Source organism: Anser anser (genome assembly GCF_964211835.1).
Source record: "Anser anser genome assembly, chromosome: 30".
NCBI classification, from domain to species: Eukaryota; Metazoa; Chordata; class Aves; order Anseriformes; family Anatidae; genus Anser; species Anser anser.
This window is the reverse complement of record NC_139751.1, coordinates 2,500,694-2,569,151: the sequence shown is the minus strand read 5'-3', so window position 1 is coordinate 2,569,151 and position 68,458 is coordinate 2,500,694. Positions and strand designations below refer to the sequence as shown.

At 55.9% G+C, this 68,458-nt stretch overlaps 5 protein-coding genes across 7 annotated transcripts; 3 read left to right on the top strand and 2 right to left on the bottom strand.

The window, feature by feature from the left end:
- Nucleotides 1-18,856: 18,856 nt before the first annotated feature.
- On the top strand, nt 18,857-28,637 carry LOC310888131 (uncharacterized protein). 3 transcript variants are annotated; one of them, XM_083814544.1, is made up of 6 exons: nt 18,857-19,747; nt 26,712-26,771; nt 26,877-26,941; nt 27,381-27,450; nt 27,621-27,667; nt 27,940-28,637. In XM_083814544.1, exons 1-6 carry the CDS (start codon nt 19,220-19,222, stop codon nt 28,073-28,075), a joined length of 906 nt encoding a protein of 301 aa, XP_083670670.1. In that variant the 5' UTR covers nt 18,857-19,219; the 3' UTR covers nt 28,076-28,637. The 3 variants fall into 3 exon arrangements, 1 of the variants encoding a protein (XP_083670670.1); XR_014575830.1 differs by adding an exon at nt 26,379-26,527 and having other exon boundaries at nt 19,642-19,747; nt 26,877-28,064; XR_014575831.1 differs by lacking the exon at nt 18,857-19,747 and adding an exon at nt 26,169-26,527 and having other exon boundaries at nt 26,877-28,064.
- On the bottom strand, nt 25,028-26,304 carry LOC310887906 (tubulin alpha-1A chain-like; the record flags this gene model as incomplete). Its single annotated transcript, XM_083814087.1, has 2 exons — nt 25,028-26,203; nt 26,248-26,304. 2 exons carry the CDS (start codon nt 26,302-26,304, stop codon nt 25,304-25,306), a joined length of 957 nt encoding a protein of 318 aa, XP_083670213.1. The 3' UTR covers nt 25,028-25,303.
- A 10,650-nt stretch (nt 28,638-39,287) lies between the features above and the next one.
- Nucleotides 39,288-56,982, top strand: LOC310888027 (uncharacterized protein; the record flags this gene model as incomplete). The annotated part of the gene is made up of 2 exons (XM_083814355.1): nt 39,288-39,519; nt 54,444-56,982. Exon 2 carries the CDS (start codon nt 54,676-54,678, stop codon nt 56,980-56,982), a length of 2,307 nt encoding a protein of 768 aa, XP_083670481.1. The 5' UTR covers nt 39,288-39,519; nt 54,444-54,675.
- LOC310888028 (tubulin alpha-1A chain-like) lies at nt 39,939-41,430 on the bottom strand (the record flags this gene model as incomplete). The annotated part of the gene is made up of 2 exons (XM_083814356.1): nt 39,939-41,353; nt 41,398-41,430. The coding sequence occupies 2 exons, from the start codon at nt 41,428-41,430 to the stop codon at nt 40,454-40,456; spliced, it is 933 nt and encodes a 310-aa protein (XP_083670482.1). The 3' UTR covers nt 39,939-40,453.
- Nucleotides 41,319-43,787, top strand: LOC310888062 (uncharacterized protein). Its single transcript, XM_083814441.1, has 6 exons — nt 41,319-41,677; nt 41,862-41,921; nt 42,027-42,091; nt 42,531-42,600; nt 42,771-42,817; nt 43,090-43,787. Exons 1-6 carry the CDS (start codon nt 41,429-41,431, stop codon nt 43,223-43,225), a joined length of 627 nt encoding a protein of 208 aa, XP_083670567.1. The 5' UTR covers nt 41,319-41,428; the 3' UTR covers nt 43,226-43,787.
- Nucleotides 56,983-68,458: the final 11,476 nt, after the last annotated feature.

The following is a 68,458-nucleotide window of genomic DNA, read 5'->3' as shown; positions in this document are numbered from 1 at the left end:
AGCCACCACCGCCTGAGGGAGAAGCAGCTACACCCCCCTCATTTTGAAAAGACTCGGACAAAGACTTGCATAAGTCTTTGCCAAGACTTATGACAAGATGCAGGTGAGAAAGAGCCTGACAGGGGGCTCATGCCCCAGCCCAACACTGGCTCTCCCTTCATGCGGCTCTCCTCTCCCCGTGCTTGGGATACTGGGGAATGGGCTTGCTCTCAGAACCCCTTCTGCATCTGTCACGTCTCTGACCAGGCTGTGTGCGCTGGCGTGGGACAAGGCCACCTTAGTGAGGTGTTCCCATCCGTTCCCGGTGCTCCTGAGAGTAAGAGATGAGCTGCAAGCAGCAGCTGCAGGGCTTGGCCTCTCCCTCACGCTCAGCCCTGCTCCTAGCTCTCTGCCTGTGTTGGTGCCAAGCAAGTGCTGCAGGCAGTAAGCATGATCTGGAGCAGGTGAGAGCAGACAGAGGCCTCTCTGGATAGAAAATTGCTGCTTATGACACTGATTCGTGGAAGAACTCCACAACTCAAAGCAAATGAATTATAAAGTAGGTATGTGGTTTATTTCAGCACCAGGCACGTGCGGGACAGCTCCCAAAGGCATGCGCACCCCAACGCGGCAACTTGCTTGCGTTATAGACAGTAAAGAGTTACATAGGCATGAAGTTTCCCAATATGCCTATACATATGCATAACCTATCCCCGCGCGCAGTGCCTTCTGGTGGTGGTCGTCGGGGGGTCGTGGGGATGAAGGTTGGTGGCTCTTCTTCATCACCACTAGCCGACCCCCTGCCTTTGTACAGACTCAGCTGCTCCATGGCTCTTGTCCAAACCGCAAGGTCGGTCTTTTGAGACAGGTTTGGGTTTTTTTTGTTGTTTTTTTGAGACATGTTCACCTCGTTGCTTTCTACAACTTCCCGAGGAGGACAAATGCAGAGGCAGGTGTCGATCTCTTCTCCACACTCACACACTACAGCCTGCCCTGGGGGGGCACACTACAGCCGACACTGGGGGGGGGGGTGTCCTTAAGGTCAGTGGTCATTAAGGTCCCCTCCAACTCAAAGCATTCTAGGATTCTGTTTCTAAAAACACCTCTTCTGTTCCATCCCAGTAATAATAAACAGCACAAGCAGAAATCAGCTCTGCCAGCCTGGGGTGTCCCCATGCATTCAGGTCGTCCTCATCCCCCCGACACTCACGCTACAGCCTGCCCCATGGGAGGCCAAGGGGAGATGTTTCCCCTGCAGTTGCAGCTCTCCAGCAAAGGCCCTGGACTGAATGGAACAGGCGGTGCTGGAGCTACACCGGGGGTGCTTGGAGGGCTTGTAGGCACAGTAAAAGATGCATTTCAAACAGCCCAGCTGGGCCCTGCTCGTGTCCCGCAGCCCGAAGGAGATGCCAGCACGGACGCGCTTTGAACCAGGGCATTTACTGGGGTAAATCCAGGTATGGGGGGCAGTGACCCACCCCTGGGTGCTGTTGACCACTGGTCAATATGCAGATCCCTGAGGAATGCCACTCGTTACTGGTTTCTGCCTGGACACTGAGCCTCTGACCGCTACTCTTTGAGTGCAACCATCTCGCCAATTCCTTACCCACCGAGTTGTCCGTCCATCCGATCCATGTCTCTCCAGTTTAGAGATCATGGGGGACAGTGCAAGTGCTTTGCATGAGTCCAGGTAGATGATGTCCGTTGCTCTTTCCCTACCCACCAATGCTGCAACCCCATCATAGAAGGGCACCAGATTTGTCAGGCATGATCTGCCCCGAGTGAAGCCGTGTTGTCTGTCACCAATCGCCTCCTTATTTTCTATAGCCCTCAGCAACAACTTCTCAGGTACGACGGACAGTGGGTGGTGAAGGCTGTGCGCCCCCACAAAGGGAGGAAGGCCATGGGGGGAGCTTTGCTCCCCTTTAACAGGGAGGAGGAGAACTCCTCCATTTTCACTTGCGTGTGCCCCCACTCCTATATGACCCCCTTTCCCCTCACCAGTTCAACTCCTACTCTAGGGCATCCCCCCCACAGTTACCCCCAGCTACGTGCCCCGGGTGCCCCCCAGCACCGTGTGTTCCCTCCCCTAGTGCCCCCACCCAGCACTCCCACAGCACAGAACCTTCCAGAGCGCCCCCCCCACCCAGCCCGGCCCTGCCTCAGCTCTGCCTCCCGCCTGAGGGTGGTGAAGGCTCTGCACCCCCACAAAGGGAGGAAGGCTTGTAGCTCCCAGGTCTTCCATTTTCCCCTTTGTAGAATGGGGGCTATGTTTCCTCTCCTCCAGTCAGTGGGAACTACTTAAACAGACTTCCACAGCCTCTCCTGTATGATGGCCAGTGGCTTAGCAAGTCCACCGGTTCCCTCAGGCCCCGTGGACGTAGCTCACTGGGAAACTACTGGTGGGGACATGGGAGTTGAAATAGTGAGGGGAAAGGGGGACATATGGGAGTGGGGGCACAGGCGAGTGAAAATGGGGGGCACGCTGGGGGGCACGGGGGATTCTCAGGGAGCCTGTTGGTTGTGCTCCCAGATGGCTGCACGACGGCGGTGCTGTAGCGCAGGTTTGCGCTTTTGTTCCAAAGGGCAAAGTGACAGCGGAGCCCAGCAGAGCCTTCTCTTTGAGGCCCCTGAAGCTCTCCTGCAGGCAGCCAGGAGGGGACAGCTCACTCGAGGCCACACCTGAGGAGAAACAAGGTGCTTGTGGCAGAGCCGGGTGAACGATGGCGGCAGCAGGCACGGTGGGCCTGCAGCAGGCTTCCAGAAGCAGCAATGGTGTGAAATGCGTCACAGCTGGCACAGACCGCTGCCCCGAGCACACCTGGGCCGTTGGTCCAAAGGGGAAAGTGGGTTCTGAAAGAGCCGGGCCTTTCCAAGCAGCTCGTAGCAGGGAGCAGAAGCTTCACAAGTTACAGGCTGAGCAGCCTTTCCACAGCCCCCCGACGACTTTTTCAGTGGGGGTCCAGCCACCCCTCTAGACCCTGCCTGGTCATACCATCCCCACCACGGTGGGTATGGTGTTCTGGGTCTGCCTGGGATGGACTCAACCTTCCCCACAGCAGCCCATGCAGCACTATGCTCTGTACTTCTGGCTAGAACTGACTTGATATTGCACCAATGTGTTTTGTCTACTGCTGAGCCGTGCTGGCACAGCATCAGGACTCCCACAGCGCCCTCCCTCTGCCACCCCCCAGCCCCAAATCCAGTCGGCTGGCTGTGGGCAAGAGGTGGGGAGGGGGCATTGCCAGGGCAGCTGACCCAAAAAGACCAAAGGGATAGTCCATACGGCAACGTCACGCTCAGCAATAAAAGCTGTGGAAGGGGAGGGAGAAGGGGGGGAGACACAGGGGACACAGATTCCTTGGTCAAGATCTTTATTTATTCCTCCGATTCCTCCGTTTCTTCCTTCCTCTCCTGCTGCAAGATCTCAGCTCATCATCGCTATCCTGCAGGAGATCACGTAGCTCTGGAGGCACAGTTGTCACCAGGTCATCGTCTGAAACTTCTTCTACCAAATTAGAGGGGACAAATCCTCTCGTGCCATCCGTCAGCTCTCCCACAAACCAGCCGTCTTCATCCATGTCTCCATAGACATAGACGTATTCTCCCGCAGTCAGAGGAAGCTCTGCTTCGGGGTGCTCATTAGGACCCTCGAAAGGATCGTAGCTATATCGAGCTAAAAATTTTCGAAGTTTTAGCGATTCTTCTTCCGAGGACTGCAGGATGAAGGACACATGCTCTGCTCCTGATTCTTCGTTCCCATGCACAGGGCCCTGGTCTGAAAGAAGGCGGCACCCAGGACTGTTGTGTGCGGCATCTGATGTCGAGGTGCTTGTGTGGGATGCCGGGACCTTGGTTGCCTCCTCAGAAACATCAGAGCTGTCTTCGCGGTTGCAAAGGTCATGGGACTGCTCTGCATAGGCCTGTGCTGTGGGAGAAGATGTCACCTGTGGTAGTCCTGAACCGATACGGTTGGATTCTTTTCTTTTTTCTTCCTCAAGTTGCTGAGAGAGCAGCTCCCATTGTTGACTTTGGTGCTGATTCTCTTTCTCTAATTCTCTCAGCTGCGCTTGAGACGCTTGCGTGTCTTCCTCATGTGTCCTTCTTTGCTCTGCCCAAGCCCTCTGCAAATGCTCAACTTCCTCTTTCTTCTTCTGCAGCAGTCGCCTTGTTTCCTCGAGGTCGTTCTCCTGTTGTTGCCTTCGTCCTGCCAGTTGTCTCATGGCTTTCAGTTCACAACCCAGATCTTGCAGTCGTGTTTGAAGACGTTTGGCCTCTCCGATGGCAGAATTTCGCTGCTCTGTCACTTGCACGAGTTTCCCCTTCAGAGCAGCGTTGTCAGATCGAACCTCGTCTATCCGCTCCTTCTGCCCACGGAGCTGAGAATTTTCTTCTGCGCGCCTGGCATTTTCATTTGTCATCTCTCTCAGACGCACTTTCAGCTCCTCGTACCTTTGCTGCAGTCTTGAGCGTTCCTGATCCAGGTTCCTGTGAGGCCTAAGTTTTGTCCCAGCCTCGGTTTCCGATTCCCCTCTCTGCTGCTGGTCGACCTGCTCTGTCTTTGCAGCAGTCTTTCCAGATTTCAGGTCGGTCTCTTTCAGTTGCCTGGTGTTTTCTTTCAGGTGCTTGGTAAGGAGGCCTAGCATACTAGTCTTCTGCTGGAGCCTCTCCACCTCCTCCCCCAGTTCCAGAGCGCTTTCCTTCCCCAGAAGGCGGGTCTCCTCTTGAAGGACACCGCATTGCCTCTGCAGGTCCTCCAGGGCATGCTGCAGATGAGCTTTCTCCTGCAGCAGCTGGCTGTCTCCACTGCCAGGTGGGCAGGCCTCTTGTTGCGCTGCCACCTGAACACCCACGTCTGTGACCGCCCGCCCGCAGCTCTTCCCTTCTCCCTGGAGGTGAGCTTTTAAGCTGGAGTGGGTTGTCTGCTGCCCTCCTCCCCCAGCAGCACCAGATGCACCGGGGCTCTTCGAAGAGCAGGTCCCGGTGGTCCCTGCGCCCAGGCGAGTCTGCAGGCGGTGCCAGGCCGCAGCCCTGTCTTCGCTGTGGGAGGCAGACGGCCTCCCCTCAGCCTGCTCCAGGATGTACTGCTGGAAGAGCCTTCTCTGCAGTTCCAGTTCATTTTGGAGGCTTACGATGCGGGCGGTCTGCTTGCTGTCCTTCCGCCAGTGGAGCTGCCTGTGGACCTCCTGCAGCTTGCTGCGGGCCTCGCTGCTGCTGCTGCAGCCGTGCCTCACCAGCTCCTCGGCCAGCTCCTGCTGCAGGTCCCGCGCCTGGCGGACGGCGTCGTCCCGCTGCTCTTGGAGCAACTCCTGTGCCTGGCGCCACTCGGCCTCCTTCTCACGCAGCAGCTGACGGATCTCTGTTGCCCGCTGCTTCTGGCTCAGCTCCCACAGCCGCTGCAGCTCCCGTGCCCGTTGCTGCTCCCATCTGGAGCGTAGCTTCTCAGCCAGAAGCTGCCGCTCCTGCTCTGCCATCTTCTTTATCTCGCGGGTTTCATCAGCAAAGCGGCGGTGCAGCTCCTGGGAGTGGAGACGCTCGGCCTCCAGCTGGGCCCGCAGCGCCTCCAGCTCCTGCCTGTGCTCCTCCTGCTGCACAGGCCTGCTGGGGGGTCGCGCTGGGCCCCGACGGGATGAGGGGTGACTGTGCGCCACGGGCCCCTGGCCCACACCACCCCGGATCATGGCTTAAGGATTCAGAACGATGAACGTTCACCAAACGCTGCCAGCAATAGCCACCAGCGATCGCACGGCCTGGACCTCTGAGGGACAGCAGCCTCTGAGCCCTCAGCAGACACCGGCTCCCAGCACCGCGCAGCAGCAGAGGTCGCCTCTGCCACTGGCCCGGCCTGGGCGAGCGCGGCCTTATATAGTGTCCGGGTGATGGCGTCATAGAGGAGGGATGACGTCATATGACCTCGTTAACAACCCTTCTAGGGGTTGTTAACCCTCGTTAACAACCCATGCTAATGGCTGTGTAATGCTGTATGTCATCACTACCACGCTTGCCACACTAAAGGACAGACGTGGCCCAGACCCGTAAGCTGTGCCCGTGCCTGAGGCCTCACAGACACATTCTCGTTGCGCACCTGCGCGGGGGCTCCGTCTGCACTTGTTAACAACCCTTCACCTCCCTCCTCTGCACCCCTTGCGCTGAGGCTGTCGGGGTGTGTCCGGGCGGGCACGCACCATATAAGGTCATATGACGTCATCCCTCCTCTATGACGCCATCACCCGGACACTATATAAGGCCGCGCTCGCCCAGGCCGGGCCAGTGGCAGAGGCGACCTCTGCTGCTGCGCGGTGCTGGGAGCCGGTGTCTGCTGAGGGCTCAGAGGCTGCTGTCCCTCAGAGGCCCAGGCCGTGCGATCGCTGGTGGCTATTGCTGGCAGCGTTTGGTGAACGTTCATCGTTCTCATCCCTTAAGCCATGATCCGGGGTGGTGTGGGCCAGGGGCCCGTGGCGCACAGTCACCCCTCATCCCGTCGGGGCCCAGCGCGACCCCCCAGCAGGCCTGTGCAGCAGGAGGAGCACAGGCAGGAGCTGGAGGCGCTGCGGGCCCAGCTGGAGGCCGAGCGTCTCCACTCCCAGGAGCTGCACCGCCGCTTTGCTGATGAAACCTGCCAGATAAAGAAGATGGCAGAGCAGGAGCGGCAGCTTCTGGCTGAGAAGCTACGCTCCAGATGGGAGCAGCAACGGGCACGGGAGCTGCAGCGGCTGTGGGAGCTGAGCCAGAAGCAGCGGGCAACAGAGATCCGTCAGCTGCTGCGTGAGAAGGAGGCCGAGTGGCGCCAGGCACAGGAGTTGCTCCAAGAGCAGCGGGACGACGCCGTCCGCCAGGCGCGGGACCTGCAGCAGGAGCTGGCCGAGGAGCTGGTGAGGCACGGCTGCAGCAGCAGCAGCGAGGCCCGCAGCAAGCTGCAGGAGGTCCACAGGCAGCTCCACTGGCGGAAGGACAGCAAGCAGACCGCCCGCATCGTAAGCCTCCAAAATGAACTGGAACTGCAGAGAAGGCTCTTCCAGCAGTACATCCTGGAGCAGGCTGAGGGGAGGCCGTCTGCCTCCCACAGCGAAGACAGGGCTGCGGCCTGGCACCGCCTGCAGACTCGCCTGGGCGCAGGGACCACCGGGACCTGCTCTTCGAAGAGCCCCGGTGCATCTGGTGCTGCTGGGGGAGGAGGGCAGCAGACAACCCACTCCAGCTTAAAAGCTCACCTCCAGGGAGAAGGGAAGAGCTGCGGGCGGGCGGTCACAGACGTGGGTGTTCAGGTGGCAGCGCAACAAGAGGCCTGCCCACCTGGCAGTGGAGACAGCCAGCTGCTGCAGGAGAAAGCTCATCTGCAGCATGCCCTGGAGGACCTGCAGAGGCAATGCGGTGTCCTTCAAGAGGAGACCCGCCTTCTGGGGAAGGAAAGCGCTCTGGAACTGGGGGAGGAGGTGGAGAGGCTCCAGCAGAAGACTAGTATGCTAGGCCTCCTTACCAAGCACCTGAAAGAAAACACCAGGCAACTGAAAGAGACCGACCTGAAATCTGGAAAGACTGCTGCAAAGACAGAGCAGGTCGACCAGCAGCAGAGAGGGGAATCGGAAACCGAGGCTGGGACAAAACTTAGGCCTCACAGGAACCTGGATCAGGAACGCTCAAGACTGCAGCAAAGGTACGAGGAGCTGAAAGTGCGTCTGAGAGAGATGACAAATGAAAATGCCAGGCGCGCAGAAGAAAATTCTCAGCTCCGTGGGCAGAAGGAGCGGATAGACGAGGTTCGATCTGACAACGCTGCTCTGAAGGGGAAACTCGTGCAAGTGACAGAGCAGCGAAATTCTGCCATCGGAGAGGCCAAACGTCTTCAAACACGACTGCAAGATCTGGGTTGTGAACTGAAAGCCATGAGACAACTGGCAGGACGAAGGCAACAACAGGAGAACGACCTCGAGGAAACAAGGCGACTGCTGCAGAAGAAGAAAGAGGAAGTTGAGCATTTGCAGAGGGCTTGGGCAGAGCAAAGAAGGACACATGAGGAAGACACGCAAGCGTCTCAAGCGCAGCTGAGAGAATTAGAGAAAGAGAATCAGCACCAAAGTCAACAATGGGAGCTGCTCTCTCAGCAACTTGAGCAAGAAAAAAGAAAAGAATCCAACCGTATCGGTTCAGGACTACCACAGGTGACATCTTCTCCCACAGCACAGGCCTATGCAGAGCAGTCCCATGACCTTTGCAACCGCGAAGACAGCTCTGATGTTTCTGAGGAGGCAACCAAGGTCCCGGCATCCCACACAAGCACCTCGACATCAGATGCCGCACACAACAGTCCTGGGTGCCGCCTTCTTTCAGACCAGGGCCCTGTGCATGGGAACGAAGAATCAGGAGCAGAGCATGTGTCCTTCATCCTGCAGTCCTCGGAAGAAGAATCGCTAAAACTTCGAAAATTTTTAGCTCGATATAGCTACGATCCTTTCGAGGGTCCTAATGAGCACCCCGAAGCAGAGCTTCCTCTGACTGCGGGAGAATACGTTTATGTCTATGGAGACATGGATGAAGACGGCTGGTTTGTGGGAGAGCTGACGGATGGCACGAGAGGATTTGTCCCCTCTAATTTGGTAGAAGAAGTTTCAGACGATGACCTGGTGACAACTGTGCCTCCAGAGCTACGTGATCTCCTGCAGGATAGCGATGATGAGCTGAGATCTTGCAGCAGGAGAGGAAGGAAGAAACGGAGGAATCGGAGGAATAAATAAAGATCTTGACCAAGGAATCTGTGTCCCCTGTGTCTCCCCCCCTTCTCCCTCCCCTTCCACAGCTTTTATTGCTGAGCGTGACGTTGCCGTATGGACTATCCCTTTGGTCTTTTTGGGTCAGCTGCCCTGGCAATGCCCCCTCCCCACCTCTTGCCCACAGCCAGCCGACTGGATTTGGGGCTGGGGGGTGGCAGAGGGAGGGCGCTGTGGGAGTCCTGATGCTGTGCCAGCACGGCTCAGCAGTAGACAAAACACATTGGTGCAATATCAAGTCAGTTCTAGCCAGAAGTACAGAGCATAGTGCTGCATGGGCTGCTGTGGGGAAGGTTGAGTCCATCCCAGGCAGACCCAGAACACCATACCCACCGTGGTGGGGATGGTATGACCAGGCAGGGTCTAGAGGGGTGGCTGGACCCCCACTGAAAAAGTCGTCGGGGGGCTGTGGAAAGGCTGCTCAGCCTGTAACTTGTGAAGCTTCTGCTCCCTGCTACGAGCTGCTTGGAAAGGCCCGGCTCTTTCAGAACCCACTTTCCCCTTTGGACCAACGGCCCAGGTGTGCTCGGGGCAGCGGTCTGTGCCAGCTGTGACGCATTTCACACCATTGCTGCTTCTGGAAGCCTGCTGCAGGCCCACCGTGCCTGCTGCCGCCATCGTTCACCCGGCTCTGCCACAAGCACCTTGTTTCTCCTCAGGTGTGGCCTCGAGTGAGCTGTCCCCTCCTGGCTGCCTGCAGGAGAGCTTCAGGGGCCTCAAAGAGAAGGCTCTGCTGGGCTCCGCTGTCACTTTGCCCTTTGGAACAAAAGCGCAAACCTGCGCTACAGCACCGCCGTCGTGCAGCCATCTGGGAGCACAACCAACAGGCTCCCTGAGAATCCCCCGTGCCCCCCAGCGTGCCCCCCATTTTCACTCGCCTGTGCCCCCACTCCCATATGTCCCCCTTTCCCCTCACTATTTCAACTCCCATGTCCCCACCAGTAGTTTCCCAGTGAGCTACGTCCACGGGGCCTGAGGGAACCGGTGGACTTGCTAAGCCACTGGCCATCATACAGGAGAGGCTGTGGAAGTCTGTTTAAGTAGTTCCCACTGACTGGAGGAGAGGAAACATAGCCCCCATTCTACAAAGGGGAAAATGGAAGACCTGGGAGCTACAAGCCTTCCTCCCTTTGTGGGGGTGCAGAGCCTTCACCACCCTCAGGCGGGAGGCAGAGCTGAGGCAGGGCCGGGCTGGGTGGGGGGGGCGCTCTGGAAGGTTCTGTGCTGTGGGAGTGCTGGGGGGGGGCACTAGGGGAGGGAACACACGGTGCTGGGGGGCACCCGGGGCACGTAGCTGGGGGTAACTGTGGGGGGGATGCCCTAGAGTAGGAGTTGAACTGGTGAGGGGAAAGGGGGTCATATAGGAGTGGGGGCACACGCAAGTGAAAATGGAGGAGTTCTCCTCCTCCCTGTTAAAGGGGAGCAAAGCTCCCCCCATGGCCTTCCTCCCTTTGTGGGGGCGCACAGCCTTCACCACCCACTGTCCGTCGTACCTGAGAAGTTGTTGCTGAGGGCTATAGAAAATAAGGAGGCGATTGGTGACAGACAACACGGCTTCACTCGGGGCAGATCATGCCTGACAAATCTGGTGCCCTTCTATGATGGGGTTGCAGCATTGGTGGGTAGGGAAAGAGCAACGGACATCATCTACCTGGACTCATGCAAAGCACTTGCACTGTCCCCCATGATCTCTAAACTGGAGAGACATGGATCGGATGGACGGACAACTCGGTGGGTAAGGAATTGGCGAGATGGTTGCACTCAAAGAGTAGCGGTCAGAGGCTCAGTGTCCAGGCAGAAACCAGTAACGAGTGGCATTCCTCAGGGATCTGCATATTGACCAGTGGTCAACAGCACCCAGGGGTGGGTCACTGCCCCCCATACCTGGATTTACCCCAGTAAATGCCCTGGTTCAAAGCGCGTCCGTGCTGGCATCTCCTTCGGGCTGCGGGACACGAGCAGGGCCCAGCTGGGCTGTTTGAAATGCATCTTTTACTGTGCCTACAAGCCCTCCAAGCACCCCCGGTGTAGCTCCAGCACCGCCTGTTCCATTCAGTCCAGGGCCTTTGCTGGAGAGCTGCAACTGCAGGGGAAACATCTCCCCTTGGCCTCCCATGGGGCAGGCTGTAGCGTGAGTGTCGGGGGGATGAGGACGACCTGAATGCATGGGGACACCCCAGGCTGGCAGAGCTGATTTCTGCTTGTGCTGTTTATTATTACTGGGATGGAACAGAAGAGGTGTTTTTAGAAACAGAATCCTAGAATGCTTTGAGTTGGAGGGGACCTTAATGACCACTGACCTTAAGGACACCCCCCCCCCCCAGTGTCGGCTGTAGTGTGCCCCCCCAGGGCAGGCTGTAGTGTGTGAGTGTGGAGAAGAGATCGACACCTGCCTCTGCATTTGTCCTCCTCGGGAAGTTGTAGAAAGCAACGAGGTGAACATGTCTCAAAAAAACAACAAAAAAAACCCAAACCTGTCTCAAAAGACCGACCTTGCGGTTTGGACAAGAGCCATGGAGCAGCTGAGTCTGTACAAAGGCAGGGGGTCGGCTAGTGGTGATGAAGAAGAGCCACCAACCTTCATCCCCACGACCCCCCGACGACCACCACCAGAAGGCACTGCGCGCGGGGATAGGTTATGCATATGTATAGGCATATTGGGAAACTTCATGCCTATGTAACTCTTTACTGTCTATAACGCAAGCAAGTTGCCGCGTTGGGGTGCGCATGCCTTTGGGAGCTGTCCCGCACGTGCCTGGTGCTGAAATAAACCACATACCTACTTTATAATTCATTTGCTTTGAGTTGTGGAGTTCTTCCACGAATCAGTGTCATAAGCAGCAATTTTCTATCCAGAGAGGCCTCTGTCTGCTCTCACCTGCTCCAGATCATGCTTACTGCCTGCAGCACTTGCTTGGCACCAACACAGGCAGAGAGCTAGGAGCAGGGCTGAGCGTGAGGGAGAGGCCAAGCCCTGCAGCTGCTGCTTGCAGCTCATCTCTTACTCTCAGGAGCACCGGGAACAGATGGGAACACCTCACTAAGGTGGCCTTGTCCCACGCCAGCGCACACAGCCTGGTCAGAGACGTGACAGATGCAGAAGGGGTTCTGAGAGCAAGCCCATTCCCCAGTATCCCAAGCACGGGGAGAGGAGAGCCGCATGAAGGGAGAGCCAGTGTTGGGCTGGGGCATGAGCCCCCTGTCAGGCTCTTTCTCACCTGCATCTTGTCATAAGTCTTGGCAAAGACTTATGCAAGTCTTTGTCCGAGTCTTTTCAAAATGAGGGGGGTGTAGCTGCTTCTCCCTCAGGCGGTGGTGGCTTCTCCCATTCTCTTGCTTGTCAGAGGCATTCTGGGGTGATGTGGAGCTCCACAAGAGGAAGCGGCTCGGGCACCTGCTTCACAGAGTGCCTGTGGGATGGATGAGCTGTAACTGATGAGAACAGCCCCAAAGGCCTCCAGCCGTGGCCTGCTCCCCTGTACTGCGTCTGGCTGGGATAGAGTTAATATTCTTAATAGCAGCTTGTAAGGTGCTGTGTTTTAGAGCTGTGGCCAAAACGATGCTGGTAGTGCGCTGAAGTTGTTCGCTTTTGCTGACCAGTGTTTGCACAGCATCGAGGCCTTCTCTAGTTCTTTTACACCTATTTTTACACCTATTTACACTATATTTGTCTATTACACCCGCCCCTCGAGTGAATGGCCGTGGGGTGAGCCAGAGGTTGGGAGGAGACATAACCAGGCAGAGCAACCGTACTAACCAACAAGACGTTCCACGCCATGTAATGTCATGCTCAGCAATAAAAGGGTAAAAGAGGGGGTTTAGAGAGTTATGCAACACATCCTTTCCAGGATTGGTCCCATCACTGGGGATCGGTCATTTTAGAATAGAATGGAATAGAACAGCTCGAGTCGGAAGGGATCTTCAAAGATCATCCAGTCCAACAGCTGAACCACTCCAGAGTTAACTAAAAGTTAAAGCTTATTATTGAGGGCATCATCCAAATGCCTCTCGAACACTGACAGGCATGGGGAGTTACCACCTCACCAGGAAGCCTGTGCCAGTGTTTGACCACCCTCATGGTAAGGCAGTTTTTCCTCAGGTACCGTCTGAACCTCTCCTTGCGCAGCTTTGTGCCATTCCCGTGCATCCTTTCATCGGTTACCAGGGAGAAGAGATCGACACCTGCCTCTGCATTTCTCCTCCTCGGGAAGTTGTAGAAAGCAATGAGGTGGCCTCTTTGCCTTCTCTTCTCCAGCCTAGACAAGCCAGGTGACCTCAGCCTGTCCTCACAGGACGTGGCTTCCAGCCCTTTTGCCAGCTTTGTTGCCCTGCTCCGGACACTTTCAAGGACGTCCACATCCCTTTTGTGTTGTGGAGCCCAGAAGTGCACACAATACTCAAGGTGAGGCTGCACACGTACTAAATACAGCAAGAAAATTAATTATTAATTAATTAATTAAGATAATTAAATGCAGCAAGACAATTAACGGCTGGCTTTACTGGGTTGAATGCACTCCAGAATGCATTTTGCCCTCGTGGCTGCCAGGACTTGGCTGCTGGCTCACGCTGAGCCTGCTGTGGAGCTGCACCTCCAGAGCCCTTTCTGCTGAGCTGCTCTCTCCAGCCACTCGTCTCCCAGCCTGTGCTTGCATCCAGCATTACGCTGTCCCAGGGGCAGCACCTGGCATCTTCCTTTGTTGAACTTCATGCCGTTACTAATCTCCCAGTGTGCCAATCTGTCTAGATCCTTCTGCAAAGCCTCTCAGCCCTCCACGGAGTCAACGGTGCCTCCCAGTTTAGTGTCATTGGCAAACTTGCTGAGGACCCATTCCTCTCCTGCACCTAGATCTTTGATAAACATGTTGAAGGTAATTGGCCCCAGAACTGAGCCCTGGGGAAGACCGCTAGAGACTGGCCACCAGCCAGATGTAGCCCCACTCGCTAAGAAACTTGAGGTTGCGCGCCAAGAAACGTTTCCCGCATCGGGACAAGAGGTTCCCAGCAGGCCCAACAGACCTCTCATTCGTACAGCAGGCCAGCGTGTATGAGTTGTGCGCTCAGTAGTGCCCAGATAATGATGGGGTGTGCCAGGCCCCTGTGTGCACTGCACCCTGTAAGGCTGGGCTGACTTGTGGTCACACTGAGGTCTGTTTGATGCCCTCTGCTAGCCCCACACACTGGTAAGCTGCCAAGCAGCCATTCAGCAGGCATATTTGGCTTTGCTCCATCACTGTTTTCAGCAATAAATCTATTGCTGCTTCTCTCTTAGGAGTGAAGCGCATCATTCCTTTTGCGACACATGGACGAGCACAGATTTCTGAGCTGGGATTCAGTGCTGCTGCCCACTGGGACATGGCTGTCACTGCTCTGGGGCTGGTGCCAGAAGTGAGTTGTGGAGGGACGCTTCCCAGCCCTCCATTAGCACCCAGGGGTGGGTCACTGCCCCCCATACCTGGATTTACCCCAGTAAATGCCCTGGTTCAAAGCGCAAGGAGCTGTGAGGACCAGTTCAGTCCTGACTTGTTCCTACCATCTTCTTTAAACCCTTCCCTAGACTCTATACCATGCTGGGAACAGCAGCCCCCACTCAGGATTGGGGTGAGGGGCTGCTCACCCCATACATATCCACTGCTCGGGATAGCAGGCAGGTGAGGAAGCTGCCATCAGCGCACCCCAGGACCCTCCCGGATTGCTGATGTCTTGCGGTGTTATCCCTCCAGCAGACAGATGGTGCTTGAAGTCCCCCGGGGCCCTGCAAACGTGAAGTTTCTCCTACCTATCTGTAGAGGGACTCAGTACTTGTTTTTTTCCTGGTCAGTTCCCTTTCTTGCACAGGCACAGAGGAACTGGGTAGAGCAGCCTCGGTTTTATTTAGAGGAGATGTCAGTGGGGCAGAACGCCCTCACTGACCAGAGACGGGGTCTCTTCAAGGAAGTGTGCCAGGTCAGTGAAGATGTCTTCTGGCAGCACTTGAAGCAGCAGGTGGTAGAAGAACTCCCGGTCGTAATAGGAGGCGTAGAGCACCGCGACACCCAGCATGAAAGCGACGGCCAGCTCCACGCACAGGAAGATCAGGCAGAATGTCCTGTGGGGCAGAAAAAGAGCTGGAAAAAGGGCAGGCTGGACGCATCCCGCACCCATGCCAGAGGGGGCTGTTCTGGGAGCCCCACAGGCTGCCCCTCCAGGCATTTCTCATTGCTCATTCGGACAGGCTTGGACGTGAGCCTCCACAAGCCCAGGAAGACACCTCGGCATTGGGCAAACACGCCGCAGCAGGCGTCCTGGCCATCCCAATCGCTGCAGGGGAACCTGGGTGGGCACAGGGCACCTGAGGGGACACTCACCACAGCCAGGAAAAGGCACCTCTTCTCCTCGCCAGTTCCTCCGTCTTCTGTAGGTCAACACAAGGTAGGGACACTTGTCAGGCCCCACCGCACAGTCCGGTTCAGTACCCCACAGTAAATGCCAGTAACACACAGTACCCCAGTAAATGCCCTGGTTCAAAGCGCGTCCGTGCTGGCATCTCCTTCGGGCTGCGGGACACGAGCAGGGCCCAGCTGGGCTGTTTGAAATGCATCTTTTACTGTGCCTACAAGCCCTCCAAGCACCCCCGGTGTAGCTCCAGCACCGCCTGTTCCATTCAGTCCAGGGCCTTTGCTGGAGAGCTGCAACTGCAGGGGAAACATCTCCCCTTGGCCTCCCATGGGGCAGGCTGTAGCGTGAGTGTCGGGGGGATGAGGACGACCTGAATGCATGGGGACACCCCAGGCTGGCAGAGCTGATTTCTGCTTGTGCTGTTTATTATTACTGGGATGGAACAGAAGAGGTGTTTTTAGAAACAGAATCCTAGAATGCTTTGAGTTGGAGGGGACCTTAATGACCACTGACCTTAAGGACACCCCCCCCCCCAGTGTCGGCTGTAGTGTGCCCCCCCAGGGCAGGCTGTAGTGTGTGAGTGTGGAGAAGAGATCGACACCTGCCTCTGCATTTGTCCTCCTCGGGAAGTTGTAGAAAGCAACGAGGTGAACATGTCTCAAAAAAACAACAAAAAAAACCCAAACCTGTCTCAAAAGACCGACCTTGCGGTTTGGACAAGAGCCATGGAGCAGCTGAGTCTGTACAAAGGCAGGGGGTCGGCTAGTGGTGATGAAGAAGAGCCACCAACCTTCATCCCCACGACCCCCCGACGACCACCACCAGAAGGCACTGCGCGCGGGGATAGGTTATGCATATGTATAGGCATATTGGGAAACTTCATGCCTATGTAACTCTTTACTGTCTATAACGCAAGCAAGTTGCCGCGTTGGGGTGCGCATGCCTTTGGGAGCTGTCCCGCACGTGCCTGGTGCTGAAATAAACCACATACCTACTTTATAATTCATTTGCTTTGAGTTGTGGAGTTCTTCCACGAATCAGTGTCATAAGCAGCAATTTTCTATCCAGAGAGGCCTCTGTCTGCTCTCACCTGCTCCAGATCATGCTTACTGCCTGCAGCACTTGCTTGGCACCAACACAGGCAGAGAGCTAGGAGCAGGGCTGAGCGTGAGGGAGAGGCCAAGCCCTGCAGCTGCTGCTTGCAGCTCATCTCTTACTCTCAGGAGCACCGGGAACGGATGGGAACACCTCACTAAGGTGGCCTTGTCCCACGCCAGCGCACACAGCCTGGTCAGAGACGTGACAGATGCAGAAGGGGTTCTGAGAGCAAGCCCATTCCCCAGTATCCCAAGCACGGGGAGAGGAGAGCCGCATGAAGGGAGAGCCAGTGTTGGGCTGGGGCATGAGCCCCCTGTCAGGCTCTTTCTCACCTGCATCTTGTCATAAGTCTTGGCAAAGACTTATGCAAGTCTTTGTCCGAGTCTTTTCAAAATGAGGGGGGTGTAGCTGCTTCTCCCTCAGGCGGTGGTGGCTTCTCCCATTCTCTTGCTTGTCAGAGGCATTCTGGGGTGATGTGGAGCTCCACAAGAGGAAGCGGCTCGGGCACCTGCTTCACAGAGTGCCTGTGGGATGGATGAGCTGTAACTGATGAGAACAGCCCCAAAGGCCTCCAGCCGTGGCCTGCTCCCCTGTACTGCGTCTGGCTGGGATAGAGTTAATATTCTTAATAGCAGCTTGTAAGGTGCTGTGTTTTAGAGCTGTGGCCAAAACGATGCTGGTAGTGCGCTGAAGTTGTTCGCTTTTGCTGACCAGTGTTTGCACAGCATCGAGGCCTTCTCTAGTTCTTTTACACCTATTTTTACACCTATTTACACTATATTTGTCTATTACACCCGCCCCTCGAGTGAATGGCCGTGGGGTGAGCCAGAGGTTGGGAGGAGACATAACCAGGCAGAGCAACCGTACTAACCAACAAGACGTTCCACGCCATGTAATGTCATGCTCAGCAATAAAAGGGTAAAAGAGGGGGTTTAGAGAGTTATGCAACACATCCTTTCCAGGATTGGTCCCATCACTGGGGATCGGTCATTTTAGAATAGAATCGAATAGAACAGCTCGAGTCGGAAGGGATCTTCAAAGATCATCCAGTCCAACAGCTGAACCACTCCAGAGTTAACTAAAAGTTAAAGCTTATTATTGAGGGCATCATCCAAATGCCTCTCGAACACTGACAGGCATGGGGAGTTACCACCTCACCAGGAAGCCTGTGCCAGTGTTTGACCACCCTCATGGTAAGGCAGTTTTTCCTCAGGTACCGTCTGAACCTCTCCTTGCGCAGCTTTGTGCCATTCCCGTGCATCCTTTCATCGGTTACCAGGGAGAAGAGATCGACACCTGCCTCTGCATTTCTCCTCCTCGGGAAGTTGTAGAAAGCAATGAGGTGGCCTCTTTGCCTTCTCTTCTCCAGCCTAGACAAGCCAGGTGACCTCAGCCTGTCCTCACAGGACGTGGCTTCCAGCCCTTTTGCCAGCTTTGTTGCCCTGCTCCGGACACTTTCAAGGACGTCCACATCCCTTTTGTGTTGTGGAGCCCAGAAGTGCACACAATACTCAAGGTGAGGCTGCACACGTACTAAATACAGCAAGAAAATTAATTATTAATTAATTAATTAAGATAATTAAATGCAGCAAGACAATTAACGGCTGGCTTTACTGGGTTGAATGCACTCCAGAATGCATTTTGCCCTCGTGGCTGCCAGGACTTGGCTGCTGGCTCACGCTGAGCCTGCTGTGGAGCTGCACCTCCAGAGCCCTTTCTGCTGAGCTGCTCTCTCCAGCCACTCGTCTCCCAGCCTGTGCTTGCATCCAGCATTACGCTGTCCCAGGGGCAGCACCTGGCATCTTCCGTTGTTGAACTTCATGCCGTTACTAATCTCCCAGTGTGCCAATCTGTCTAGATCCTTCTGCAAAGCCTCTCAGCCCTCCACGGAGTCAACGGTGCCTCCCAGTTTAGTGTCATTGGCAAACCTGCTGAGGACCCATTCCTCTCCTGCACCTAGATCTTTGATAAACATGTTGAAGGTAATTGGCCCCAGAACTGAGCCCTGGGGAAGACCGCTAGAGACTGGCCACCAGCCAGATGTAGCCCCACTCGCTAAGAAACTTGAGGTTGCGCGCCAAGAAACGTTTCCCGCATCGGGACAAGAGGTTCCCAGCAGGCCCAACAGACCTCTCATTCGTACAGCAGGCCAGCGTGTATGAGTTGTGCGCTCAGTAGTGCCCAGATAATGATGGGGTGTGCCAGGCCCCTGTGTGCACTGCACCCTGTAAGGCTGGGCTGACTTGTGGTCACACTGAGGTCTGTTTGATGCCCTCTGCTAGCCCCACACACTGGTAAGCTGCCAAGCAGCCATTCAGCAGGCATATTTGGCTTTGCTCCATCACTGTTTTCAGCAATAAATCTATTGCTGCTTCTCTCTTAGGAGTGAAGCGCATCATTCCTTTTGCGACACATGGACGAGCACAGATTTCTGAGCTGGGATTCAGTGCTGCTGCCCACTGGGACATGGCTGTCACTGCTCTGGGGCTGGTGCCAGAAGTGAGTTGTGGAGGGACGCTTCCCAGCCCTCCATTAGCACCCAGGGGTGGGTCACTGCCCCCCATACCTGGATTTACCCCACTAAATGCCCTGGTTCAAAGCGCAAGGAGCTGTGAGGACCAGTTCAGTCCTGACTTGTTCCTACCATCTTCTTTAAACCCTTCCCTAGACTCTATACCATGCTGGGAACAGCAGCCCCCGCTCAGCATTGGGGTGAGGGGCTGCTCACCCCATACATATCCACTGCTCGGGATAGCAGGCAGGTGAGGAAGCTGCCATCAGCGCACCCCAGGACCCTCCCGGATTGCTGATGTCTTGCGGTGTTATCCCTCCAGCACACAGATGGTGCTTGAAGTCCCCTGGGAGGACGGGGCCCTGCAAACGTGAAGTTTCTCCTACCTATCTGTAGAGGGACTCAGTACTTGTTTTTTTCCTGGTCAGTTCCCTTTCTTGCACAGGCACAGAGGAACTGGGTAGAGCAGCCTCGGTTTTATTTAGAGGAGATGTCAGTGGGGCGGCACGCCCTCACTGACCAGAGACAGGGTCTCTTCAAGGAAGTGTGCCAGGTCAGTGAAGATGTCTTCTGGCAGCACTTGAAGCAGCAGGTGGTAGAAGAACTCCCGGTCGTAATAGGAGGCGTAGAGCACCGCGACACCCAGCATGAAAGCGACGGCCAGCTCCACGCACAGGAAGATCAGGCAGAATGTCCTGTGGGGCAGAAAAAGAGCTGGAAAAAGGGCAGGCTGGACGCATCCCGCACCCATGCCAGAGGGGGCTGTTCTGGGAGCCCCACAGGCTGCCCCTCCAGGCATTTCTCATTGCTCATTCGGACAGGCTTGGACGTGAGCCTCCACAAGCCCAGGAAGACACCTCGGCATTGGGCAAACACGCCGCAGCAGGCGTCCTGGCCATCCCAGTCGCTGCAGGGGAACCTGGGTGGGCACAGGGCACCTGAGGGGACACTCACCACAGCCAGGAAAAGGCACCTCTTCTCCTCGCCAGTTCCTCCGTCTTCTGTAGGTCAACACAAGGTAGGGACACTTGTCAGGCCCCACCGCACAGTCCGGTTCAGTACCCCACAGTAAATGCCAGTAACACACAGTACCCCAGTAAATGCCCTGGTTCAAAGCGCGTCCGTGCTGGCATCTCCTTCGGGCTGCGGGACACGAGCAGGGCCCAGCTGGGCTGTTTGAAATGCATCTTTTACTGTGCCTACAAGCCCTCCAAGCACCCCCGGTGTAGCTCCAGCACCGCCTGTTCCATTCAGTCCAGGGCCTTTGCTGGAGAGCTGCAACTGCAGGGGAAACATCTCCCCTTGGCCTCCCATGGGGCAGGCTGTAGCGTGAGTGTGGGGGGGATGAGGACGACCTGAATGCATGGGGACACCCCAGGCTGGCAGAGCTGATTTCTGCTTGTGCTGTTTATTATTACTGGGATGGAACAGAAGAGGTGTTTTTAGAAACAGAATCCTAGAATGCTTTGGGTTGGAGGGGACCTTAATGACCACTGACCTTAAGGACACCCCCTCCCAGTGCCCCCCCCCAGCACGCCCCACAGCACAGAACCTTCCAGAGCGCCCCCCCCCACCCAGCCCGGCCCTGCCTCAGCTCTGCCTCCCGCCTGAGGGTGGTGAAGGCTCTGCACCCCCACAAAGGGAGGAAGGCTTGTAGCTCCCAGGTCTTCCATTTTCCCCTTTGTAGAATGGGGGCTATGTTTCCTCTCCTCCAGTCAGTGGGAACTACTTAAACAGACTTCCACAGCCTCTCCTGTATGATGGCCAGTGGCTTAGCAAGTCCACCGGTTCCCTCAGGCCCCGTGGACGTAGCTCACTGGGAAACTACTGGTGGGGACATGGGAGTTGAAATAGTGAGGGGAAAGGGGGACATATGGGAGTGGGGGCACAGGCGAGTGAAAATGGGGGGCACGCTGGGGGGCACGGGGGATTCTCAGGGAGCCTGTTGGTTGTGCTCCCAGATGGCTGCACGACGGCGGTGCTGGAGCGCAGGTTTGCGCTTTTGTTCCAAAGGGCAAAGTGACAGCGGAGCCCAGCAGAGCCTTCTCTTTGAGGCCCCTGAAGCTCTCCTGCAGGCAGCCAGGAGGGGACAGCTCACTCGAGGCCACACCTGAGGAGAAACAAGGTGCTTGTGGCAGAGCCGGGTGAACGATGGCGGCAGCAGGCACGGTGGGCCTGCAGCAGGCTTCCAGAAGCAGCAATGGTGTGAAATGCGTCACAGCTGGCACAGACCGCTGCCCCGAGCACACCTGGGCCGTTGGTCCAAAGGGGAAAGTGGGTTCTGAAAGAGCCGGGCCTTTCCAAGCAGCTCGTAGCAGGGAGCAGAAGCTTCACAAGTTACAGGCTGAGCAGCCTTTCCACAGCCCCCCGACGACTTTTTCAGTGGGGGTCCAGCCACCCCTCTAGACCCTGCCTGGTCATACCATCCCCACCACGGTGGGTATGGTGTTCTGGGTCTGCCTGGGATGGACTCAACCTTCCCCACAGCAGCCCATGCAGCACTATGCTCTGTACTTCTGGCTAGAACTGACTTGATATTGCACCAATGTGTTTTGTCTACTGCTGAGCCGTGCTGGCACAGCATCAGGACTCCCACAGCGCCCTCCCTCTGCCACCCCCCAGCCCCAAATCCAGTCGGCTGGCTGTGGGCAAGAGGTGGGGAGGGGGCATTGCCAGGGCAGCTGACCCAAAAAGACCAAAGGGATAGTCCATACGGCAACGTCACGCTCAGCAATAAAAGCTGTGGAAGGGGAGGGAGAAGGGGGGGAGACACAGGGGACACAGATTCCTTGGTCAAGATCTTTATTTATTCCTCCGATTCCTCCGTTTCTTCCTTCCTCTCCTGCTGCAAGATCTCAGCTCATCATCGCTATCCTGCAGGAGATCACGTAGCTCTGGAGGCACAGTTGTCACCAGGTCATCGTCTGAAACTTCTTCTACCAAATTAGAGGGGACAAATCCTCTCGTGCCATCCGTCAGCTCTCCCACAAACCAGCCGTCTTCATCCATGTCTCCATAGACATAAACGTATTCTCCCGCAGTCAGAGGAAGCTCTGCTTCGGGGTGCTCATTAGGACCCTCGAAAGGATCGTAGCTGTATCGAGCTAAAAATTTTCGAAGTTTTAGCGATTCTTCTCCCGAGGACTGCAGGATGAAGGACACATGCTCTGCTCCTGATTCTTCGTTCCCATGCACAGGGCCCTCGTCTGAAAGAAGGCGGCACCCAGGACTGTTGTGTGCGGCATCTGATGTCCAGGTGCTTGTGTGGGATGCCGGGACCTTGGTTGCCTCCTCAGAAACATCAGAGCTGTCTTCGCGGTTGCAAAGGTCATGGGACTGCTCTGCATAGGCCTGTGCTGTGGGAGAAGATGTCACCTGTGGTAGTCCTGAACCGACACGGTTGGATTCTTTTCTTTTTTCTTCCTCAAGTTGCTGAGAGAGCAGCTCCCATTGTTGACTTTGGTGCTGATTCTCTTTCTCTAATTCTCTCAGCTGCGCTTGAGACGCTTGCGTGTCTTCCTCATGTGTCCTTCTTTGCTCTGCCCAAGCCCTCTGCAAATGCTCAACTTCCTCTTTCTTCTTCTGCAGCAGTCGCCTTGTTTCCTCGAGGTCGTTCTCCTGTTGTTGCCTTCGTCCTGCCAGTTGTCTCATGGCTTTCAGTTCACAACCCAGATCTTGCAGTCGTGTTTGAAGACGTTTGGCCTCTCCGATGGCAGAATTTCGCTGCTCTGTCACTTGCACGAGTTTCCCCTTCAGAGCAGCGTTGTCAGATCGAACCTCGTCTATCCGCTCCTTCTGCCCACGGAGCTGAGAATTTTCTTCTGCGCGCCTGGCATTTTCATTTGTCATCTCTCTCAGACGCACTTTCAGCTCCTCGTACCTTTGCTGCAGTCTTGAGCGTTCCTGATCCAGGTTCCTGTGAGGCCTAAGTTTTTTCCCAGCCTCGGTTTCCGATTCCCCTCTCTGCTGCTGGTCGACCTGCTCTGTCTTTGCAGCAGTCTTTCCAGATTTCAGGTCGGTCTCTTTCAGTTGCCTGGTGTTTTCTTTCAGGTGCTTGGTAAGGAGGCCTAGCATACTAGTCTTCTGCTGGAGCCTCTCCACCTCCTCCCCCAGTTCCAGAGCGCTTTCCTTCCCCAGAAGGCGGGTCTCCTCTTGAAGGACACCGCATTGCCTCTGCAGGTCCTCCAGGGCATGCTGCAGATGAGCTTTCTCCTGCAGCAGCTGGCTGTCTCCACTGCCAGGTGGGCAGGCCTCTTGTTGCGCTGCCACCTGAACACCCACGTCTGTGACCGCCCGCCCGCAGCTCTTCCCTTCTCCCTGGAGGTGAGCTTTTAAGCTGGAGTGGGTTGTCTGCTGCCCTCCTCCCCCAGCAGCACCAGATGCACCGGGGCTCTTCGAAGAGCAGGTCCCGGTGGTCCCTGCGCCCAGGCGAGTCTGCAGGCGGTGCCAGGCCGCAGCCCTGTCTTCGCTGTGGGAGGCAGACGGCCTCCCCTCAGCCTGCTCCAGGATGTACTGCTGGAAGAGCCTTCTCTGCAGTTCCAGTTCATTTTGGAGGCTTACGATGCGGGCGGTCTGCTTGCTGTCCTTCCGCCAGTGGAGCTGCCTGTGGACCTCCTGCAGCTTGCTGCGGGCCTCGCTGCTGCTGCTGCAGCCGTGCCTCACCAGCTCCTCGGCCAGCTCCTGCTGCAGGTCCCGCGCCTGGCGGACGGCGTCGTCCCGCTGCTCTTGGAGCAACTCCTGTGCCTGGCGCCACTCGGCCTCCTTCTCACGCAGCAGCTGACGGATCTCTGTTGCCCGCTGCTTCTGGCTCAGCTCCCACAGCCGCTGCAGCTCCCGTGCCCGTTGCTGCTCCCATCTGGAGCGTAGCTTCTCAGCCAGAAGCTGCCGCTCCTGCTCTGCCATCTTCTTTATCTGGCGGGTTTCATCAGCAAAGCGGCGGTGCAGCTCCTGCGAGTGGAGACGCTCGGCCTCCAGCTGGGCCCGCAGCGCCTCCAGCTCCTGCCTGTGCTCCTCCTGCTGCACAGGCCTGCTGGGGGGTCGCGCTGGGCCCCGACGGGATGAGGGGTGACTGTGCGCCACGGGCCCCTGGCCCACACCACCCCGGATCATGGCTTAAGGGATGAGAACGATGAACGTTCACCAAACGCTGCCAGCAATAGCCACCAGCGATCGCACGGCCTGGACCTCTGAGGGACAGCAGCCTCTGAGCCCTCAGCAGACACCGGCTCCCAGCACCGCGCAGCAGCAGAGGTCGCCTCTGCCACTGGCCCGGCCTGGGCGAGCGCGGCCTTATATAGTGTCCGGGTGATGACGTCATAAAGGAGGGATGACGTCATAAAGGAGGGATGACGCCATATGACCTTATATGGTGCGTGCCCGCCCGGACACACCCCGACAGCCTCAGCGCAAGGGGTGCAGAGGAGGGAGGTGAAGGGTTGTTAACAAGTGCAGACGGAGCCCCCGCGCAGGTGCGCAACGAGAATGTGTCTGTGAGGCCTCAGGCACGGGCACAGCTTACGGGTCTGGGCCACGTCTGTCCTTTAGTGGGGGAAGCGTGGTAGTGATGACATACAGCATTACACAGCCATTAGCATGGGCTGTTAACGAGGGTTAACAACCCCTAGAAGGGTTGTTAACGAGGTCATATGACGTCATCCCTCCTCTATGACGCCATCACCCGGACACTAACAAGTCCTCCACTAAACCACGTCACCGAGCTCTACATCTAAACGTCTTTTAAAGGCCTCCAGGGACGGCGACTCAACCACCTCCCTGGGCAGCCCATTCCGATGCCCAACAACCCTTTCGGTAAATAAGTTCTTATTAATACCCAACCGAAACCTGCCCTGGCGCAACTTTAGTCCGTTCCCCCTTGTCCCGTCCCCAGGCACGTGGGAGAATAGACCAACCCCCGCCTCACTACAGCCTCCTTTAAGGTACTTATAGAGCACGATACGGTCGCCCCTGAGCCTCCTCTTTTCCAGGCTGAACAATGCCAGCTCCCTCAGCCGCTCCTCATAAGACTTGTTCTCCAGACCCCTCACCAGCTTCGTTGCCCTTCTCTGGACGTTTATTCGGAACTGGGCAGCACGGGGGGTTGTCTCACCAAAGCCGTGAGTCGTGCTCTCACGACGCGGCAACTTGCCGTGGTTATATGCAACAAAGCGTTACATGTGCCTGAAGTTTCACAATAAGCCTCTCCATATGCATAACCTGTCCCCGCTTTATATTAAAATTAGATCCAAGAAGTCATTTCCACAAGCTCCTACCATCTGTGCTTGCGCAGTGTCTCCTGGTAGTGGTCGCCAGGGGTTGTGGGGATGAAGGTTGGTGACTCTTCCTCACCACCGCTAGCTGACCTCTTGTCTTTGCGCAGACTCAGTTGCTGCTTGGCTCTTGTCCAAACTGCAGGACCAATTTCTGCCACTTTCTTAAGATTACTTCACGTTCTTATGAGGAACTAAACGTGGTAAGGGGCCCAAGGCTTCTTGCTTCAGTTAATTTGCACGATGCAAAATGGTTAGCAAAGACATTCAGCAGCATCCACTAGTTTAATACTGTCAGCGCTCTATCTCTATTTGCTAAGATTCTCTGAACTCCCTCTCTCAGCGGCCACGTCCTCCCGCGCCTCCGAGAACTCCCCCTCCTCCATGCCCTCGCCCACGTACCAGTGCACAAAGGCACGCTTGGCGTACATCAGGTCGAACTTGTGGTCCAGGCGGGCCCAGGCCTCGGCGATGGCCGTGGTGTTGCTCAGCATGCAGACGGCGCGCTGCACCTTGGCCAGGTCCCCCCCGGGCACCACCGTGGGAGGCAGGCAGTTGATGCCCACCTTGAAACCACTCGGGCACCAGTCCGCAAACTGGATGCTGCGCTTGGTCTTGATGGTGGCGATGGCGGCGTTGACGTCCTTGGGCACCACGTCCCCGCGGTACAGCAGGCAGCACGCCATGTACTTGCCGTGCCGCGGGTCGCACTTCACCATCTGGTTGGCCGGCTCGAAGCAGGCGTTGGTGATCTCGGCCACCGAGAGCTGCTCGTGGTAAGCCTTCTTGGCCGAGATGACGGGGGCATAGGTGGCCAGGGGGAAGTGGATGCGCGGGTACGGCACCAAGTTGGTCTGGAACTCGGTCAGGTCAACATTCAGGGCCCCGTCGAAGCGCAGGGAGGCCGTGATGGAGGACACGATCTGGCCTATCAACCTGTTGAGGTTGGTGTAGGTGGGCCTCTCGATGTCCAGGTTCCTGCGGCAGATGTCGTAGATGGCCTCGTTGTCCACCATGAAGGCGCAGTCAGAGTGCTCCAGCGTGGTGTGGGTGGTGAGGATGGAGTTGTAGGGCTCCACCACGGCCGTGGAGACCTGTGGGGCCGGGTAGATGGAGAACTCCAGCTTGGACTTCTTGCCGTAGTCGACCGAGAGGCATAGGTGGCCAGGGGGAAGTGGATGTAGGGGTATGGGTGCAGTGACCCAGCCCTGGGTGCTAATGGAGGGCTGGGAAGCGTCCCTCCACAGCTCACTTCTGGCACCAGCCCCAGAGCAGTGGCAGCCATGTCCCAGTGGGCAGCAGTGGCCATGTCACCATGGTGTCACCATGGTTGTCATTGTGACACGGCCGCCTCGAAGGGTACAAAGAGGGCTGCTCCCCCAGGTGCAGGTGCAGGTGAAGCCATGGAGGCAGAGGGTGCGAAGGGGTCCCTGGAGCATGCACAGGAGTCCCTGGAGAACATGGCGGAGGTCTTGGCGCAGGTCGCTCAGGCAAGGGCTGGTGTGGAAGCGGCGCTGGAGGAGTTCCTAAAGGTCTGTAACCCAGAGGCAGAAGTCCAACAGGGGCAGGGCAGAGCTGCTGGGGAGTGGTGCGATCCCCAGAATGCCTTAGTGCTTGCTGCCCTGGTTCTGGCCTGGCCTTGCAGAGCCCTGGGGATAGACTGGGGATGCCCTTTCCCACCCTGACTCCGTGCAATTTGTCCCGGTTGCTTTGCAGTGCAAACGGAGACGTGCAGAGCTGGAAGAGGCTGTTGCTGAAAGAGCCAGTATCAACAAGGTCCTGAGGGCAGGAGGGAGGGGAGATCAACATGTTTGGGGGGGGGGGGAAGCCCCGTCCAAGCATGTGTGGGTAGTCTCAGAACCTGATCCTTTGCTTCTCCAGGCTCTGAGGGAGGAGATTAAGAACCTCCAGGAGAGAAGGGAGGTTTTCAAAACGCAAACTGCCAGGTGAGTGGGGACAGGGCCCTGACCCCGACCAGGGGTAGACGGCGGGGAGGAGCTGTACAGCTTCCAGGCACCCGTGTCACAGACAGTTTGGGGGCTCCTTTCAGCTCCTCATGGCTGCTCTGGAGAGCCCTTTGCCTTCTCCTAAGCAGCTCCAAGCTTCTCTGAGCAACTCTTGACTCCTTTTAGCAATGCTGCACGACTGTGAGCAGCTCCCAGCCTCTTGTCAGAGCCCCCCGCGCCCCCAAGACCTGGGGCACGGAGAAGGCAGAGGGTGCAGGGGGTGAGTGTGGGTTTGTGCGGTGCTGGGACAATGAGATGCCTCATCCCTGCTCCAGCAGAGGCTGGGCAGCACCCTGAGCTCCTCCTGGCCACCTCAGTCAAGGGGGAGGTCCTGGCCGAGGTCTCTTCTCACAGCCCAGAAACTCTGTGGTGTCTGTAGCAGGGGGAAGAGGATGCAGGCGGCCGAGGCGCCCAAGACCTGGATGCAGGAGATGGTGGCTGCGCAGCTGGTAGGAGCTATACCCCTGCTGTGGGCCTGCGGGGGGAGGGTCTGGACTTGGCCCCAGAGGACATGGGGCCATTCACCTCAGTGGGAACGAGGGAGGGGGTCTGAGCGCCCCCAACGCCTTCCCTGGCTCACGTGCCCTAACACGTGGCCCTGCTTTGCCTTGTCCTGTAGGATGAAGAGTTGGCGTCAAGGAGGCACAGAATCAGTACTTGGCTGCGGTGAGTTGCTCTCGCAGGTCGTGGCTCCCAAGGCATTAGGCAGCTTTTGACCTCTCCAGGATAAACTGCCTCAGCATTTCTTTGTTTCCTGGGTTGGGGAAGCAGGTGGGGGGTGGCCCTCAAAGTACAGCAGAGCCAAGGGGGATAGGCAGGTTCCTCACCCCAATCCTGAGCGGCACATGTTGCTCCCAGCATGGCACGGGGTCCCATGGCAGGGTTTAAAGAGGATGAATTTATCCCTGGCTCTGTCTGAACCTTCTTCTGTTCTGCAGGAGATTAGTGCTGTCCTTTGCCGGCCTGCAGCTCGCCTTCCTCATCCTGGTCCTGCTGAAGAGGGACATCCTCCACTGGATCCTTCCTCCAGGGCTGGCATCTGCCCTTGGAAGCCATCCACCAGATGAACTTTGAAAAGAAAAGGGAACCTTGAAGAAAAGGGAAGACCCTTTCTCTTCTAACCCTGCCAATAAACTGTGGCCCTTTATCAATAACCCTACCAATAAACTGTGGTCTTTTATTAGTGGGGAAGGGCCTGCGCAGACATTCTGCACGGCTGGTGCTGACTGCATGATGCTGCTGGGCAGTTGGTGGCCTGCTGGGTATTTGATGCACCCCATTCTGAGCGATACAAAACAACAAGAATCCCAGCTCAGAAATCTGTGCTCGTCCATGTGTCGCAAAAGGAATGATGCGCTTCACTCCTAAGAGAGAAGCAGCAATAGATTTATTGCTGAAAACAGTGATGGAGCAAAGCCAAATATGCCTGCTGAATGGCTGCTTGGCAGCTTACCAGTGTGTGGGGCTAGCAGAGGGCATCAAACAGAAGTCAGTGTGACCACAAGTCAGCCCAGCCTTACAGGGTGCAGTGCACACAGGGGCCTGGCACACCCCATCATTATCTGGGCACTACTGAGCGCACAACTCATACACGCTGGCCTGCTGTACGAATGAGAGGTCTGTTGGGCCTGCTGGGAACCTCTTGTCCCGATGCGGGAAACGTTTCTTGGCGCGCAACCTCAAGTTTCTTAGCGAGTGGGGCTACATCTGGCTGGTGGCCAGTCTCTAGCGGTCTTCCCCAGGGCTCAGTTCTGGGGCCAATTACCTTCAACATGTTTATCAAAGATCTAGGTGCAGGAGAGGAATGGGTCCTCAGCAAGTTTGCCAATGACACTAAACTGGGAGGCACCGTTGACTCCGTGGAGGGCTGAGAGGCTTTGCAGAAGGATCTAGACAGATTGGCACACTGGGAGATTAGTAACGGCATGAAGTTCAACAACGGAAGATGCCAGGTGCTGCCCCTGGGACAGCGTAATGCTGGATGCAAGCACAGGCTGGGAGACGAGTGGCTGGAGAGAGCAGCTCAGCAGAACGGGCTCTGGAGGTGCAGCTCCACAGCAGGCTCAGCGTGAGCCAGCAGCCAAGTCCTGGCAGCCACGAGGGCAAAATGCATTCTGGAGTGCATTCAACCCAGTAAAGCCAGCCGTTAATTGTCTTGCTGCATTTAATTATCTTAATTAATTAATTAATAATTAATTTTCTTGCTGTATTTAGTACGTGTGCAGCCTCACCTTGAGTATTGTGTGCACTTCTGGGCTCCACAACACAAAAGGGATGTGGACGTCCTTGAAAGTGTCCGGAGCAGGGCAACAAAGCTGGCAAAAGGGCTGGAAGCCACGTCCTGTGAGGACAGGCTGAGGTCACCTGGCTTGTCTAGGCTGGAGAAGAGAAGGCAAAGAGGCCACCTCATTGCTTTCTACAACTTCCCGAGGAGGAGAAATGCAGAGGCAGGTGTCGATCTCTTCTCCCTGGTAACCGACGAAAGGATGCACGGGAATGGCACAAAGCTGCGCAAGGAGAGGTTCAGACTGTACCTGAGGAAAAACTGCCTTACCATGAGGGTGGTCAAACACTGGCACAGGCTTCCTGGTGAGGTGGTAACTCCCCATGCCTGTCAGTGTTCGAGAGGCATTTGGATGATGCCCTCAATAATAAGCTTTAACTTTTAGTTAACTCTGGAGTGGTTCAGCTGTTGGACTGGATGATCTTTGAAGATCCCTTCCGACTCGAGCTATTCTATTCCATTCTATTCTAAAATGACCGATCCCCAGTGATGGGACCAATCCTGGAAAGGATGTGTTGCATAACTCTCTAAACCCCCTCTTTTACCCTTTTATTGCTGAGCATGACATTACATGGCGTGGAACGTCTTGTTGGTTAGTACGGTTGCTCTGCCTGGTTATGTCTCCTCCCAACCTCTGGCTCACCCCACGGCCATTCACTCGAGGGGCGGGTGTAATAGACAAATATAGTGTAAATAGGTGTAAAAATAGGTGTAAAAGAACTAGAGAAGGCCTCGATGCTGTGCAAACACTGGTCAGCAAAAGCGAACAACTTCAGCGCACTACCAGCATCGTTTTGGCCACAGCTCTAAAACACAGCACCTTACAAGCTGCTATTAAGAATATTAACTCTATCCCAGCCAGACGCAGTACAGGGGAGCAGGCCACGGCTGGAGGCCTTTGGGGCTGTTCTCATCAGTTACAGCTCATCCATCCCACAGGCACTCTGTGAAGCAGGTGCCCGAGCCGCTTCCACTTGTGGAGCTCCACATCACCCCAGAATGCCTCTGACAAGCAAGAGAATGGGAGAAGCCACCACCGCCTGAGGGAGAAGCAGCTACACCCCCCTCATTTTGAAAAGACTCGGACAAAGACTTGCATAAGTCTTTGCCAAGACTTATGACAAGATGCAGGTGAGAAAGAGCCTGACAGGGGGCTCATGCCCCAGCCCAACACTGGCTCTCCCTTCATGCGGCTCTCCTCTCCCCGTGCTTGGGATACTGGGGAATGGGCTTGCTCTCAGAACCCCTCCTGCATCTGTCACGTCTCTGACCAGGCTGTGTGCGCTGGCGTGGGACAAGGCCACCTTAGTGAGGTGTTCCCATCCGTTCCCGGTGCTCCTGAGAGTAAGAGATGAGCTGCAAGCAGCAGCTGCAGGGCTTGGCCTCTCCCTCACGCTCAGCCCTGCTCCTAGCTCTCTGCCTGTGTTGGTGCCAAGCAAGTGCTGCAGGCAGTAAGCATGATCTGGAGCAGGTGAGAGCAGACAGAGGCCTCTCTGGATAGAAAACTGCTGCTTATGACACTGATTCGTGGAAGAACTCCACAACTCGATACTGCAACTACGATATCATCGGCATAAGCGAAACCTGGTGGGATGAGTCCTGTGACTGGGGTGTTGCGATAGATGGTTACAGGCTCTTCAGGAGGGACAGGCAAGGTAGGCGAGGTGGTGGGGTGGCGATATATGTGAAGCAGGGGCTGGACTGTGTGGAACTTCAGGTCGGCGATGGCAAAGTTGAGAGCCTCTGGGTAAGGATCAAGGGACGAACGAATAAAGGGGATGTCGTTGTGGGAGTCTATTACAGACCGCCTGGCCAGGACGATAGCGCCGATAAATTATTCTTTACAGAACTAAGAGAGGCCTCGAGATTAACTCCCCTTGTCCTTATGGGGGACTTCAACTTGCCAGACGTTAACTGGGAGTGCCACACGGCTGACACGAGCAAGTCCAGGAGGTTCATGAAGCACCTAGATGATAACTTCTTGGTGCAGGTGCTAACGGAGCCAACTAGGAAAGGTGCCCTCCTAGACCTGTTGCTAGAAAACAGAGAGGGTCTGGTGGGAGATGTGGTGATTGGTGGCCGCCTTGGTCAAAGCGACCATGAAGTGGTTGAGTTCAAAATTTACGGTGACAGAAGGAAAAGTGCCACCAAAACCTCTTCCCTAGATATGGGGAAAGCGGACTTCAGGCTGCTCAGGGAACTAGTCAGCAAGGTCCCCTGGGAAACTGCTCTTGAAGGCCTCGATGTCCACCAGTGCTGGTCATTCTTTAAACGATGCCTCCTAGAAGCACAAGATCAAGCAATTCCTAAATATCGCAAGTCAGGCAGGCGGGGCAGGAGGCCGGCGTGGCTGACCAGGAACATTCTAATGGAGATTAGGCGGAAACAGAGAGTGTTTCGCTACTGGAAGGAGGGCCAGGTGTCATGGAAAGAATACAGGGATGCTGTTCGTGTTTGTAGGCAGAAAATTCGTGTGGCCAAAGCACACCTAGAGTTGAAGCTGGCTGTGTCTGTGAGAGAAAATAAAAAGGGCTTTTTCAGATATGTGAATGGAAAAAGGAGAACTAAAGAATACATAGGGCCGCTCCTTGATAGGGAAGGTCTCCTCACAGACAATGACATAGGCAAAGCAGAGACGCTTAACGCCTTCTTTGCCTCTGTCTTCAATGCCGATGATGGGCTTCGGGACCCAGGGTGCCCTGAGCTAGAGGACCGGGATGGTGGGGATGACAAACTCCCAACCGACCCTGAACGTGTGCGGGATTTGCTACTCCACCTGGATCCCTACAAGTCCATGGGTCCGGATGGGATTCATCCCCGGGTGCTGAAAGAGCTGGCGGACGTCATTGCGGAACCTCTCTCAATTATTTTTCAATGATCCTGGGAATTTGGAGAGGTCCCGGTAGACTGGAAGCTGGCAAATGTTGTGCCGATTTACAAGAAGGGTCAGAAAGAAGACCCTAGCAATTACAGGCCTGTCAGTCTCACGTCAGTGCCTGGTAAAATCATGGAGAAGATGGTTCTCGAACTTCTTGAGGCTCACCTGGGGGACAAAGCAGTCATTGGTCCCAGCCAGCATGGGTTTGTGAAGGGCAGGTCCTGCCTAACTAACCTGATTTCCTTTTATGATAAGATCACCCGTATGATGGACCAAGGGAAACCAGCTGATGTGATTTTTTTGGACTTCAGCAAGGCTTTTGACACGGTTTCCCATAGGATCCTACTGGACAAAATGTCCACCATACAGCTAAATAAAAACATCATACAATGGGTGAGCAATTGGCTAACGGGCAGGGCCCAAAGGGTTATGGTAAATGGGGCTGCGTCAGGCTGGCGGGCGGTCACCAGTGGGGTCCCTCAAGGCTCCATATTAGGGCCGGTACTTTTCAATATTTTTATAAACGATCTGGATGTAGGAATAGAAGGTATTTTGAGCAAGTTTGCTGATGACACCAAACTTGGAGGAGTTGTGGACTCGAATGAGGGTGGAAAGGCCTTGCAGAGGGATCTGGATAGGTTGGAGAGCTGGGCGATCACCAACCGCATGAAGTTCAATAAGAGCAAGTGCCGGGTCCTGCACCTGGGACGGGGAAACCCTGGCTGCACGTACAGACTGGGCGATGAGACGCTGGAGAGCAGCCTAGAAGAGAGGGATCTGGGGGTCGTGGTAGACAGCAAGTTGAATATGAGCCAGCAGTGTGCCCTGGCGGCCAGGAGGGCCAACCGTGTCCTGGGGTGCATCAAGCACGGCATCGCTAGTAGGTCAAGGGAGGTGATTGTCCCGCTCTACTCTGCGCTGGTGCGGCCTCACCTCGAGTACTGTGTGCAGTTCTGGGCACCACAGTATAAAAAGGACATGAAACTGTTGGAGAGTGTACAGAGGAGGGCTACGAAGATGGTGAAAGGCCTGGAGGGGAAGACGTACGAGGAACGGCTGAGGTCACTGGGCCTGTTCAGCCTGGAGAAGAGGAGGCTGAGGGGAGACCTCATCACAGTCTACAACTTCCTCGTAAGGGGGTGTCGAGAGGCAGGAGACCTTTTCTCCATTAACACCAGTGACAGGACCCGCGGGAACGGGGTTAAGCTGAGGCAGGGAAAATTTAGGCTCGACATCAGGAGGGGGTTCTTCACAGAGAGGGTGGTTGCACACTGGAACAGGCTCCCCAGGGAAGTGGTCACTGCACCGAGCCTGTCTGAATTTAAGAAGAGATTGGACTGTGCACTTAGTCACATGGTCTGAACTTTTGGGTAGACCTGTGCGGTATCAAGAGTTGGACTTGATGATCCTTAAGGGTCCCTTCCAACTCAGGATATTCTATGATTCTATGATAACTCAAAGCAAATGAATTATAAAGTAGGTATGTGGTTTATTTCAGCACCAGGCACATGCGGGACAGCTCCCAAAGGCATGCGCACCCCAACGCGGCAACTTGCTTGCGTTATAGACAGTAAAGAGTTACATAGGCATGAAGTTTCCCAATATGCCTATACATATGCATAACCTATCCCCGCGCGCAGTGCCTTCTGGTGGTGGTCGTCGGGGGGTCGTGGGGATGAAGGTTGGTGGCTCTTCTTCATCACCACTAGCCGACCCCCTGCCTTTGTACAGACTCAGCTGCTCCATGGCTCTTGTCCAAACCGCAAGGTCGGTCTTTTGAGACAGGTTTGGTTTTTTTTTGTTGTTTTTTTGAGACATGTTCACCTCGTTGCTTTCTACAACTTCCCGAGGAGGACAAATGCAGAGGCAGGTGTCGATCTCTTCTCCACACTCACACACTACAGCCTGCCCTGGGGGGGCACACTACAGCCGACACTGGGGGGGGGGTGTCCTTAAGGTCAGTGGTCATTAAGGTCCCCTCCAACCCAAAGCATTCTAGGATTCTGTTTCTAAAAACACCTCTTCTGTTCCATCCCAGTAATAATAAACAGCACAAGCAGAAATCAGCTCTGCCAGCCTGGGGTGTCCCCATGCATTCAGGTCGTCCTCATCCCCCCCACACTCACGCTACAGCCTGCCCCATGGGAGGCCAAGGGGAGATGTTTCCCCTGCAGTTGCAGCTCTCCAGCAAAGGCCCTGGACTGAATGGAACAGGCGGTGCTGGAGCTACACCGGGGGTGCTTGGAGGGCTTGTAGGCACAGTAAAAGATGCATTTCAAACAGCCCAGCTGGGCCCTGCTCGTGTCCCGCAGCCCGAAGGAGATGCCAGCACGGACGCGCTTTGAACCAGGGCATTTACTGGGGTAAATCCAGGTATGGGGGGCAGTGACCCACCCCTGGGTGCTACTGACCACTGGTCAATATGCAGATCCCTGAGGAATGCCACTCGTTACTGGTTTCTGCCTGGACACTGAGCCTCTGACCGCTACTCTTTGAGTGCAACCATCTCGCCAATTCCTTACCCACCGAGTTGTCCGTCCATCCGATCCATGCCTCTCCAGTTTAGAGATCATGGGGGACAGTGCAAGTGCTTTGCACGAGTCCAGGTAGATGATGTCCGTTGCTCTTTCCCTACCCACCAATGCTGCAACCCCATCATAGAAGGGCACCAGATTTGTCAGGCATGATCTGCCCCGAGTGAAGCCGTGTTGTCTGTCACCAATCGCCTCCTTATTTTCTATAGCCCTCAGCAACAACTTCTCAGGTACGACGGACAGTGGGTGGTGAAGGCTGTGCACCCCCACAAAGGGAGGAAGGCCATGGGGGGAGCTTTGCTCCCCTTTAACAGGGAGGAGGAGAACTCCTCCATTTTCACTTGCGTGTGCCCCCACTCCTATATGACCCCCTTTCCCCTCACCAGTTCAACTCCTACTCTAGGGCATCCCCCCCACAGTTACCCCCAGCTACGTGCCCCGGGTGCCCCCCAGCACCGTGTGTTCCCTCCCCTAGTGCCCCCACCCAGCACTCCCACAGCACAGAACCTTCCAGAGCGCCCCCCCCCACCCAGCCCGGCCCTGCCTCAGCTCTGCCTCCCGCCTGAGGGTGGTGAAGGCTCTGCACCCCCACAAAGGGAGGAAGGCTTGTAGCTCCCAGGTCTTCCATTTTCCCCTTTGTAGAATGGGGGCTATGTTTCCTCTCCTCCAGTCAGTGGGAACTACTTAAACAGACTTCCACAGCCTCTCCTGTATGATGGCCAGTGGCTTAGCAAGTCCACCGGTTCCCTCAGGCCCCGTGGACGTAGCTCACTGGGAAACTACTGGTGGGGACATGGGAGTTGAAATAGTGAGGGGAAAGGGGGACATATGGGAGTGGGGGCACAGGCGAGTGAAAATGGGGGGCACGCTGGGGGGCACGGGGGATTCTCAGGGAGCCTGTTGGTTGTGCTCCCAGATGGCTGCACGACGGCGGTGCTGTAGCGCAGGTTTGCGCTTTTGTTCCAAAGGGCAAAGTGACAGCGGAGCCCAGCAGAGCCTTCTCTTTGAGGCCCCTGAAGCTCTCCTGCAGGCAGCCAGGAGGGGACAGCTCACTCGAGGCCACACCTGAGGAGAAACAAGGTGCTTGTGGCAGAGCCGGGTGAACGATGGCGGCAGCAGGCACGGTGGGCCTGCAGCAGGCTTCCAGAAGCAGCAATGGTGTGAAATGCGTCACAGCTGGCACAGACCGCTGCCCCGAGCACACCTGGGCCGTTGGTCCAAAGGGGAAAGTGGGTTCTGAAAGAGCCGGGCCTTTCCAAGCAGCTCGTAGCAGGGAGCAGAAGCTTCACAAGTTACAGGCTGAGCAGCCTTTCCACAAGCCGCGTAAAGCAGAGTCTTGGTCACCATTGTGACCGAGAATGAAGGAAAAAGGAGGCTCCAAAGCGAGCTGTGGAGCTGGCCACGCTGTGCTCTCACCCCTAGAGATTGACCGGCGCATGCACGCGCAGAGCTGACATCCCTTGGAGAACACTCATACTGCTTGCTCACTTGGGTGAGCGTAGGAGCTCCCACCACACCATCCAGACCCTTCCCCATCATTCCCAGCCCCCCGACGACTTTTTCAGTGGGGATCCAGCCACCCCTCTAGACCCTGCCTGGTCATACCATCCCCACCACGGTGGGTATGGTGTTCTGGGTCTGCCTGGGATGGACTCAACCTTCCCCACAGCAGCCCATGCAGCACTATGCTCTGTACTTCTGGCTAGAACTGACTTGATATTGCACCAATGTGTTTTGTCTACTGCTGAGCCGTGCTGGCACAGCATCAGGACTCCCACAGCGCCCTCCCTCTGCCACCCCCCAGCCCCAAATCCAGTCGGCTGGCTGTGAGCAAGAGGTGGGGAGGGGGCATTGCCAGGGCAGCTGACCCAAAAAGACCAAAGGGATAGTCCATACGGCAACGTCACGCTCAGCAATAAAAGCTGTGGAAGGGGAGGGAGAAGGGGGGGAGACACAGGGGACACAGATTCCTTGGTCAAGATCTTTATTTATTCCTCCGATTCCTCCGTTTCTTCCTTCCTCTCCTGCTGCAAGATCTCAGTTCATCATCGCTATCCTGCAGGAGATCACGTAGCTCTGGAGGCACAGTTGTCACCAGGTCATCGTCTGAAACTTCTTCTACCAAATTAGAGGGGACAAATCCTCTCGTGCCATCCGTCAGCTCTCCCACAAACCAGCCGTCTTCATCCATGTCTCCATAGACATAAACGTATTCTCCCGCAGTCAGAGGAAGCTCTGCTTCGGGGTGCTCATTAGGACCCTCGAAAGGATCGTAGCTATATCGAGCTAAAAATTTTCGAAGTTTTAGCGATTCTTCTTCCGAGGACTGCAGGATGAAGGACACATGCTCTGCTCCTGATTCTTCGTTCCCATGCACAGGGCCCTCGTCTGAAAGAAGGCGGCACCCAGGACTGTTGTGTGCGGCATCTGATGTCGAGGTGCCTGTGTGGGATGCCGGGACCTTGGTTGCCTCCTCAGAAACATCAGAGCTGTCTTCGCGGTTGCAAAGGTCATGGGACTGCTCTGCATAGGCCTGTGCTGTGGGAGAAGATGTCACCTGTGGTAGTCCTGAACCGATACGGTTGGATTCTTTTCTTTTTTCTTGCTCAAGTTGCTGAGAGAGCAGCTCCCATTGTTGACTTTGGTGCTGATTCTGTTTCTCTAATTCTCTCAGCTGCGCTTGAGACGCTTGCGTGTCTTCCTCATGTGTCCTTCTTTGCTCTGCCCAAGCCCTCTGCAAATGCTCAACTTCCTCTTTCTTCTTCTGCAGCAGTCGCCTTGTTTCCTCGAGGTCGTTCTCCTGTTGTTGCCTTCGTCCTGCCAGTTGTCTCATGGCTTTCAGTTCACAACCCAGATCTTGCAGTCGTGTTTGAAGACGTTTGGCCTCTCCGATGGCAGAATTTCGCTGCTCTGTCACTTGCACGAGTTTCCCCTTCAGAGCAGCGTTGTCAGATCGAACCTCGTCTATCCGCTCCTTCTGCCCACGGAGCTGAGAATTTTCTTCTGCGCGCCTGGCATTTTCATTTGTCATCTCTCTCAGACGCACTTTCAGCTCCTCGTACCTTTGCTGCAGTCTTGAGCGTTCCTGATCCAGGTTCCTGTGAGGCCTAAGTTTTTTCCCAGCCTCGGTTTCCGATTCCCCTCTCTGCTGCTGGTCGACCTGCTCTGTCTTTGCAGCAGTCTTTCCAGATTTCAGGTCGGTCTCTTTCAGTTGCCTGGTGTTTTCTTTCAGGTGCTTGGTAAGGAGGCCTAGCATACTAGTCTTCTGCTGGAGCCTCTCCACCTCCTCCCCCAGTTCCAGAGCGCTTTCCTTCCCCAGAAGGCGGGTCTCCTCTTGAAGGACACCGCATTGCCTCTGCAGGTCCTCCAGGGCATGCTGCAGATGAGCTTTCTCCTGCAGCAGCTGGCTGTCTCCACTGCCAGGTGGGCAGGCCTCTTGTTGCGCTGCCACCTGAACACCCACGTCTGTGACCGCCCGCCCGCAGCTCTTCCCTTCTCCCTGGAGGTGAGCTTTTAAGCTGGAGTGGGTTGTCTGCTGCCCTCCTCCCCCAGCAGCACCAGATGCACCGGGGCTCTTCGAAGAGCAGGTCCCGGTGGTCCCTGCGCCCAGGCGAGTCTGCAGGCGGTGCCAGGCCGCAGCCCTGTCTTCGCTGTGGGAGGCAGACGGCCTCCCCTCAGCCTGCTCCAGGATGTACTGCTGGAAGAGCCTTCTCTGCAGTTCCAGTTCATTTTGGAGGCTTACGATGCGGGCGGTCTGCTTGCTGTCCTTCCGCCAGTGGAGCTGCCTGTGGACCTCCTGCAGCTTGCTGCGGGCCTCGCTGCTGCTGCTGCAGCCGTGCCTCACCAGCTCCTCGGCCAGCTCCTGCTGCAGGTCCCGCGCCTGGCGGACGGCGTCGTCCCGCTGCTCTTGGAGCAACTCCTGTGCCTGGCGCCACTCGGCCTCCTTCTCACGCAGCAGCTGACGGATCTCTGTTGCCCGCTGCTTCTGGCTCAGCTCCCACAGCCGCTGCAGCTCCCGTGCCCGTTGCTGCTCCCATCTGGAGCGTAGCTTCTCAGCCAGAAGCTGCCGCTCCTGCTCTGCCATCTTCTTTATCTGGCAGGTTTCATCAGCAAAGCGGCGGTGCAGCTCCTGCGAGTGGAGACGCTCGGCCTCCAGCTGGGCCCGCAGCGCCTCCAGCTCCTGCCTGTGCTCCTCCTGCTGCACAGGCCTGCTGGGGGGTCGCGCTGGGCCCCGACGGGATGAGGGGTGACTGTGCGCCACGGGCCCCTGGCCCACACCACCCCGGATCATGGCTTAAGGGATGAGAACGATGAACGTTCACCAAACGCTGCCAGCAATAGCCACCAGCGATCGCACGGCCTGGACCTCTGAGGGACAGCAGCCTCTGAGCCCTCAGCAGACACCGGCTCCCAGCACCGCGCAGCAGCAGAGGTCGCCTCTGCCACTGGCCCGGCCTGGGCGAGCGCGGCCTTATATAGTGTCCGGGTGATGACGTCATAAAGGAGGGATGACGTCATAAAGGAGGGATGACGCCATATGACCTTATATGGTGCGTGCCCGCCCGGACACACCCCGACAGCCTCAGCGCAAGGGGTGCAGAGGAGGGAGGTGAAGGGTTGTTAACAAGTGCAGACGGAGCCCCCGCGCAGGTGCGCAACGAGAATGTGTCTGTGAGGCCTCAGGCACGGGCACAGCTTACGGGTCTGGGCCACGTCTGTCCTTTAGTGGGGGAAGCGTGGTAGTGATGACATACAGCATTACACAGCCATTAGCATGGGCTGTTAACGAGGGTTAACAACCCCTAGAAGGGTTGTTAACGAGGTCATATGACGTCATCCCTCCTCTATGACGCCATCACCCGGACACTAACAAGTCCTCCACTAAACCACGTCACCGAGCTCTACATCTAAACGTCTTTTAAAGGCCTCCAGGGACGGCGACTCAACCACCTCCCTGGGCAGCCCATTCCGATGCCCAACAACCCTTTCGGTAAATAAGTTCTTATTAATACCCAACCGAAACCTGCCCTGGCGCAACTTTAGTCCGTTCCCCCTTGTCCCGTCCCCAGGCACGTGGGAGAATAGACCAACCCCCGCCTCGCTACAGCCTCCTTTAAGGTACTTATAGAGCACGATACGGTCACCCCTGAGCCTCCTCTTTTCCAGGCTGAACAATGCCAGCTCCCTCAGCCGCTCCTCATAAGACTTGTTCTCCAGACCCCTCACCAGCTTCGTTGCCCTTCTCTGGACGTTTATTCGGAACTGGGCAGCACGGGGGGTTGTCTCACCAAAGCCGTGAGTCGTGCTCTCACGACGCGGCAACTTGCCGTGGTTATATGCAACAAAGCGTTACATGTGCCTGAAGTTTCACAATAAGCCTCTCCATATGCATAACCTGTCCCCGCTTTATATTAAAATTAGATCCAAGAAGTCATTTCCACAAGCTCCTACCATCTGTGCTTGCGCAGTGTCTCCTGGTAGTGGTCGCCAGGGGTTGTGGGGATGAAGGTTGGTGACTCTTCCTCACCACCGCTAGCTGACCTCTTGTCTTTGCGCAGACTCAGTTGCTGCTTGGCTCTTGTCCAAACTGCAGGACCAATTTCTGCCACTTTCTTAAGATTACTTCACGTTCTTATGAGGAACTAAACGTGGTAAGGGGCCCAAGGCTTCTTGCTTCAGTTAATTTGCACGATGCAAAATGGTTAGCAAAGACATTCAGCAGCATCCACTAGTTTAATACTGTCAGCGCTCTATCTCTATTTGCTAAGATTCTCTGAACTCCCTCTCTCAGCGGCCACGTCCTCCCGCGCCTCCGAGAACTCCCCCTCCTCCATGCCCTCGCCCACGTACCAGTGCACAAAGGCACGCTTGGTGTACATCAGGTCGAACTTGTGGTCCAGGCGGGCCCAGGCCTCGGCGATGGCTGTGGTGTTGCTCAGCATGCAGACGGCGCGCTGCACCTTGGCCAGGTCCCCCCCGGGCACCACCGTGGGAGGCAGGCAGTTGATGCCCACCTTGAAACCACTCGGGCACCAGTCCGCAAACTGGATGCTGCGCTTGGTCTTGATGGTGGCGATGGCGGCGTTGACGTCCTTGGGCACCACGTCCCCGCGGTACAGCAGGCAGCACGCCATGTACTTGCCGTGCCGCGGGTCGCACTTCACCATCTGGTTGGCCGGCTCGAAGCAGGCGTTGGTGATCTCGGCCACCGAGAGCTGCTCGTGGTAAGCCTTCTTGGCCGAGATGACGGGGGCATAGGTGGCCAGGGGGAAGTGGATGCGCGGGTACGGCACCAAGTTGGTCTGGAACTCGGTCAGGTCAACATTCAGGGCCCCGTCGAAGCGCAGGGAGGCCATGATGGAGGACACGATCTGGCCTATCAACCTGTTGAGGTTGGTGTAGGTGGGCCTCTCGATGTCCAGGTTCCTGCGGCAGATGTTGTAGATGGCCTCGTTGTCCACCATGAAGGCGCAGTCAGAGTGCTCCAGCGTGGTGTGGGTGGTGAGGATGGAGTTGTAGGGCTCCACCACGGCCGTGGAGACCTGTGGGGCCGGGTAGATGGAGAACTCCAGCTTGGACTTCTTGCCGTAGTCGACCGAGAGGCATAGGTGGCCAGGGGGAAGTGGATGTAGGGGTATGGGTGCAGTGACCCAGCCCTGGGTGCTAATGGAGGGCTGGGAAGCGTCCCTCCACAGCTCACTTCTGGCACCAGCCCCAGAGCAGTGGCAGCCATGTCCCAGTGGGCAGCAGTGGCCATGTCACCATGGTGTCACCATGGTTGTCATTGTGACACGGCCGCCTCGAAGGGTACAAAGAGGGCTGCTCCCCCAGGTGCAGGTGCAGGTGAAGCCATGGAGGCAGAGGGTGCGAAGGGGTCCCTGGAGCATGCACAGGAGTCCCTGGAGAACATGGCGGAGGTCTTGGCGCAGGTCGCTCAGGCAAGGGCTGGTGTGGAAGCGGCGCTGGAGGAGTTCCTAAAGGTCTGTAACCCAGAGGCAGAAGTCCAACAGGGGCAGGGCAGAGCTGCTGGGGAGTGGTGCGATCCCCAGAATGCCTTAGTGCTTGCTGCCCTGGTTCTGGCCTGGCCTTGCAGAGCCCTGGGGATAGACTGGGGATGCCCTTTCCCACCCTGACTCCGTGCAATTTGTCCCGGTTGCTTTGCAGTGCAAACGGAGACGTGCAGAGCTGGAAGAGGCTGTTGCTGAAAGAGCCAGTATCAACAAGGTCCTGAGGGCAGGAGGGAGGGGAGATCAACATGTTTGGGGGGGGGGGGAAGCCCCGTCCAAGCATGTGTGGGTAGTCTCAGAACCTGATCCTTTGCTTCTCCAGGCTCTGAGGGAGGAGATTAAGAACCTCCAGGAGAGAAGGGAGGTTTTCAAAACGCAAACTGCCAGGTGAGTGGGGACAGGGCCCTGACCCCGACCAGGGGTAGACGGCGGGGAGGAGCTGTACAGCTTCCAGGCACCCGTGTCACAGACAGTTTGGGGGCTCCTTTCAGCTCCTCATGGCTGCTCTGGAGAGCCCTTTGCCTTCTCCTAAGCAGCTCCAAGCTTCTCTGAGCAACTCTTGACTCCTTTTAGCAATGCTGCACGACTGTGAGCAGCTCCCAGCCTCTTGTCAGAGCCCCCCGTGCCCCCAAGACCTGGGGCACGGAGAAGGCAGAGGGTGCAGGGGGTGAGTGTGGGTTTGTGCGGTGCTGGGACAATGAGATGCCTCATCCCTGCTCCAGCAGAGGCTGGGCAGCACCCTGAGCTCCTCCTGGCCACCTCAGTCAAGGGGGAGGTCCTGGCCGAGGTCTCTTCTCACAGCCCAGAAACTCTGTGGTGTCTGTAGCAGGGGGAAGAGGATGCAGGCGGCCGAGGCGCCCAAGACCTGGATGCAGGAGATGGTGGCTGCGCAGCTGGTAGGAGCTATACCCCTGCTGTGGGCCTGCGGGGGGAGGGTCTGGACTTGGCCCCAGAGGACATGGGGCCATTCACCTCAGTGGGAACGAGGGAGGGGGTCTGAGCGCCCCCAACGCCTTCCCTGGCTCACGTGCCCTAACACGTGGCCCTGCTTTGCCTTGTCCTGTAGGATGAAGAGTTGGCGTCAAGGAGGCACAGAATCAGTACTTGGCTGCGGTGAGTTGCTCTCGCAGGTCGTGGCTCCCAAGGCATTAGGCAGCTTTTGACCTCTCCAGGATAAACTGCCTCAGCATTTCTTTGTTTCCTGGGTTGGGGAAGCAGGTGGGGGGTGGCCCTCAAAGTACAGCAGAGCCAAGGGGGATAGGCAGGTTCCTCACCCCAATCCTGAGCGGCACATGTTGCTCCCAGCATGGCACGGGGTCCCATGGCAGGGTTTAAAGAGGATGAATTTATCCCTGGCTCTGTCTGAACCTTCTTCTGTTCTGCAGGAGATTAGTGCTGTCCTTTGCCGGCCTGCAGCTCGCCTTCCTCATCCTGGTCCTGCTGAAGAGGGACATCCTCCACTGGATCCTTCCTCCAGGGCTGGCATCTGCCCTTGGAAGCCATCCACCAGATGAACTTTGAAAAGAAAAGGGAACCTTGAAGAAAAGGGAAGACCCTTTCTCTTCTAACCCTGCCAATAAACTGTGGCCCTTTATCAATAACCCTACCAATAAACTGTGGTCTTTTATTAGTGGGGAAGGGCCTGCGCAGACATTCTGCACGGCTGGTGCTGACTGCATGATGCTGCTGGGCAGTTGGTGGCCTGCTGGGTATTTGATGCACCCCATTCTGAGCGATACAAAACAACAAGAATCCCAGCTCAGAAATCTGTGCTCGTCCATGTGTCGCAAAAGGAATGATGCGCTTCACTCCTAAGAGAGAAGCAGCAATAGATTTATTGCTGAAAACAGTGATGGAGCAAAGCCAAATATGCCTGCTGAATGGCTGCTTGGCAGCTTACCAGTGTGTGGGGCTAGCAGAGGGCATCAAACAGAAGTCAGTGTGACCACAAGTCAGCCCAGCCTTACAGGGTGCAGTGCACACAGGGGCCTGGCACACCCCATCATTATCTGGGCACTACTGAGCGCACAACTCATACACGCTGGCCTGCTGTACGAATGAGAGGTCTGTTGGGCCTGCTGGGAACCTCTTGTCCCGATGCGGGAAACGTTTCTTGGCGTGCAACCTCAAGTTTCTTAGCGAGTGGGGCTACATCTGGCTGGTGGCCAGTCTCTAGCGGTCTTCCCCAGGGCTCAGTTCTGGGGCCAATTACCTTCAACATGTTTATCAAAGATCTAGGTGCAGGAGAGGAATGGGTCCTCAGCAGGTTTGCCAATGACACTAAACTGGGAGGCACCGTTGACTCCGTGGAGGGCTGAGAGGCTTTGCAGAAGGATCTAGACAGATTGGCACACTGGGAGATTAGTAACGGCATGAAGTTCAACAACGGAAGATGCCAGGTGCTGCCCCTGGGACAGCGTAATGCTGGATGCAAGCACAGGCTGGGAGACGAGTGGCTGGAGAGAGCAGCTCAGCAGAACGGGCTCTGGAGGTGCAGCTCCACAGCAGGCTCAGTGTGAGCCAGCAGCCAAGTCCTGGCAGCCACGAGGGCAAAATGCATTCTGGAGTGCATTCAACCCAGTAAAGCCAGCCGTTAATTGTCTTGCTGCATTTAATTATCTTAATTAATTAATTAATAATTAATTTTCTTGCTGTATTTAGTACGTGTGCAGCCTCACCTTGAGTATTGTGTGCACTTCTGGGCTCCACAACACAAAAGGGATGTGGACGTCCTTGAAAGTGTCCGGAGCAGGGCAACAAAGCTGGCAAAAGGGCTGGAAGCCACGTCCTGTGAGGACAGGCTGAGGTCACCTGGCTTGTCTAGGCTGGAGAAGAGAAGGCAAAGAGGCCACCTCATTGCTTTCTACAACTTCCCGAGGAGGACAAATGCAGAGGCAGGTGTCGATCTCTTCTCCCTGGTAACCGACGAAAGGATGCACGGGAATGGCACAAAGCTGCGCAAGGAGAGGTTCAGACGGTACCTGAGGAAAAACTGCCTTACCATGAGGGTGGTCAAACACTGGCACAGGCTTCCTGGTGAGGTGGTAACTCCCCATGCCTGTCAGTGTTCGAGAGGCATTTGGATGATGCCCTCAATAATAAGCTTTAACTTTTAGTTAACTCTGGAGTGGTTCAGCTGTTGGACTGGATGATCTTTGAAGATCCCTTCCGACTCGAGCTATTCTATTCCATTCTATTCTAAAATGACCGATCCCCAGTGATGGGACCAATCCTGGAAAGGATGTGTTGCATAACTCTCTAAACCCCCTCTTTTACCCTTTTATTGCTGAGCATGACATTACATGGCGTGGAACGTCTTGTTGGTTAGTACGGTTGCTCTGCCTGGTTATGTCTCCTCCCAACCTCTGGCTCACCCCACGGCCATTCACTCGAGGGGCGGGTGTAATAGACAAATATAGTGTAAATAGGTGTAAAAATAGGTGTAAAAGAACTAGAGAAGGCCTCGATGCTGTGCAAACACTGGTCAGCAAAAGCGAACAACTTCAGCGCACTACCAGCATCGTTTTGGCCACAGCTCTAAAACACAGCACCTTACAAGCTGCTATTAAGAATATTAACTCTATCCCAGCCAGACGCAGTACAGGGGAGCAGGCCACGGCTGGAGGCCTTTGGGGCTGTTCTCATCAGTTACAGCTCATCCATCCCACAGGCACTCTGTGAAGCAGGTGCCCGAGCCGCTTCCACTTGTGGAGCTCCACATCACCCCAGAATGCCTCTGACAAGCAAGAGAATGGGAGAAGCCACCACCGCCTGAGGGAGAAGCAGCTACACCCCCCTCATTTTGAAAAGACTCGGACAAAGACTTGCATAAGTCTTTGCCAAGACTTATGACAAGATGCAGGTGAGAAAGAGCCTGACAGGGGGCTCATGCCCCAGCCCAACACTGGCTCTCCCTTCATGCGGCTCTCCTCTCCCCGTGCTTGGGATACTGGGGAATGGGCTTGCTCTCAGAACCCCTCCTGCATCTGTCACGTCTCTGACCAGGCTGTGTGCGCTGGCGTGGGACAAGGCCACCTTAGTGAGGTGTTCCCATCCGTTCCCGGTGCTCCTGAGAGTAAGAGATGAGCTGCAAGCAGCAGCTGCAGGGCTTGGCCTCTCCCTCACGCTCAGCCCTGCTCCTAGCTCTCTGCCTGTGTTGGTGCCAAGCAAGTGCTGCAGGCAGTAAGCATGATCTGGAGCAGGTGAGAGCAGACAGAGGCCTCTCTGGATAGAAAACTGCTGCTTATGACACTGATTCGTGGAAGAACTCCACAACTCGATACTGCAACTACGATATCATCGGCATAAGCGAAACCTGGTGGGATGAGTCCTGTGACTGGGGTGTTGCGATAGATGGTTACAGGCTCTTCAGGAGGGACAGGCAGGGTAGGCGAGGTGGTGGGGTGGCGATATATGTGAAGCAGGGGCTGGACTGTGTGGAACTTCAGGTCGGCGATGGCAAAGTTGAGAGCCTCTGGGTAAGGATCAAGGGACGAACGAATAAAGGGGATGTCGTTGTGGGAGTCTATTACAGACCGCCTGGCCAGGACGATAGCGCCGATAAATTATTCTTTACAGAACTAAGAGAGGCCTCGAGATTAACTCCCCTTGTCCTTATGGGGGACTTCAACTTGCCAGACGTTAACTGGGAGTGCCACACGGCTGACACGAGCAAGTCCAGGAGGTTCATGAAGCACCTAGATGATAACTTCTTGGTGCAGGTGCTAACGGAGCCAACTAGGAAAGGTGCCCTCCTAGACCTGTTGCTAGAAAACAGAGAGGGTCTGGTGGGAGATGTGGTGATTGGTGGCCGCCTTGGTCAAAGCGACCATGAAGTGGTTGAGTTCAAAATTTACGGTGACAGAAGGAAAAGTGCCACCAAAACCTCTTCCCTAGATATGGGGAAAGCGGACTTCAGGCTGCTCAGGGAACTAGTCAGCAAGGTCCCCTGGGAAACTGCTCTTGAAGGCCTCGATGTCCACCAGTGCTGGTCATTCTTTAAACGATGCCTCCTAGAAGCACAAGATCAAGCAATTCCTAAATATCGCAAGTCAGGCAGGCGGGGCAGGAGGCCGGCGTGGCTGACCAGGAACATTCTAATGGAGATTAGGCGGAAACAGAGAGTGTTTCGCTACTGGAAGGAGGGCCAGGTGTCATGGAAAGAATACAGGGATGCTGTTCGTGTTTGTAGGCAGAAAATTCGTGTGGCCAAAGCACACCTAGAGTTGAAGCTGGCTGTGTCTGTGAGAGAAAATAAAAAGGGCTTTTTCAGATATGTGAATGGAAAAAGGAGAACTAAAGAATACATAGGGCCGCTCCTTGATAGGGAAGGTCTCCTCACAGACAATGACATAGGCAAAGCAGAGACGCTTAACGCCTTCTTTGCCTCTGTCTTCAATGCCGATGATGGGCTTCGGGACCCAGGGTGCCCTGAGCTAGAGGACCGGGATGGTGGGGATGACAAACTCCCAACCGACCCTGAACGTGTGCGGGATTTGCTACTCCACCTGGATCCCTACAAGTCCATGGGTCCGGATGGGATTCATCCCCGGGTGCTGAAAGAGCTGGCGGACGTCATCGCGGAACCTCTCTCAATTATTTTTCAATGATCCTGGGAATTTGGAGAGGTCCCGGTAGACTGGAAGCTGGCAAATGTTGTGCCGATTTACAAGAAGGGTCAGAAAGAAGACCCTAGCAATTACAGGCCTGTCAGTCTCACGTCAGTGCCTGGTAAAATCATGGAGAAGATGGTTCTCGAACTTCTTGAGGCTCACCTGGGGGACAAAGCAGTCATTGGTCCCAGCCAGCATGGGTTTGTGAAGGGCAGGTCCTGCCTAACTAACCTGATTTCCTTTTATGATAAGATCACCCGTATGATGGACCAAGGGAAACCAGCTGATGTGATTTTTTTGGACTTCAGCAAGGCTTTTGACATGGTTTCCCATAGGATCCTACTGGACAAAATGTCCACCATACAGCTAAATAAAAACATCATACAATGGGTGAGCAATTGGCTAACGGGCAGGGCCCAAAGGGTTATGGTAAATGGGGCTGCGTCAGGCTGGCGGGCGGTCACCAGTGGGGTCCCTCAAGGCTCCATATTAGGGCCGGTACTTTTCAATATTTTTATAAACGATCTGGATGTAGGAATAGAAGGTATTTTGAGCAAGTTTGCTGATGACACCAAACTTGGAGGAGTTGTGGACTCGAATGAGGGTGGAAAGGCCTTGCAGAGGGATCTGGATAGGTTGGAGAGCTGGGCGATCACCAACCGCATGAAGTTCAATAAGAGCAAGTGCCGGGTCCTGCACCTGGGACGGGGAAACCCTGGCTGCACGTACAGACTGGGCGATGAGACGCTGGAGAGCAGCCTAGAAGAGAGGGATCTGGGGGTCGTGGTAGACAGCAAGTTGAATATGAGCCAGCAGTGTGCCCTGGCGGCCAGGAGGGCCAACCGTGTCCTGGGGTGCATCAAGCACGGCATCGCTAGTAGGTCAAGGGAGGTGATTGTCCCGCTCTACTCTGCGCTGGTGCGGCCTCACCTCGAGTACTGTGTGCAGTTCTGGGCACCACAGTATAAAAAGGACATGAAACTGTTGGAGAGTGTACAGAGGAGGGCTACGAAGATGGTGAAAGGCCTGGAGGGGAAGACGTACGAGGAACGGCTGAGGTCACTGGGCCTGTTCAGCCTGGAGAAGAGGAGGCTGAGGGGAGACCTCATCACAGTCTACAACTTCCTCGTAAGGGGGTGTCGAGAGGCAGGAGACCTTTTCTCCATTAACACCAGTGACAGGACCCGCGGGAACGGGGTTAAGCTGAGGCAGGGAAAATTTAGGCTCGACATCAGGAGGGGGTTCTTCACAGAGAGGGTGGTTGCACACTGGAACAGGCTCCCCAGGGAAGTGGTCACTGCACCGAGCCTGTCTGAATTTAAGAAGAGATTGGACTGTGCACTTAGTCACATGGTCTGAACTTTTGGGTAGACCTGTGCGGTATCAAGAGTTGGACTTGATGATCCTTAAGGGTCCCTTCCAACTCAGGATATTCTATGATTCTATGATAACTCAAAGCAAATGAATTATAAAGTAGGTATGTGGTTTATTTCAGCACCAGGCACATGCGGGACAGCTCCCAAAGGCATGCGCACCCCAACGCGGCAACTTGCTTGCGTTATAGACAGTAAAGAGTTACATAGGCATGAAGTTTCCCAATATGCCTATACATATGCATAACCTATCCCCGCGCGCAGTGCCTTCTGGTGGTGGTCGTCGGGGGGTCGTGGGGATGAAGGTTGGTGGCTCTTCTTCATCACCACTAGCCGACCCCCTGCCTTTGTACAGACTCAGCTGCTCCATGGCTCTTGTCCAAACCGCAAGGTCGGTCTTTTGAGACAGGTTTGGTTTTTTTTTTGTTGTTTTTTTGAGACATGTTCACCTCGTTGCTTTCTACAACTTCCCGAGGAGGACAAATGCAGAGGCAGGTGTCGATCTCTTCTCCACACTCACACACTACAGCCTGCCCTGGGGGGGCACACTACAGCCGACACTGGGGGGGGGGTGTCCTTAAGGTCAGTGGTCATTAAGGTCCCCTCCAACTCAAAGCATTCTAGGATTCTGTTTCTAAAAACACCTCTTCTGTTCCATCCCAGTAATAATAAACAGCACAAGCAGAAATCAGCTCTGCCAGCCTGGGGTGTCCCCATGCATTCAGGTCGTCCTCATCCCCCCCACACTCACGCTACAGCCTGCCCCATGGGAGGCCAAGGGGAGATGTTTCCCCTGCAGTTGCAGCTCTCCAGCAAAGGCCCTGGACTGAATGGAACAGGCGGTGCTGGAGCTACACCGGGGGTGCTTGGAGGGCTTGTAGGCACAGTAAAAGATGCATTTCAAACAGCCCAGCTGGGCCCTGCTCGTGTCCCGCAGCCCGAAGGAGATGCCAGCACGGACGCGCTTTGAACCAGGGCATTTAGTGGGGTAAATCCAGGTATGGGGGGCAGTGACCCACCCCTGGGTGCTACTGACCACTGGTCAATATGCAGATCCCTGAGGAATGCCACTCGTTACTGGTTTCTGCCTGGACACTGAGCCTCTGACCGCTACTCTTTGAGTGCAACCATCTCGCCAATTCCTTACCCACCGAGTTGTCCGTCCATCCGATCCATGCCTCTCCAGTTTAGAGATCATGGGGGACAGTGCAAGTGCTTTGCACGAGTCCAGGTAGATGATGTCCGTTGCTCTTTCCCTACCCACCAATGCTGCAACCCCATCATAGAAGGGCACCAGATTTGTCAGGCATGATCTGCCCCGAGTGAAGCCGTGTTGTCTGTCACCAATCGCCTCCTTATTTTCTATAGCCCTCAGCAACAACTTCTCAGGTACGACGGACAGTGGGTGGTGAAGGCTGTGCACCCCCACAAAGGGAGGAAGGCCATGGGGGGAGCTTTGCTCCCCCTTAACAGGGAGGAGGAGAACTCCTCCATTTTCACTTGCGTGTGCCCCCACTCCTATATGACCCCCTTTCCCCTCACCAGTTCAACTCCTACTCTAGGGCATCCCCCCCACAGTTACCCCCAGCTACGTGCCCCGGGTGCCCCCCAGCACCGTGTGTTCCCTCCCCTAGTGCCCCCACCCAGCACTCCCACAGCACAGAACCTTCCAGAGCGCCCCCCCCCACCCAGCCCGGCCCTGCCTCAGCTCTGCCTCCCGCCTGAGGGTGGTGAAGGCTCTGCACCCCCACAAAGGGAGGAAGGCTTGTAGCTCCCAGGTCTTCCATTTTCCCCTTTGTAGAATGGGGGCTATGTTTCCTCTCCTCCAGTCAGTGGGAACTACTTAAACAGACTTCCACAGCCTCTCCTGTATGATGGCCAGTGGCTTAGCAAGTCCACCGGTTCCCTCAGGCCCCGTGGACGTAGCTCACTGGGAAACTACTGGTGGGGACATGGGAGTTGAAATAGTGAGGGGAAAGGGGGACATATGGGAGTGGGGGCACAGGCGAGTGAAAATGGGGGGCACGCTGGGGGGCACGGGGGATTCTCAGGGAGCCTGTTGGTTGTGCTCCCAGATGGCTGCACGACGGCGGTGCTGGAGCGCAGGTTTGCGCTTTTGTTCCAAAGGGCAAAGTGACAGCGGAGCCCAGCAGAGCCTTCTCTTTGAGGCCCCTGAAGCTCTCCTGCAGGCAGCCAGGAGGGGACAGCTCACTCGAGGCCACACCTGAGGAGAAACAAGGTGCTTGTGGCAGAGCCGGGTGAACGATGGCGGCAGCAGGCACGGTGGGCCTGCAGCAGGCTTCCAGAAGCAGCAATGGTGTGAAATGCGTCACAGCTGGCACAGACCGCTGCCCCGAGCACACCTGGGCCGTTGGTCCAAAGGGGAAAGTGGGTTCTGAAAGAGCCGGGCCTTTCCAAGCAGCTCGTAGCAGGGAGCAGAAGCTTCACAAGTTACAGGCTGAGCAGCCTTTCCACAGCCCCCCGACGACTTTTTCAGTGGGGGTCCAGCCACCCCTCTAGACCCTGCCTGGTCATACCATCCCCACCACGGTGGGTATGGTGTTCTGGGTCTGCCTGGGATGGACTCAACCTTCCCCACAGCAGCCCATGCAGCACTATGCTCTGTACTTCTGGCTAGAACTGACTTGATATTGCACCAATGTGTTTTGTCTACTGCTGAGCCGTGCTGGCACAGCATCAGGACTCCCACAGCGCCCTCCCTCTGCCACCCCCCAGCCCCAAATCCAGTCGGCTGGCTGTGGGCAAGAGGTGGGGAGGGGGCATTGCCAGGGCAGCTGACCCAAAAAGACCAAAGGGATAGTCCATACGGCAACGTCACGCTCAGCAATAAAAGCTGTGGAAGGGGAGGGAGAAGGGGGGGAGACACAGGGGACACAGATTCCTTGGTCAAGATCTTTATTTATTCCTCCGATTCCTCCGTTTCTTCCTTCCTCTCCTGCTGCAAGATCTCAGCTCATCATCGCTATCCTGCAGGAGATCACGTAGCTCTGGAGGCACAGTTGTCACCAGGTCATCGTCTGAAACTTCTTCTACCAAATTAGAGGGGACAAATCCTCTCGTGCCATCCGTCAGCTCTCCCACAAACCAGCCGTCTTCATCCATGTCTCCATAGACATAAACGTATTCTCCCGCAGTCAGAGGAAGCTCTGCTTCGGGGTGCTCATTAGGACCCTCGAAAGGATCGTAGCTATATCGAGCTAAAAATTTTCGAAGTTTTAGCGATTCTTCTTCCGAGGACTGCAGGATGAAGGACACATGCTCTGCTCCTGATTCTTCGTTCCCATGCACAGGGCCCTCGTCTGAAAGAAGGCGGCACCCAGGACTGTTGTGTGCGGCATCTGATGTCGAGGTGCTTGTGTGGGATGCCGGGACCTTGGTTGCCTCCTCAGAAACATCAGAGCTGTCTTCGCGGTTGCAAAGGTCATGGGACTGCTCTGCATAGGCCTGTGCTGTGGGAGAAGATGTCACCTGTGGTAGTCCTGAACCGATACGGTTGGATTCTTTTCTTTTTTCTTCCTCAAGTTGCTGAGAGAGCAGCTCCCATTGTTGACTTTGGTGCTGATTCTCTTTCTCTAATTCTCTCAGCTGCGCTTGAGACGCTTGCGTGTCTTCCTCATGTGTCCTTCTTTGCTCTGCCCAAGCCCTCTGCAAATGCTCAACTTCCTCTTTCTTCTTCTGCAGCAGTCGCCTTGTTTCCTCGAGGTCGTTCTCCTGTTGTTGCCTTCGTCCTGCCAGTTGTCTCATGGCTTTCAGTTCACAACCCAGATCTTGCAGTCGTGTTTGAAGACGTTTGGCCTCTCCGATGGCAGAATTTCGCTGCTCTGTCACTTGCACGAGTTTCCCCTTCAGAGCAGCGTTGTCAGATCGAACCTCGTCTATCCGCTCCTTCTGCCCACGGAGCTGAGAATTTTCTTCTGCGCGCCTGGCATTTTCATTTGTCATCTCTCTCAGACGCACTTTCAGCTCCTCGTACCTTTGCTGCAGTCTTGAGCGTTCCTGATCCAGGTTCCTGTGAGGCCTAAGTTTTTTCCCAGCCTCGGTTTCCGATTCCCCTCTCTGCTGCTGGTCGACCTGCTCTGTCTTTGCAGCAGTCTTTCCAGATTTCAGGTCGGTCTCTTTCAGTTGCCTGGTGTTTTCTTTCAGGTGCTTGGTAAGGAGGCCTAGCATACTAGTCTTCTGCTGGAGCCTCTCCACCTCCTCCCCCAGTTCCAGAGCGCTTTCCTTCCCCAGAAGGCGGGTCTCCTCTTGAAGGACACCGCATTGCCTCTGCAGGTCCTCCAGGGCATGCTGCAGATGAGCTTTCTCCTGCAGCAGCTGGCTGTCTCCACTGCCAGGTGGGCAGGCCTCTTGTTGCGCTGCCACCTGAACACCCACGTCTGTGACCGCCCGCCCGCAGCTCTTCCCTTCTCCCTGGAGGTGAGCTTTTAAGCTGGAGTGGGTTGTCTGCTGCCCTCCTCCCCCAGCAGCACCAGATGCACCGGGGCTCTTCGAAGAGCAGGTCCCGGTGGTCCCTGCGCCCAGGCGAGTCTGCAGGCGGTGCCAGGCCGCAGCCCTGTCTTCGCTGTGGGAGGCAGACGGCCTCCCCTCAGCCTGCTCCAGGATGTACTGCTGGAAGAGCCTTCTCTGCAGTTCCAGTTCATTTTGGAGGCTTACGATGCGGGCGGTCTGCTTGCTGTCCTTCCGCCAGTGGAGCTGCCTGTGGACCTCCTGCAGCTTGCTGCGGGCCTCGCTGCTGCTGCTGCAGCCGTGCCTCACCAGCTCCTCGGCCAGCTCCTGCTGCAGGTCCCGCGCCTGGCGGACGGCGTCGTCCCGCTGCTCTTGGAGCAACTCCTGTGCCTGGCGCCACTCGGCCTCCTTCTCACGCAGCAGCTGACGGATCTCTGTTGCCCGCTGCTTCTGGCTCAGCTCCCACAGCCGCTGCAGCTCCCGTGCCCGTTGCTGCTCCCATCTGGAGCGTAGCTTCTCAGCCAGAAGCTGCCGCTCCTGCTCTGCCATCTTCTTTATCTGGCGGGTTTCATCAGCAAAGCGGCGGTGCAGCTCCTGCGAGTGGAGACGCTCGGCCTCCAGCTGGGCCCGCAGCGCCTCCAGCTCCTGCCTGTGCTCCTCCTGCTGCACAGGCCTGCTGGGGGGTCGCGCTGGGCCCCGACGGGATGAGGGGTGACTGTGCGCCACGGGCCCCTGGCCCACACCACCCCGGATCATGGCTTAAGGATTCAGAACGATGAACGTTCACCAAACGCTGCCAGCAATAGCCACCAGCGATCGCACGGCCTGGGCCTCTGAGGGACAGCAGCCTCTGAGCCCTCAGCAGACACCGGCTCCCAGCACCGCGCAGCAGCAGAGGTCGCCTCTGCCACTGGCCCGGCCTGGGCGAGCGCGGCCTTATATAGTGTCCGGGTGATGACGTCATAAAGGAGGGATGACGTCATAAAGGAGGGATGACGCCATATGACCTTATATGGTGCGTGCCCGCCCGGACACACCCCGACAGCCTCAGCGCAAGGGGTGCAGAGGAGGGAGGTGAAGGGTTGTTAACGAGTGCAGACGGAGCCCCCGCGCAGGTGCGCAACGAGAATGTGTCTGTGAGGCCTCAGGCACGGGCACAGCTTACGGGTCTGGACCACGTCTGTCCTTTAGTGGGGGAAGCGTGGTAGTGATGACATACAGCATTACACAGCCATTAGCATGGGTTGTTAACGAGGGTTAACAACCCCTAGAAGGGTTGTTAACGAGGTCATATGACGTCATCCCTCCTCTATGACGCCATCACCCGGACACTATATAAGGCCGCGCTCGCCCAGGCCGGGCCAGTGGCAGAGGCGACCTCTGCTGCTGCGCGGTGCTGGGAGCCGGTGTCTGCTGAGGGCTCAGAGGCTGCTGTCCCTCAGAGGTCCAGGCCGTGCGATCGCTGGTGGCTATTGCTGGCAGCGTTTGGTGAACGTTCATCGTTCTGAATCCTTAAGCCATGATCCGGGGTGGTGTGGGCCAGGGGCCCGTGGCGCACAGTCACCCCTCATCCCGTCGGGGCCCAGCGCGACCCCCCAGCAGGCCTGTGCAGCAGGAGGAGCACAGGCAGGAGCTGGAGGCGCTGCGGGCCCAGCTGGAGGCCGAGCGTCTCCACTCCCAGGAGCTGCACCGCCGCTTTGCTGATGAAACCCGCCAGATAAAGAAGATGGCAGAGCAGGAGCGGCAGCTTCTGGCTGAGAAGCTACGCTCCAGATGGGAGCAGCAACGGGCACGGGAGCTGCAGCGGCTGTGGGAGCTGAGCCAGAAGCAGCGGGCAACAGAGATCCGTCAGCTGCTGCGTGAGAAGGAGGCCGAGTGGCGCCAGGCACAGGAGTTGCTCCAAGAGCAGCGGGACGACGCCGTCCGCCAGGCGCGGGACCTGCAGCAGGAGCTGGCCGAGGAGCTGGTGAGGCACGGCTGCAGCAGCAGCAGCGAGGCCCGCAGCAAGCTGCAGGAGGTCCACAGGCAGCTCCACTGGCGGAAGGACAGCAAGCAGACCGCCCGCATCGTAAGCCTCCAAAATGAACTGGAACTGCAGAGAAGGCTCTTCCAGCAGTACATCCTGGAGCAGGCTGAGGGGAGGCCGTCTGCCTCCCACAGCGAAGACAGGGCTGCGGCCTGGCACCGCCTGCAGACTCGCCTGGGCGCAGGGACCACCGGGACCTGCTCTTCGAAGAGCCCCGGTGCATCTGGTGCTGCTGGGGGAGGAGGGCAGCAGACAACCCACTCCAGCTTAAAAGCTCACCTCCAGGGAGAAGGGAAGAGCTGCGGGCGGGCGGTCACAGACGTGGGTGTTCAGGTGGCAGCGCAACAAGAGGCCTGCCCACCTGGCAGTGGAGACAGCCAGCTGCTGCAGGAGAAAGCTCATCTGCAGCATGCCCTGGAGGACCTGCAGAGGCAATGCGGTGTCCTTCAAGAGGAGACCCGCCTTCTGGGGAAGGAAAGCGCTCTGGAACTGGGGGAGGAGGTGGAGAGGCTCCAGCAGAAGACTAGTATGCTAGGCCTCCTTACCAAGCACCTGAAAGAAAACACCAGGCAACTGAAAGAGACCGACCTGAAATCTGGAAAGACTGCTGCAAAGACAGAGCAGGTCGACCAGCAGCAGAGAGGGGAATCGGAAACCGAGGCTGGGAAAAAACTTAGGCCTCACAGGAACCTGGATCAGGAACGCTCAAGACTGCAGCAAAGGTACGAGGAGCTGAAAGTGCGTCTGAGAGAGATGACAAATGAAAATGCCAGGCGCGCAGAAGAAAATTCTCAGCTCCGTGGGCAGAAGGAGCGGATAGACGAGGTTCGATCTGACAACGCTGCTCTGAAGGGGAAACTCGTGCAAGTGACAGAGCAGCGAAATTCTGCCATCGGAGAGGCCAAACGTCTTCAAACACGACTGCAAGATCTGGGTTGTGAACTGAAAGCCATGAGACAACTGGCAGGACGAAGGCAACAACAGGAGAACGACCTCGAGGAAACAAGGCGACTGCTGCAGAAGAAGAAAGAGGAAGTTGAGCATTTGCAGAGGGCTTGGGCAGAGCAAAGAAGGACACATGAGGAAGACACGCAAGCGTCTCAAGCGCAGCTGAGAGAATTAGAGAAAGAGAATCAGCACCAAAGTCAACAATGGGAGCTGCTCTCTCAGCAACTTGAGCAAGAAAAAAGAAAAGAATCCAACCGTATCGGTTCAGGACTACCACAGGTGACATCTTCTCCCACAGCACAGGCCTATGCAGAGCAGTCCCATGACCTTTGCAACCGCGAAGACAGCTCTGATGTTTCTGAGGAGGCAACCAAGGTCCCGGCATCCCACACAAGCACCTCGACATCAGATGCCGCACACAACAGTCCTGGGTGCCGCCTTCTTTCAGACGAGGGCCCTGTGCATGGGAACGAAGAAGCAGGAGCAGAGCATGTGTCCTTCATCCTGCAGTCCTCGGGAGAAGAATCGCTAAAACTTCGAAAATTTTTAGCTCGATACAGCTACGATCCTTTCGAGGGTCCTAATGAGCACCCCGAAGCAGAGCTTCCTCTGACTGCGGGAGAATACGTTTATGTCTATGGAGACATGGATGAAGACGGCTGGTTTGTGGGAGAGCTGACGGATGGCACGAGAGGATTTGTCCCCTCTAATTTGGTAGAAGAAGTTTCAGACGATGACCTGGTGACAACTGTGCCTCCAGAGCTACGTGATCTCCTGCAGGATAGCGATGATGAGCTGAGATCTTGCAGCAGGAGAGGAAGGAAGAAACGGAGGAATCGGAGGAATAAATAAAGATCTTGACCAAGGAATCTGTGTCCCCTGTGTCTCCCCCCCTTCTCCCTCCCCTTCCACAGCTTTTATTGCTGAGCGTGACGTTGCCGTATGGACTATCCCTTTGGTCTTTTTGGGTCAGCTGCCCTGGCAATGCCCCCTCCCCACCTCTTGCCCACAGCCAGCCGACTGGATTTGGGGCTGGGGGGTGGCAGAGGGAGGGCGCTGTGGGAGTCCTGATGCTGTGCCAGCACGGCTCAGCAGTAGACAAAACACATTGGTGCAATATCAAGTCAGTTCTAGCCAGAAGTACAGAGCATAGTGCTGCATGGGCTGCTGTGGGGAAGGTTGAGTCCATCCCAGGCAGACCCAGAACACCATACCCACCGTGGTGGGGATGGTATGACCAGGCAGGGTCTAGAGGGGTGGCTGGATCCCCACTGAAAAAGTCGTCGGGGGGCTGGGAATGATGGGGAAGGGTCTGGATGGTGTGGTGGGAGCTCCTACGCTCACCCAAGTGAGCAAGCAGTATGAGTGTTCTCCAAGGGATGTCAGCTCTGCGCGTGCATGCGCCGGTGAATCTCTAGGGGTGAGAGCACAGCGTGGCCAGCTCCACAGCTCGCTTTGGAGCCTCCTTTTTCCTTCATTCTCGGTCACAATGGTGACCAAGACTCTGCTTTACGCGGCTTGTGGAAAGGCTGCTCAGCCTGTAACTTGTGAAGCTTCTGCTCCCTGCTACGAGCTGCTTGGAAAGGCCCGGCTCTTTCAGAACCCACTTTCCCCTTTGGACCAACGGCCCAGGTGTGCTCGGGGCAGCGGTCTGTGCCAGCTGTGACGCATTTCACACCATTGCTGCTTCTGGAAGCCTGCTGCAGGCCCACCGTGCCTGCTGCCGCCATCGTTCACCCGGCTCTGCCACAAGCACCTTGTTTCTCCTCAGGTGTGGCCTCGAGTGAGCTGTCCCCTCCTGGCTGCCTGCAGGAGAGCTTCAGGGGCCTCAAAGAGAAGGCTCTGCTGGGCTCCGCTGTCACTTTGCCCTTTGGAACAAAAGCGCAAACCTGCGCTCCAGCACCGCCGTCGTGCAGCCATCTGGGAGCACAACCAACAGGCTCCCTGAGAATCCCCCGTGCCCCCCAGCGTGCCCCCCATTTTCACTCGCCTGTGCCCCCACTCCCATATGTCCCCCTTTCCCCTCACTATTTCAACTCCCATGTCCCCACCAGTAGTTTCCCAGTGAGCTACGTCCACGGGGCCTGAGGGAACCGGTGGACTTGCTAAGCCACTGGCCATCATACAGGAGAGGCTGTGGAAGTCTGTTTAAGTAGTTCCCACTGACTGGAGGAGAGGAAACATAGCCCCCATTCTACAAAGGGGAAAATGGAAGACCTGGGAGCTACAAGCCTTCCTCCCTTTGTGGGGGTGCAGAGCCTTCACCACCCTCAGGCGGGAGGCAGAGCTGAGGCAGGGCCGGGCTGGGTGGGGGGGGGCGCTCTGGAAGGTTCTGTGCTGTGGGGCGTGCTGGGGGGGGGCACTGGGAGGGGGTGTCCTTAAAGTCAGTGGTCATTAAGGTCCCCTCCAACCCAAAGCATTCTAGGATTCTGTTTCTAAAAACACCTCTTCTGTTCCATCCCAGTAATAATAAACAGCACAAGCAGAAATCAGCTCTGCCAGCCTGGGGTGTCCCCATGCATTCAGGTCGTCCTCATCCCCCCCACACTCACGCTACAGCCTGCCCCATGGGAGGCCAAGGGGAGATGTTTCCCCTGCACTTGCAGCTCTCCAGCAAAGGCCCTGGACTGAATGGAACAGGCGGTGCTGGAGCTACACCGGGGGTGCTTGGAGGGCTTGTAGGCACAGTAAAAGATGCATTTCAAACAGCCCAGCTGGGCCCTGCTCGTGTCCCGCAGCCCGAAGGAGATGCCAGCACGGACGCGCTTTGAACCAGGGCATTTACTGGGGTACTGTGTGTTACTGGCATTTACTGTGGGGTACTGAACCGGACTGTGCGGTGGGGCCTGACAAGTGTCCCTACCTTGTGTTGACCTACAGAAGACGGAGGAACTGGCGAGGAGAAGAGGTGCCTTTTCCTGGCTGTGGTGAGTGTCCCCTCAGGTGCCCTGTGCCCACCCAGGTTCCCCTGCAGCGACTGGGATGGCCAGGACGCCTGCTGCGGCGTGTTTGCCCAATGCCGAGGTGTCTTCCTGGGCTTGTGGAGGCTCACGTCCAAGCCTGTCCGAATGAGCAATGAGAAATGCCTGGAGGGGCAGCCTGTGGGGCTCCCAGAACAGCCCCCTCTGGCATGGGTGCGGGATGCGTCCAGCCTGCCCTTTTTCCAGCTCTTTTTCTGCCCCACAGGACATTCTGCCTGATCTTCCTGTGCGTGGAGCTGGCCGTCGCTTTCATGCTGGGTGTCGCGGTGCTCTACGCCTCCTATTACGACCGGGAGTTCTTCTACCACCTGCTGCTTCAAGTGCTGCCAGAAGACATCTTCACTGACCTGGCACACTTCCTTGAAGAGACCCTGTCTCTGGTCAGTGAGGGCGTGCCGCCCCACTGACATCTCCTCTAAATAAAACCGAGGCTGCTCTACCCAGTTCCTCTGTGCCTGTGCAAGAAAGGGAACTGACCAGGAAAAAAACAAGTACTGAGTCCCTCTACAGATAGGTAGGAGAAACTTCACGTTTGCAGGGCCCCGTCCTCCCAGGGGACTTCAAGCACCATCTGTGTGCTGGAGGGATAACACCGCAAGACATCAGCAATCCGGGAGGGTCCTGGGGTGCGCTGATGGCAGCTTCCTCACCTGCCTGCTATCCCGAGCAGTGGATATGTATGGGGTGAGCAGCCCCTCACCCCAATGCTGAGCGGGGGCTGCTGTTCCCAGCATGGTATAGAGTCTAGGGAAGGGTTTAAAGAAGATGGTAGGAACAAGTCAGGACTGAACTGGTCCTCACAGCTCCTTGCGCTTTGAACCAGGGCATTTAGTGGGGTAAATCCAGGTATGGGGGGCAGTGACCCACCCCTGGGTGCTAATGGAGGGCTGGGAAGCGTCCCTCCACAACTCACTTCTGGCACCAGCCCCAGAGCAGTGACAGCCATGTCCCAGTGGGCAGCAGCACTGAATCCCAGCTCAGAAATCTGTGCTCGTCCATGTGTCGCAAAAGGAATGATGCGCTTCACTCCTAAGAGAGAAGCAGCAATAGATTTATTGCTGAAAACAGTGATGGAGCAAAGCCAAATATGCCTGCTGAATGGCTGCTTGGCAGCTTACCAGTGTGTGGGGCTAGCAGAGGGCATCAAACAGACCTCAGTGTGACCACAAGTCAGCCCAGCCTTACAGGGTGCAGTGCACACAGGGGCCTGGCACACCCCATCATTATCTGGGCACTACTGAGCGCACAACTCATACACGCTGGCCTGCTGTACGAATGAGAGGTCTGTTGGGCCTGCTGGGAACCTCTTGTCCCGATGCGGGAAACGTTTCTTGGCGCGCAACCTCAAGTTTCTTAGTGAGTGGGGCTACATCTGGCTGGTGGCCAGTCTCTAGCGGTCTTCCTCAGGGCTCAGTTCTGGGGCCAATTACCTTCAACATGTTTATCAAAGATCTAGGTGCAGGAGAGGAATGGGTCCTCAGCAGGTTTGCCAATGACACTAAACTGGGAGGCACCGTTGACTCCGTGGAGGGCTGAGAGGCTTTGCAGAAGGATCTAGACAGATTGGCACACTGGGAGATTAGTAACGGCATGAAGTTCAACAACGGAAGATGCCAGGTGCTGCACCTGGGACAGCGTAATGCTGGATGCAAGCACAGGCTGGGAGACGAGTGGCTGGAGAGAGCAGCTCAGCAGAAAGGGCTCTGGAGGTGCAGCTCCACAGCAGGCTCAGCGTGAGCCAGCAGCCAAGTCCTGGCAGCCACGAGGGCAAAATGCATTCTGGAGTGCATTCAACCCAGTAAAGCCAGCCGTTAATTGTCTTGCTGCATTTAATTATCTTAATTAATTAATTAATAATTAATTTTCTTGCTGTATTTAGTACGTGTGCAGCCTCACCTTGAGTATTGTGTGCACTTCTGGGCTCCACAACACAAAAGGGATGTGGACGTCCTTGAAAGTGTCCGGAGCAGGGCAACAAAGCTGGCAAAAGGGCTGGAAGCCACGTCCTGTGAGGACAGGCTGAGGTCACCTGGCTTGTCTAGGCTGGAGAAGAGAAGGCAAAGAGGCCACCTCATTGCTTTCTACAACTTCCCGAGGAGGAGAAATGCAGAGGCAGGTGTCGATCTCTTCTCCCTGGTAACCGATGAAAGGATGCACGGGAATGGCACAAAGCTGCGCAAGGAGAGGTTCAGACGGTACCTGAGGAAAAACTGCCTTACCATGAGGGTGGTCAAACACTGGCACAGGCTTCCTGGTGAGGTGGTAACTCCCCATGCCTGTCAGTGTTCGAGAGGCATTTGGATGATGCCCTCAATAATAAGCTTTAACTTTTAGTTAACTCTGGAGTGGTTCAGCTGTTGGACTGGATGATCTTTGAAGATCCCTTCCGACTCGAGCTGTTCTATTCCATTCTATTCTAAAATGACCGATCCCCAGTGATGGGACCAATCCTGGAAAGGATGTGTTGCATAACTCTCTAAACCCCCTCTTTTACCCTTTTATTGCTGAGCATGACATTACATGGCGTGGAACGTCTTGTTGGTTAGTACGGTTGCTCTGCCTGGTTATGTCTCCTCCCAACCTCTGGCTCACCCCACGGCCATTCACTCGAGGGGCGGGTGTAATAGACAAATATAGTGTAAATAGGTGTAAAAATAGGTGTAAAAGAACTAGAGAAGGCCTCGATGCTGTGCAAACACTGGTCAGCAAAAGCGAACAACTTCAGCGCACTACCAGCATCGTTTTGGCCACAGCTCTAAAACACAGCACCTTACAAGCTGCTATTAAGAATATTAACTCTATCTCAGCCAGACGCAGTACAGGGGAGCAGGCCACGGCTGGAGGCCTTTGGGGCTGTTCTCATCAGTTACAGCTCATCCATCCCACAGGCACTCTGTGAAGCAGGTGCCCGAGCCGCTTCCTCTTGTGGAGCTCCACATCACCCCAGAATGCCTCTGACAAGCAAGAGAATGGGAGAAGCCACCACCGCCTGAGGGAGAAGCAGCTACACCCCCCTCATTTTGAAAAGACTCGGACAAAGACTTGCATAAGTCTTTGCCAAGACTTATGACAAGATGCAGGTGAGAAAGAGCCTGACAGGGGGCTCATGCCCCAGCCCAACACTGGCTCTCCCTTCATGCGGCTCTCCTCTCCCCGTGCTTGGGATACTGGGGAATGGGCTTGCTCTCAGAACCCCTTCTGCATCTGTCACGTCTCTGACCAGGCTGTGTGCGCTGGCGTGGGACAAGGCCACCTTAGTGAGGTGTTCCCATCCGTTCCCGGTGCTCCTGAGAGTAAGAGATGAGCTGCAAGCAGCAGCTGCAGGGCTTGGCCTCTCCCTCACGCTCAGCCCTGCTCCTAGCTCTCTGCCTGTGTTGGTGCCAAGCAAGTGCTGCAGGCAGTAAGCATGATCTGGAGCAGGTGAGAGCAGACAGAGGCCTCTCTGGATAGAAAATTGCTGCTTATGACACTGATTCGTGGAAGAACTCCACAACTCAAAGCAAATGAATTATAAAGTAGGTATGTGGTTTATTTCAGCACCAGGCACGTGCGGGACAGCTCCCAAAGGCATGCGCACCCCAACGCGGCAACTTGCTTGCGTTATAGACAGTAAAGAGTTACATAGGCATGAAGTTTCCCAATATGCCTATACATATGCATAACCTATCCCCGCGCGCAGTGCCTTCTGGTGGTGGTCGTCGGGGGGTCGTGGGGATGAAGGTTGGTGGCTCTTCTTCATCACCACTAGCCGACCCCCTGCCTTTGTACAGACTCAGCTGCTCCATGGCTCTTGTCCAAACCGCAAGGTCGGTCTTTTGAGACAGGTTTGGGTTTTTTTTGTTGTTTTTTTGAGACATGTTCACCTCGTTGCTTTCTACAACTTCCCGAGGAGGACAAATGCAGAGGCAGGTGTCGATCTCTTCTCCACACTCACACACTACAGCCTGCCCTGGGGGGGCACACTACAGCCGACACTGGGGGGGGGGGTGTCCTTAAGGTCAGTGGTCATTAAGGTCCCCTCCAACTCAAAGCATTCTAGGATTCTGTTTCTAAAAACACCTCTTCTGTTCCATCCCAGTAATAATAAACAGCACAAGCAGAAATCAGCTCTGCCAGCCTGGGGTGTCCCCATGCATTCAGGTCGTCCTCATCCCCCCGACACTCACGCTACAGCCTGCCCCATGGGAGGCCAAGGGGAGATGTTTCCCCTGCAGTTGCAGCTCTCCAGCAAAGGCCCTGGACTGAATGGAACAGGCGGTGCTGGAGCTACACCGGGGGTGCTTGGAAGGCTTGTAGGCACAGTAAAAGATGCATTTCAAACAGCCCAGCTGGGCCCTGCTCGTGTCCCGCAGCCCGAAGGAGATGCCAGCACGGACGCGCTTTGAACCAGGGCATTTACTGGGGTACTGTGTGTTACTGGCATTTACTGTGGGGTACTGAACCGGACTGTGCGGTGGGGCCTGACAAGTGTCCCTACCTTGTGTTGACCTACAGAAGACGGAGGAACTGGCGAGGAGAAGAGGTGCCTTTTCCTGGCTGTGGTGAGTGTCCCCTCAGGTGCCCTGTGCCCACCCAGGTTCCCCTGCAGCGACTGGGATGGCCAGGACGCCTGCTGCGGCGTGTTTGCCCAATGCCGAGGTGTCTTCCTGGGCTTGTGGAGGCTCACGTCCAAGCCTGTCCGAATGAGCAATGAGAAATGCCTGGAGGGGCAGCCTGTGGGGCTCCCAGAACAGCCCCCTCTGGCATGGGTGCGGGATGCGTCCAGCCTGCCCTTTTTCCAGCTCTTTTTCTGCCCCACAGGACATTCTGCCTGATCTTCCTGTGCGTGGAGCTGGCCGTCGCTTTCATGCTGGGTGTCGCGGTGCTCTACGCCTCCTATTACGACCGGGAGTTCTTCTACCACCTGCTGCTTCAAGTGCTGCCAGAAGACATCTTCACTGACCTGGCACACTTCCTTGAAGAGACCCTGTCTCTGGTCAGTGAGGGCGTGCCGCCCCACTGACATCTCCTCTAAATAAAACCGAGGCTGCTCTACCCAGTTCCTCTGTGCCTGTGCAAGAAAGGGAACTGACCAGGAAAAAAACAAGTACTGAGTCCCTCTACAGATAGGTAGGAGAAACTTCACGTTTGCAGGGCCCCGTCCTCCCAGGGGACTTCAAGCACCATCTGTGTGCTGGAGGGATAACACCGCAAGACATCAGCAATCCGGGAGGGTCCTGGGGTGCGCTGATGGCAGCTTCCTCACCTGCCTGCTATCCCGAGCAGTGGATATGTATGGGGTGAGCAGCCCCTCACCCCAATGCTGAGCGGGGGCTGCTGTTCCCAGCATGGTATAGAGTCTAGGGAAGGGTTTAAAGAAGATGGTAGGAACAAGTCAGGACTGAACTGGTCCTCACAGCTCCTTGCGCTTTGAACCAGGGCATTTAGTGGGGTAAATCCAGGTATGGGGGGCAGTGACCCACCCCTGGGTGCTAATGGAGGGCTGGGAAGCGTCCCTCCACAACTCACTTCTGGCACCAGCCCCAGAGCAGTGACAGCCATGTCCCAGTGGGCAGCAGCACTGAATCCCAGCTCAGAAATCTGTGCTCGTCCATGTGTCGCAAAAGGAATGATGCGCTTCACTCCTAAGAGAGAAGCAGCAATAGATTTATTGCTGAAAACAGTGATGGAGCAAAGCCAAATATGCCTGCTGAATGGCTGCTTGGCAGCTTACCAGTGTGTGGGGCTAGCAGAGGGCATCAAACAGACCTCAGTGTGACCACAAGTCAGCCCAGCCTTACAGGGTGCAGTGCACACAGGGGCCTGGCACACCCCATCATTATCTGGGCACTACTGAGCGCACAACTCATACACGCTGGCCTGCTGTACGAATGAGAGGTCTGTTGGGCCTGCTGGGAACCTCTTGTCCCGATGCGGGAAACGTTTCTTGGCGCGCAACCTCAAGTTTCTTAGTGAGTGGGGCTACATCTGGCTGGTGGCCAGTCTCTAGCGGTCTTCCCCAGGGCTCAGTTCTGGGGCCAATTACCTTCAACATGTTTATCAAAGATCTAGGTGCAGGAGAGGAATGGGTCCTCAGCAGGTTTGCCAATGACACTAAACTGGGAGGCACCGTTGACTCCGTGGAGGGCTGAGAGGCTTTGCAGAAGGATCTAGACAGATTGGCACACTGGGAGATTAGTAACGGCATGAAGTTCAACAACGGAAGATGCCAGGTGCTGCACCTGGGACAGCGTAATGCTGGATGCAAGCACAGGCTGGGAGACGAGTGGCTGGAGAGAGCAGCTCAGCAGAAAGGGCTCTGGAGGTGCAGCTCCACAGCAGGCTCAGCGTGAGCCAGCAGCCAAGTCCTGGCAGCCACGAGGGCAAAATGCATTCTGGAGTGCATTCAACCCAGTAAAGCCAGCCGTTAATTGTCTTGCTGCATTTAATTATCTTAATTAATTAATTAATAATTAATTTTCTTGCTGTATTTAGTACGTGTGCAGCCTCACCTTGAGTATTGTGTGCACTTCTGGGCTCCACAACACAAAAGGGATGTGGACGTCCTTGAAAGTGTCCGGAGCAGGGCAACAAAGCTGGCAAAAGGGCTGGAAGCCACGTCCTGTGAGGACAGGCTGAGGTCACCTGGCTTGTCTAGGCTGGAGAAGAGAAGGCAAAGAGGCCACCTCATTGCTTTCTACAACTTCCCGAGGAGGAGAAATGCAGAGGCAGGTGTCGATCTCTTCTCCCTGGTAACCGATGAAAGGATGCACGGGAATGGCACAAAGCTGCGCAAGGAGAGGTTCAGACGGTACCTGAGGAAAAACTGCCTTACCATGAGGGTGGTCAAACACTGGCACAGGCTTCCTGGTGAGGTGGTAACTCCCCATGCCTGTCAGTGTTCGAGAGGCATTTGGATGATGCCCTCAATAATAAGCTTTAACTTTTAGTTAACTCTGGAGTGGTTCAGCTGTTGGACTGGATGATCTTTGAAGATCCCTTCCGACTCGAGCTGTTCTATTCCATTCTATTCTAAAATGACCGATCCCCAGTGATGGGACCAATCCTGGAAAGGATGTGTTGCATAACTCTCTAAACCCCCTCTTTTACCCTTTTATTGCTGAGCATGACATTACATGGCGTGGAACGTCTTGTTGGTTAGTACGGTTGCTCTGCCTGGTTATGTCTCCTCCCAACCTCTGGCTCACCCCACGGCCATTCACTCGAGGGGCGGGTGTAATAGACAAATATAGTGTAAATAGGTGTAAAAATAGGTGTAAAAGAACTAGAGAAGGCCTCGATGCTGTGCAAACACTGGTCAGCAAAAGCGAACAACTTCAGCGCACTACCAGCATCGTTTTGGCCACAGCTCTAAAACACAGCACCTTACAAGCTGCTATTAAGAATATTAACTCTATCTCAGCCAGACGCAGTACAGGGGAGCAGGCCACGGCTGGAGGCCTTTGGGGCTGTTCTCATCAGTTACAGCTCATCCATCCCACAGGCACTCTGTGAAGCAGGTGCCCGAGCCGCTTCCTCTTGTGGAGCTCCACATCACCCCAGAATGCCTCTGACAAGCAAGAGAATGGGAGAAGCCACCACCGCCTGAGGGAGAAGCAGCTACACCCCCCTCATTTTGAAAAGACTCGGACAAAGACTTGCATAAGTCTTTGCCAAGACTTATGACAAGATGCAGGTGAGAAAGAGCCTGACAGGGGGCTCATGCCCCAGCCCAACACTGGCTCTCCCTTCATGCGGCTCTCCTCTCCCCGTGCTTGGGATACTGGGGAATGGGCTTGCTCTCAGAACCCCTTCTGCATCTGTCACGTCTCTGACCAGGCTGTGTGCGCTGGCGTGGGACAAGGCCACCTTAGTGAGGTGTTCCCATCCGTTCCCGGTGCTCCTGAGAGTAAGAGATGAGCTGCAAGCAGCAGCTGCAGGGCTTGGCCTCTCCCTCACGCTCAGCCCTGCTCCTAGCTCTCTGCCTGTGTTGGTGCCAAGCAAGTGCTGCAGGCAGTAAGCATGATCTGGAGCAGGTGAGAGCAGACAGAGGCCTCTCTGGATAGAAAATTGCTGCTTATGACACTGATTCGTGGAAGAACTCCACAACTCAAAGCAAATGAATTATAAAGTAGGTATGTGGTTTATTTCAGCACCAGGCACGTGCGGGACAGCTCCCAAAGGCATGCGCACCCCAACGCGGCAACTTGCTTGCGTTATAGACAGTAAAGAGTTACATAGGCATGAAGTTTCCCAATATGCCTATACATATGCATAACCTATCCCCGCGCGCAGTGCCTTCTGGTGGTGGTCGTCGGGGGGTCGTGGGGATGAAGGTTGGTGGCTCTTCTTCATCACCACTAGCCGACCCCCTGCCTTTGTACAGACTCAGCTGCTCCATGGCTCTTGTCCAAACCGCAAGGTCGGTCTTTTGAGACAGGTTTGGGTTTTTTTTGTTGTTTTTTTGAGACATGTTCACCTCGTTGCTTTCTACAACTTCCCGAGGAGGACAAATGCAGAGGCAGGTGTCGATCTCTTCTCCACACTCACACACTACAGCCTGCCCTGGGGGGGCACACTACAGCCGACACTGGGGGGGGGGGTGTCCTTAAGGTCAGTGGTCATTAAGGTCCCCTCCAACTCAAAGCATTCTAGGATTCTGTTTCTAAAAACACCTCTTCTGTTCCATCCCAGTAATAATAAACAGCACAAGCAGAAATCAGCTCTGCCAGCCTGGGGTGTCCCCATGCATTCAGGTCGTCCTCATCCCCCCGACACTCACGCTACAGCCTGCCCCATGGGAGGCCAAGGGGAGATGTTTCCCCTGCAGTTGCAGCTCTCCAGCAAAGGCCCTGGACTGAATGGAACAGGCGGTGCTGGAGCTACACCGGGGGTGCTTGGAGGGCTTGTAGGCACAGTAAAAGATGCATTTCAAACAGCCCAGCTGGGCCCTGCTCGTGTCCCGCAGCCCGAAGGAGATGCCAGCACGGACGCGCTTTGAACCAGGGCATTTACTGGGGTAAATCCAGGTATGGGGGGCAGTGACCCACCCCTGGGTGCTGTTGACCACTGGTCAATATGCAGATCCCTGAGGAATGCCACTCGTTACTGGTTTCTGCCTGGACACTGAGCCTCTGACCGCTACTCTTTGAGTGCAACCATCTCGCCAATTCCTTACCCACCGAGTTGTCCGTCCATCCGATCCATGTCTCTCCAGTTTAGAGATCATGGGGGACAGTGCAAGTGCTTTGCATGAATCCAGGTAGATGATGTCCGTTGCTCTTTCCCTACCCACCAATGCTGCAACCCCATCATAGAAGGGCACCAGATTTGTCAGGCATGATCTGCCCCGAGTGAAGCCGTGTTGT

Bases quoted from the DNA above. Each gene is read 5' to 3' on its own strand.
- LOC310888131 (XM_083814544.1), top strand. From the start codon at position 19,220: ATGTCAGTGGGGCGGCACGCCCTCACTGACCAGAGACAGGGTCTCTTC. The intron at 26,942-27,380 runs GTGAGTGGGGAC...TGGTGTCTGTAG, and splicing joins TTCAAAACGCAAACTGCCAG to CAGGGGGAAGAGGATGCAGG. The intron at 27,668-27,939 runs GTGAGTTGCTCT...TCTGTTCTGCAG, and splicing joins AGAATCAGTACTTGGCTGCG to GAGATTAGTGCTGTCCTTTG.
- LOC310888062 (XM_083814441.1), top strand. From the start codon at position 41,429: ATGTCCCAGTGGGCAGCAGTGGCCATGTCACCATGGTGTCACCATGGT. The intron at 41,678-41,861 runs GTCTGTAACCCA...GTTGCTTTGCAG, and splicing joins CGCTGGAGGAGTTCCTAAAG to TGCAAACGGAGACGTGCAGA. The intron at 42,092-42,530 runs GTGAGTGGGGAC...TGGTGTCTGTAG, and splicing joins TTCAAAACGCAAACTGCCAG to CAGGGGGAAGAGGATGCAGG.